The 54,618-nt window shown below is 43.0% G+C and overlaps 7 protein-coding genes and 2 pseudogenes across 9 annotated transcripts; 6 read left to right on the forward strand and 3 right to left on the reverse strand.

The window, feature by feature from the left end:
* The first annotated feature begins 2,797 nt into the window (after positions 1-2,797).
* On the forward strand, positions 2,798-6,268 carry LOC133922646 (single-stranded DNA-binding protein WHY2, mitochondrial). The gene is made up of 8 exons (XM_062368055.1): positions 2,798-2,960; positions 4,152-4,237; positions 4,358-4,455; positions 4,532-4,624; positions 4,758-4,852; positions 4,945-5,018; positions 5,432-5,520; positions 5,824-6,268. The coding sequence occupies exons 1-8, from the start codon at positions 2,923-2,925 to the stop codon at positions 5,941-5,943; spliced, it is 693 nt and encodes a 230-aa protein (XP_062224039.1). The 5' UTR covers positions 2,798-2,922; the 3' UTR covers positions 5,944-6,268.
* Positions 6,269-6,431: 163 nt separating this feature from the next.
* LOC133922644 (probable arabinose 5-phosphate isomerase) lies at positions 6,432-9,754 on the reverse strand. Its single transcript, XM_062368054.1, has 3 exons — positions 8,898-9,754; positions 8,008-8,231; positions 6,432-6,940 (listed from the first exon to the last, which is right to left on the reverse strand). Exons 1-3 carry the CDS (start codon positions 9,573-9,575, stop codon positions 6,784-6,786), a joined length of 1,059 nt encoding a protein of 352 aa, XP_062224038.1. The 5' UTR covers positions 9,576-9,754; the 3' UTR covers positions 6,432-6,783.
* A 1,395-nt stretch (positions 9,755-11,149) lies between these two features.
* LOC133922647 (T-complex protein 1 subunit eta-like) lies at positions 11,150-18,041 on the reverse strand. The gene is made up of 14 exons (XM_062368056.1): positions 17,903-18,041; positions 17,527-17,787; positions 16,015-16,140; positions 15,729-15,932; positions 14,528-14,697; positions 14,294-14,429; positions 14,095-14,211; positions 13,868-13,987; positions 13,689-13,787; positions 13,518-13,607; positions 12,653-12,734; positions 12,447-12,535; positions 12,288-12,362; positions 11,150-11,505 (listed from the first exon to the last, which is right to left on the reverse strand). The coding sequence occupies exons 1-14, from the start codon at positions 17,915-17,917 to the stop codon at positions 11,407-11,409; spliced, it is 1,683 nt and encodes a 560-aa protein (XP_062224040.1). The 5' UTR covers positions 17,918-18,041; the 3' UTR covers positions 11,150-11,406.
* A 1,194-nt stretch (positions 18,042-19,235) lies between these two features.
* On the forward strand, positions 19,236-25,844 carry LOC133923255 (EH domain-containing protein 1-like; annotated as a pseudogene).
* Positions 25,845-27,262: 1,418 nt separating this feature from the next.
* On the forward strand, positions 27,263-28,299 carry LOC133922648 (ethylene-responsive transcription factor 3-like). Its single transcript, XM_062368057.1, has one exon. It carries the CDS (start codon positions 27,376-27,378, stop codon positions 27,955-27,957), a length of 582 nt encoding a protein of 193 aa, XP_062224041.1. The 5' UTR covers positions 27,263-27,375; the 3' UTR covers positions 27,958-28,299.
* A 4,689-nt stretch (positions 28,300-32,988) lies between these two features.
* Positions 32,989-41,647, forward strand: LOC133922649 (translation factor GUF1 homolog, chloroplastic). Of its 2 annotated transcripts, XR_009910517.1 has the most exons (23): positions 32,989-33,312; positions 33,395-33,571; positions 33,837-33,923; positions 34,170-34,226; positions 34,381-34,446; positions 34,946-35,008; positions 35,146-35,190; positions 35,332-35,432; positions 35,586-35,682; positions 35,995-36,066; positions 36,453-36,607; positions 36,693-36,750; positions 37,403-37,483; positions 37,576-37,662; positions 38,440-38,511; positions 38,630-38,764; positions 39,143-39,216; positions 39,320-39,407; positions 39,934-40,011; positions 40,616-40,691; positions 40,912-40,952; positions 41,144-41,339; positions 41,458-41,647. XR_009910517.1 is itself a non-coding variant. In XM_062368059.1 (22 exons), exons 1-22 carry the CDS (start codon positions 33,109-33,111, stop codon positions 41,237-41,239), a joined length of 2,010 nt encoding a protein of 669 aa, XP_062224043.1. In that variant the 5' UTR covers positions 32,990-33,108; the 3' UTR covers positions 41,240-41,647. The 2 variants fall into 2 exon arrangements, 1 of the variants encoding a protein (XP_062224043.1); XM_062368059.1 differs by having other exon boundaries at positions 32,990-33,312; positions 41,144-41,647.
* Positions 41,648-41,825: 178 nt separating this feature from the next.
* On the reverse strand, positions 41,826-44,888 carry LOC133922650 (thiosulfate sulfurtransferase 18-like). 2 transcript variants are annotated; one of them, XM_062368061.1, is made up of 7 exons: positions 44,761-44,888; positions 42,820-43,492; positions 42,627-42,710; positions 42,451-42,527; positions 42,284-42,354; positions 42,007-42,060; positions 41,826-41,918 (listed from the first exon to the last, which is right to left on the reverse strand). In XM_062368061.1, exons 2-7 carry the CDS (start codon positions 42,840-42,842, stop codon positions 41,838-41,840), a joined length of 390 nt encoding a protein of 129 aa, XP_062224045.1. In that variant the 5' UTR covers positions 42,843-43,492; positions 44,761-44,888; the 3' UTR covers positions 41,826-41,837. The 2 variants fall into 2 exon arrangements, with proteins under 2 accessions (XP_062224045.1, XP_062224044.1); XM_062368060.1 differs by lacking the exon at positions 44,761-44,888 and having other exon boundaries at positions 42,820-43,053; positions 43,171-43,699.
* A 5,587-nt stretch (positions 44,889-50,475) lies between these two features.
* On the forward strand, positions 50,476-52,775 carry LOC133922652 (receptor-like protein 3). The gene has a single exon (XM_062368064.1). The coding sequence runs from the start codon at positions 50,524-50,526 to the stop codon at positions 52,657-52,659; it is 2,136 nt and encodes a 711-aa protein (XP_062224048.1). The 5' UTR covers positions 50,476-50,523; the 3' UTR covers positions 52,660-52,775.
* Positions 52,776-53,887: 1,112 nt separating this feature from the next.
* Positions 53,888-54,618, forward strand: part of LOC133923256 (receptor-like protein 3) — a 5,818-nt pseudogene continuing 5,087 nt past the window's right edge.

Raw genomic sequence — 54,618 nt, forward strand, 5'->3', positions numbered from 1 at the left:
TTTAGTTTAGGAATGTCATGCTACAAAAGGGGATGCTTTTTGGTAGTCTTTCTAGTGTCTCAGTGCTCAAAGTATCTTATTAAAACCATTTTTTTTAGAGACACAATCACTCACGGACACTGGGAAAAAGGGCAGAGTTGTCTGAGCCAGGAGTCTCCGGGTTAGTTTGGAAACTCCGGATTCTGTTAAGTGTTCCAGAGTCTCCGAGTGAGACTCCGAGAGAAGGTCTCTGTCTAGCTTTAAGTCTGAGCCCAGAGTCTCCGGGTTAGCCCGGATACTCCGGACTGTGTTAGTGTCCCAGAGTCTCCGAGTGAGACTCCGAGAGAGAGTCTCTATCTGGCTTCAAAGCCTGAGCTCAGAGTCTCCGGGTTAGCCCGGATAGTCCGGATGCTATTAGTGTCCTGGAGTCTCCGAATGAGACTCCGAGAAAGAGTCTCTGTCTGCCGAGGGTGCTAAAGCCGGAGTCTCTGGGTTGGTCTGGAGTCTCCGGGTCCTCATGCTTCTGGACCTTTCGGGCATCCTCCGAACTAGTGTTTTGGTCGGTTTTTCTCAAGTGTTACCCGGAGTCTCCGAGTGAACCCGGATACTCCGAGTCAGTGTAACGGGTAGTTCTGACAGGTTATGTGCGTGTATTTTTGTGCTATCCGGAGTCTTCGGATGAACCCGGATACTCCGAGTCTGTCTGAAAAGCACAATAACAGCTAGTTTTGGGGGGAATGATATAAATACCTCTTCACCGCCCTCCATTCAATGCTGCTGAGCTACCTGTGAACCAACTCTCTCAAGAGCATTCAATAGCCCTCCCAAACCCCTCTAATGCTTGATCTTTGCAAGATTTGAGAGTTACAGTTTAGGGAGTGAGATTTAGAGCAAGAGAGCAACAAACAAACCTTTGAGCATTTTGAGTTCTTGCCAAGCTGCGATTTACATTCTTTACTCTTGAAGCTTCATGCTTCTAGACGGCAAGAGGTCACCTGTAGAGCACCCAATCTTTGTGGAGTGCCATGGGAAGTTTGTATTACCCGTGAATTGAGTAAGAACCCTAACTCGATCTTTGTGGTCGCTTGGATGAGGATATGGCTGAAAAAGATCCGGCTCTTTGTGAGCTCCTCAACAGAGACGTAGGCACTTCTTTGTGAGGTGGCCGAACACCGAGAACAAATCATGTCTCCATTTACTTCCTTGCACTTTACTCGTTCAAATTGTTATTTAGGGATTTGCCACAATATTGTTGCTTGCGAGTATTTGAGTGCAGGTTATTGTTGAAAGGAGCATATATATCTTATAGAGACTGTGGTAACTCATAGACTATATTAGACTTACTTAAATTTACTTTGATTTCGAGTTCCTGTATAGACCGGATAATCCGGGTGAACTCGGATACTCCGGAATCCGGAGTATCCGGATTGAGCCGGAGTCTCCGAACACTGTCTGATCCGCTGCAGAGTTTTAATTTGCAGAAACCACTATTCACCCTCCTCTAGTCAACATCAAGTACTTTCACGCCGAAGGGAACGTTGTGGAGGGTGCCGCCCTTGGTCCAGTAACTTTGACAACCCTCGCAGAAGTAGCGCGGCAGGGGCTCGGGAGCTGGATCTGGCGACGGCGGTGAGCTAGTTGCCATGATGCCGTTAGAGTAGCCGCCTGTTGGGAGCGATGTGGGGCGGCTTGACCTCAGGGCCGATAGGATCGTCATGCTATTTGTCGAGTGTTAGTTTCTGACAATGATTCCGGGGTGTACCGGTCAGTGGGTGTGTGAACAACGCTTGCGGTGTTCGTGTGTTTATGATGAACTCAAGAACACAGGGGTTATCCAGGTTCAGGCCTCTCGAAGGATAACAACTCTACGTCTTGTGTATTTTATTATCAATGTTTGTGAATTAGTTACATATGAGTTTTCTCGACTCTTGCTTCTTCCTTTTACAAACCGAGTCCTCCTCTCTTTATATACAAGAGAGAAGTAGAACTTACAAGTGGGTCTCGTTTAGCAGACTCATATCTAGCTAGATATTGTACTCTTGGATCATCATTATGGAGAACCGGGTGAACTCAACTTGCTCTGAAAGCTCTGTATGCCCATCCCATCCGTGGAACGACACCACACCTACCTCCCCCGATCGTCCGGCCTGTCCCATTGCCATACGCCGCAAGTTCGTCTACCAAGCCGTCTCGTCCATACGCTCCGCGAGTCTACCTGCAAAATTATCCACTTGCCTGGTCGTTCTACAGATCATGTCCCATCCATCGCGTGGTGCAAGTCAATCCGCAACACCCCACTTTGTAGCAATCAATGCTACAAGACGAGGCATTGCTCATCTCCGTCGGCTATGACTTTATTCGCTGAAGGAGATGCTTCGAGAAGGAAAACACTTGAGTAGACATCAATAAATACAATTAGATAGGTTAGGTATGAGTGATCCTGCGACCAGCAAGGGCTGGTCGCGAGATCATATTTATACCGTAATGGTCGTGTAAGTCTTGCGCTGGTCGTGTAAGCCAAGGGTTGATCACACGATAGACTAAGGTTCAGAAAATATCCCCCACCGATCGTCATATCCCTCGTAGGACCCGTTAGCCGGATACCCCTTACTAGATGCTCAGACACTATTGCTCCTATCCTATTTGGGTCAGCCCGCTTTGATCCATGGGCTGATTTTAGGGTAGGTCGTGTTCACAAATGGGTTGACTCGAACCCCTCGCAGCCTAGGAATTTCCAAAAGAGGCGGGCCGGGCTTTGGGCCTGAGGCGGGCACCGGCCCATTTGCTGGGTTTCGGCCCTTAAAGGCGTTGCCACGCTCCCCGAGGCAAACGGCGCCTTTGCTGCCAGCCGCCGCAGTGAGGCTCGCTCGCTCTCTCGTTCTCCGGCGCTCGCTCGCTCGCTCCGCTCCCCTCCGCTGCAGCGACCAACGAGGCGACCCAACGATGCTGCGGCTCTCCCGTTTCCTCCCTTCCGCCTCCAGGTCAGCCACGACCCCAAACCCTAACCCTACCTCCCCCCCCCCCCCCCCGCTTCCCGGAGCGGCCCCTCGCCGCCGCCGCGCCGTACCATTCGTCTATCCGTGTGCGTGGTTTCGGGGCGCGATGTTTAGTGTGCCAATCGGCTCTTTGATCGGGTGGGCGCGCGTTTGTGCAGTGCTACTGTGTCCTGCTATTGTAGTAGCCAAAGTGGCCCGGGTTTTGGGGTGGTTTTAGCGGTAGGGTTTATATCTAGGATTCTAGGTGCATGTTTGCTGCTGCCTTCGCTTCCACGGATGATGTAGTATTGTAGTAGATACAGATTTCGCTGGGGAAAGACATTTTTCGCTGGGAAAGAGGTATCTCCCGCTCCCCCCCCCCCCCTACGGTGACGCATTTGTGTATGCTAAGTGTTGGAATGTACATTCCTGCCTCGTGGCGTCTTGAGTTTTAATGGTGATGGATGATCACAGGACTTAGCTAACTGTCCTGAACGTTACTTATTTGCCCCTTCTAGTCACTGGGGTTAGGGTTTTATTGTTACGTAACATAGATATCGGTTTATTTCAGTGTTCTGAGTGTGATTTCTCTTGAAGTGCTGATATGGCTGATATATCTTATCCCTTGTGTAAATCAGCTTGCCTGAAGTGCTAATATGCTGTTTAGTTCATGTGCCTAATTCATTGAGTGGAGAACAGTGCCAACTTTAGTTAGCAAAATCATTGAGCGCAGAAGTCTAGTTCGTATGCCTAAATCGGATCCCTTGTGTATAAATCAGTATTTAGTTAGCAAAATCATTAAGATCAAATTTAGTGCTACCATGAACTTATTGAGGATTGGGCTTAATGATGCCAATCACGCCATTAGAAAAAGAAAATATTGCTGCAAATCAGCAGTTCGTTTGCAGATTATCAATTCCATTCTTCTTCAGCTTTTTATCTGTTTATGTAGTTCCTATTTCTATTTTTTCAATTATCAATGTATGTGGGTTGATGATTGACATTATGTGAAGGTATTCATTTATCACTCAAACTTGAAATCCATATTTAAGTCACTATTTTTTCTGTGGTATGGTTCTGTAGCTTTTTTTACCAACTGGATTTGGTTCAACATCTTGTACTACTATTGTCTTCACTCTATTGACTGCCTCAAGTTAAAGTACTAGTAAAAGTTAAGGGTTTTTTTTTCATTCACAGGAGAGGTTTAGATCTAAAGGATGCTCTTTGGAGTGGTTCATTGACATTCCAACAAGCTGTTTCAACTTCAGCAGCAAATCTTGATGGTCAAGCCTTTGTCACTAGTTGTTATTACTCAGCCTTCTGCGTGCTTTGAGTGCTAAGCTTATGAAAGTTTTTTTTTTTCTGTTTGCATGCTAAGTTAATTGCTTAATCCCTTTGAGCAGAGAACTCATCTGGTAAAAAGTTCGCAAGTTATACTGTGTTCAAGGGAAAGGCTGCACTTTCTGTACATCCTATACTGCCAAGTTTCAGCAAAGTGGAAGTATGATTCCTTTTTATTTGTTTGTTTTTTGGCATACATTGTCCTCCATCAACAACAGAATTTTTTGTTTCATCAGTCTGGAGGATCTCGAGTGAACAGAAATGGATCAGTAATGTTGACTTTCTTTCCTGCCGTTGGACAAAGGAAGTATGACTATACAAAGAAACAGGTAACAATATTTCTTGTGTAGTTAGTATTTCCTAGTGGGGAAAACTACTCACACGAAGGACAATTAGTCAATTACTACTTATGCCAATCACATGTGCATTCACTTTATGATCCTAGAACATATATTATTGCAGCTGTTCGCTCTGTCTCCTACTGAAGTTGGAAGCTTGATAAGTCTTGGGCCTGCTGAATCCTGTGAATTTTTCCATGATCCATCCATGAAATCAAGGTTTGTGATAGTATTGTGTGAGCTTAAAAATCAGATAAATCACTTGTGTTTTTGTTTATTAGCCTTCGGACCCCAACCATTTGTGTATGTAGTCATGAAGGACAGGTGAAAAAATCTCTGTCAATTACTCCGCTTGGCAGTGACAGTGGATACTTTGTTAATATAAGTAAGTGACTCATATTGCATTTCCAACCGCCCATTTTCATGACGCTTGATATCTGATCTCGCCATTGCTAGAGCAGTGTTGTTAGCCAAAAAGCTTTACCCAACTGGGCATATGTTTGACAAGCTTACTATTACTATTGTGGCACTGCTGATAGATCAAATACTGTCTCTTGCATTAAGTTGGGGCTTGAGGGTTTTGCCTGCCTAAACTCTTAAAAGTAGCTGCCTGAAATGAAAAGGGAAATGCTTCCTGCTGTAGCTAGGTACCATTACATGCATCATGTTTGTTTAGTATGTTGTACACAATAATTGATATTCTTATATTTGCCCTTTACTCTTTGTATTGTTAAAACTTTCTTTATATTTTGTTTGCTGAATGGCTCTAATAGGAGTTGCATCACATTTTTTTTGCAGCCGTTCTGAACAACGTGGAGAAAACAACTGATCGCCTTTCAGTCCCTATCACAAAAGGCGAGTTTGCAGTGATGCGCACAGCATTGAGCGTAAGTTCTCATATTTCTAGATAGCTAAGAATAGATTTGGTGTCACACTGGTAAGCTTCAATCAAAGTTCTTTGAAGAAAATACATGTCAGTTTATAGTGCCAGGTTTGCCTTATACAACATGGATTTATTTTCTGATGCCTATGTTCAGGCATATACAATTATTTGTTGAAAATGGTTGGTGCTCACGAGCCATGAGTTACAGACCCTAATTACGCTGCCCCTTCCTAGTAGGAGTATATATATAGTTATATGGCTTTATTTATGCTTTTTTGACTGCCCGGTGTATTATGCATTCTTGCAGTTTGCGTTGCCACACATCATGGGCTGGGATCAGGTCTTAACTAATCACCATACAACAGCTCCCCCAGTTAGCAAGCCCAGGGTGGAGCGTCCACACCCAGATTCCGAATGGGAAAAGTGAATATTCCTTGTAGCAACTTATGGAGGATTTTTGGGCATTACTACGAAGTTGCTGCTGCAAAGTATGGAAAATTGCTCCTTCCTGATCAAATTCGGACCCTGTCTGTATTCGATTCTGGAACTGAAGATTGAAGGACAGACGAGAGGCACCTTGAACCATTGTGTCTGTTCAGTCATGTATAACTTCGCCATGCCTACTAAATGCGAATTTCTAGTCAGACTGTTGGGACTATGGTTACTTGCATTTGATGTCTGTTCTTGGTATTTGTCAATTTAGTAGTATGTTCGCTGCGAACAGATGAACTTTATTTGTTGCCATTTGGTCATGGAGCAGTCAGGCAAAATACGTGAGCCCAGCTGCCATAAGCCAGGATGCATTGAGACACAACAAAGGATGCATCACTTGACCATAAGATCGTTGCAGAGATTACTTACTCCACTGCATTGGAATCTCTCAGTGTTCATTTACTCAACAGGGTACAACGTACGAACATGGTAAAGCATTCGATTACAGAATAGAGTACAAAGTACGAACATAGTAAAGCATTCATTTACAGAATAGAGTGCAAAGTACAAACATGGTAAGCAGCTGCCAAACGGACAGCGTCATCTTACAAAACACAATACATAGGAGAACGCTAACACTGTCACCATATACCCAAAAGAGTCTAAGCTACACTTGATACATAGCGATACATTCCTTCAGGTATCGACTGAACTTGACAACAATACTTGCAGTTGGCAGTCTTGGACCAAGTAGATGTCGATAAAAAGAATCATTAAGAACTGAGTAAGCTTGTACAGAAGCCTATAGTCCAGCAGGAGGTTGCGGGATATATGTTTACAATCCAGCAGAGACCAATCCGTGCAATGTAATGATCCCACACACGACATTGTGGTCGTCGACAACAGGCAAGAACTGCACAGGTGAAGGAGGTGATTCCATCTTCTCCATGGCTTCGACTGCCATTGCCTCCGCAGTGATTGTCCTTGGATTCCTGTAAGATAAAGCAGGCCAGTTAAACAATGCTCTAGCCTCTGGATTAGACTAGGAACAAGTTCACAAATACAACGGAACATAGGACATCACAAATACAAGGAGGTGAACACTATCTACACTAAGGAAGTGGACATTATATACACCGAAGGCATTTATTTTCCTCGGATGACATAATGAACACGCTGCCTGGTATATCAACTTGACAAAACAGAAAAATGGGAGATATGCTCAGAATTCATTTCAGTAATCAGAATTTTTTTTCTTTGATAGTGTATCCACTACATTAATCCCACTTGTACTTGATTTTGCAAGGAAGCTTAAAGGACAAAAAGGGGGGAAAGACAAAATATTAGAAGGTACGTTATTAGGTCGCCATGGACAGATGAGTGAAATATGTAACCCCAACATGTAACTACATATAAAGAACATAAGGAACAGGATTACAAGGTTAAAGACAACTATCCGGTAAAAAAAGGTTGAGGACAACTATTGCAAGCAGAAAGTTCATTTGTGGAGCACTAAATATTGAACAAGACAACATTTATGTCAAACCCATATAATGGAAAGTGAGCAGAATAGAGGAATGAAAGCCAACTCTGAACTAAAACATAACTGGTAATAGAAAATCTGATTCTCACTCAAAACCGTTTATCACAGTATTTCGTATAGAATTCTGGCACTGATACTGCTCGTGCTGATGATACAAATGAGTATTGTCAATAGAATATGATGTAGTCTATATTTTAGAAAGTGCTACAATTTTTTGGAAAATGGCAAATTCCAAAGATCTCGTAATACAATATAAATAGTTAGCATAATGTCTTGCATTTATAGGGAACTCAGATGTTACAGGGTGAGCGAGAGAAACAAATCTTTTCACACAGGGCAGGAAAACCAGCGTTTCGATTTACAGCAAACCAAAGGGGACCAATAATTGATCCAGCGCCAAGTTTCCAAGTCCCAGATGTACTAGAAAGATCTTAGTATCCTACAAACACCTCATACTTGCGGGAAAAAAGAATTCATAGAGGCCTGGTAGAACATAGCAAGTTAATATTGACAAACCTGTTGCACATCTCTCCAACTGTGAGATTAAAAATAGCTGGCCCGCTTGCCTTAAGTGTACGCCGGAGATCACCATCAGTGAAGGTCCCAATCAAATGATGCTCGCCATCAACCACAAGTAGACACCCACAACCTTTACTGGTGAGTTCAGTGAGTTGATCCATTATCATATCTCCCTCCTTGCACAGAGGAAGCTCGTTCTGTTTTTTCATAACATCCTTAACCTGCGGGGTGTTTTTATAAGAACAATTAGTCTAAAAGACACCTCACCCATAGAAAAAGAAAATGTTAGGCACGTCAAACTAACAATAACACCCATAGAAATCCAGATGGTTGAAGAAACAAGATCTAGGCTTGTTTTCACATTCTGTAACTTCCATTTCCCCCCAGTTTTGCACATGAACAAGGCGTTCATTGAAATGTGTCATGCCATGCATACCCGGGCTCACTCGTCACCGGGAGCTACGAAATTGTAGCTAACTGAACAATTAAATCATCAAGCAATTGACAACGCATAAAAATGATGAGACTCTTTGTTGTGTTTTATTTGCGACAATGAAAAGACTGAAAATGGCATGTGCATAAGGTCCCCTGGTCCCCCCATATGAAGAAGACCGTGACAGTTAACCCTAAAAAGAAACAAAATGTTGGTTGGATATTAACAAAAACTATCCAATCATGAGTTCATGACAGTTAACAAGCAAATTACCAGGGCAATTCAAAGAACCAAGCCTACCGCCACAGACACGCAATGCTAAATAATCCTAATAGTAGTAAGGATCTGAGATCTGATGTTTCCCGCCGGGTGGCAGCACAAGATCATTGCAAGTTTCTAAAAAAGGTAGTATGCGGATTGCCTGTTTGTGTATGAATTAGAGGAAATAATTTACCTTGAAGATGAGTGTCTTTCCGATCTTGCCGGCGGGGTGGTTTGCGGCGTACTGGTCCCTGGAGAGGCGTCGCGCCTCCATGATGGCGGCTACGACGGTGTCCCCGAACACCATCTGAATGGCGGTGGAGGTGACGGGCGCGAGGCCGAAGGGGCACACCTCCCCCTGCAGCGGCAGGTGCACGTTGAGGTCGCACGTGGCGGCGAGCGGACAGTCAGCGCCGGACGCCGCCGAGGTGAGGGAGATGAGGTAGGCGCCCTTTGCACGCGCGCAGGGCGCGAGCGCGAGCAGTTCGTCTGACGCGCCGGACTTGGAGAGCAGCACTAGCACGTCGCCCGGGAAGAGCGCGCCGATGTCGCCGTGGAGCGCGTCGACAGGGGCGAGGAACCCGGCCCGCGTGAACCCCAGCGACGCCAGCGTCTGCGCGATCTTCCTCGCCACGATGCCCGACTTGCCGACGCCGGTGAAGAACACGGCGCCGGGTGCGTCGAGCAGGGCCTGCGCGAACGCCGCCGCCTGCGACATGTCGAGGCAGTCGAAGAAGTGGTCGAGGTGCCGCCGCTGCGCGACGAACAGCGGGGCCAGGTCCGACGCCGACACCGTCGGCCGCCTCTGCGCCGACGATGTCGCCGATGGCGGCGCGCATTGCAGCGAGGGGGGCACCGGGATGGAGCCCATGGGCGTGGCGCGCGAGGACTATTCGATGAAATGCCGCGGCGCGAGGAAGACGGGAGTGGTTCGTTCCTTGGGATCTGAGGAAACGGGTGCTGCGATGCGAAGGGGGGAGGAGGAAGAGGCGGCGTTTGCGCGTGCGTGCGAGCGAGCGAGCGAGGTGGGACAATTGAAACAAAAGGAATTCCCAACGATCAATGCTATTTATTTAGTGGCGATCCGCCGTAGGGGCGGAGGGGTCAAGCTCTTACCCCACGCGCACCTGGATGCTAGATGTAAGTGGATACCTATCAGTTTCGGATCGCTATTTAGTTTATGTTTTACTTAACTTATGATATATTTGGTTTATAGATAAATTTTATCATGGTTTGTCACGTTTAAAATTGGTTAGATTTGATTAGTTTAAATATCTATTTGATTTGTAGTTATAATTGTGACAAGACTCTTCATACTATACTCAAAAAAGTATAGCATGATTTCTTTAGACGTGTCAAAGTATGATGAAGATTTTAATCGAATAAATTGAGACAAGTATGATAAAAAATTATGGTAAATAGTGGCAAGTTTAGTACATGAATCAAACAGACTCTTAATTTGATAGTAGTAAATCTTTAATTTATTTTTTTAATTTTCAACTCAATGATTAAAAAATACAAAATTTGTATCCCTACACGTCAAACTCTTTTTCAATTTTTTGATATGGAAGTGAAAAAAATGAGGAAGAGAGAGCTTCGTGCTTGGAGGTCCTGAATTCGCCACTGGTAACGTGTCATGCACTTTAGAATCTGGAAGTGTAACGAACTAAACCGGGATTGTCTTCTTCCCTGCCAGGATAATTAGGAGATTTTTAGTGACATAGATTTTTTTTAGACCTACATAGGTACGTAGATTAGGATTGGCGAAATCATACAGCTCCGGACTCTTGTTTTGACTAGATCCGAGCTGATGCGTGCTCTGGACTGATAGGCACTCGTGCTTGACTGTTTTTTTTTTTCTCCCTTGGAACTCCTCGTGCAATGGTCATGTTCGTGGTCCGAAGGAGGACGAGTGGGGCCCGCACGGGTCAATTTTGGTGACTCCTAAGCTAACGCTCCGCATCTGCTTCTGCACACGTCAAGGCCAACTTGGATGGAATCCAGGGTCCGTTGGTTTTGTGGACTTCCTAGCTGGTTTTGTCCGACCAAGCTGTATTTGCACGAACTTTGCTGGAATTCCTAGCTATTGAACTGCAAAATTCGCTTGTTCGGATACACTTGAGTGCACCTCAAATACTAGTCGACCATGGTTAACCTGTTCGACTAGAGTGCATGTAGCACTGGGGATTCACCGTTTGTAAATGCACACGGGGGTAATCAAAATCATTGCAAATGAAGGTTGGCGGCTTGTCACTAGATCGTTCGCAAACACACAAGCGTCAACCTGCGTCAGGCAATCGCTGCCCATCTGACACCATCAGCGTCACCCATCCTTGAAAGCAATTGCTCAACTTCGACAAGATGCCCGGACTAGTGCATGAAAACAGCACCCATACCACTTTCCAAAATTACCAAAAGTGTATTACGCTTTAGAGCATGAAGAAAAAACAAGCCAACAAACAGAAATGTAGATTCTAGAGTAAAGAAATCGTGCAACAAGGCTCAGAGCTACTATATCACAACAGGCAGCAGCTACATTGAAAAATATCTGCGCATCTCTGCTGCTCTGAAAGAAGAATACATTACTAAACCAAGAACATTCACATTACACATGCAAGTCCAGGAAATAAGCACCGAAATTCTCCAAAATCTGACCCATCAGCGCAATAAGACACAAAGGTACAGGGTTGGCTAGGCTAGAATTACCGCCTGCGCATACCCCTTCCACCACGTCCTCGCATTGCTCCTCCACCACGGCCACCCATAGCACTAGCAGCAGCGTCACCTTGCGCGCTCTCCGACTAGAGTATGGCACATTTAAAAAGTGAAGGGGTCAGATGATATGGATCATGTGCTATTTTCAACGTTAAAAACTAAGTCACAGAAAAATTAGCCATGAAGAGTATGCAAAATAGAAGGCATGGTCTTTGTAAACAATAAACTTTGATATGAAAAGTTATTGCTCACGAAGTGCTCTAGAACATATTTATCATATGGTCTTTGTAAACAATAAAATATTTATCAAGAACATAGCACCAGCTTAATTTTAAACACACAAGGTGATTGGGTTCTTCACATCAATGTTATCATCCTATTGAACTTCACAATCTTAAGAGGTTTTATGGTGTGTCATTAAAGTGGAAGAGTGGAGTCCTTACAAGTTGAAAAAAAAACTTTTAGAGCTCATGAGCTGATTGACTTGCAAGTCTAAAGATGAAAGCATGCGAATAGTTTATCCAGATAGATAAAAGGTTCTTCCAAGTCCATTCTGTAATCATACAGCATTTGTATTACCATTTCTCCCTTATACTGATTCGAGTCTTCCAAGCATATGAGATAGATTGGATTCAATTAAGTAAGATTGCACATAAAGATGTCTAAACAACAGATCATCATGGATGTATTGCACTGGCACAATAAAATGCGAGTCTCTCCACTCAAGAAACAAAAGAAAAGGAGTGGAGAGCGTGGTTTTTACTATAATGAACAGTAGAGATTTGCAAGTTTCCTTACAAACAAAAGAAAATGAGTAGAGGGAGTGTTTTTTACTATGTGGAAAGCAGACATTTGCAAGTCTCCTTACCTTTGGGTTTTTTACTGTTTCGTCAACACTAAGAATAAGGCAGGAAGCTTCAGTTGCAGCATTTATAGCATTGATCTGAACAAAAAAATGGATATCAACAGCACAACAAATTAAGAATACACGGATACTTAAATGCAAATGAAAAAAAAGCACAATTACCTTCACAACAGCAGGTTCCCACACAAAGTTAGCAAAGGAATCGGCAATTCCACCAGTGTTGATGTCTACACCATAATTAGCACCTTCACCTGTTACAAGTGAACCACACATCACGGCATCAGTAGAATAGATATCTTGCTTCTTGAGCTGTAATAAGGTGTAGAAAAGTGTACACTAAGTTCAACATAAAGCTTAAGAGAACCAACCAGATGCATGTTTCTGCCTGAGCTTATTGAGCGCATCAGTCGCGTCAAATCCAGCATTATCACAAAGTTGTCGTGGAATAACCTGCAGGACGATTTATTTTGAATGAGTGGACTTCGCTTCAAGTTGCGCAATATGAGATGTAACACGTGCAAGTTGTCACAATCAAACACTTGATCAGTACTGTAGCCCTTACTGACAGAACACCAAATGCAATAATTAGAATACAGCAGACGAACCGCTAGATCTGGACCAACATGAAGCATGTTGGATTCGATCCTGCAAGAGGTGGGTTGGAAGAACACACACGCGAACACACACTGGACATAGGAGATTTGTCACTGCTAACAGCTTTTCCCACATATTGATATATATAGGCACAAAAACCGATTACTGTATCAACAGTAACCGATGTACTGTTACAAACGTCATACTGTTGCTGCAGTGACAGACAGCAAAAAAGATTAAACTAACACACACAAGATTATACTAACAAAGCATCACAATGAACATCACCAAAACTTAAAACCATCAGCAGCGCATTCAAATTTTTCTTTAAAAGAATAAAAAGCAAAAAAATCCATCTTGTATCTATTTCTGGCAGTTTTTTTTTTGGAGGACTTGCTGAAGCTACAGATAAACCACACTACAGTATCTACAGCAATTTATGGATTTTGTCATTCCCTTCATGGCAAGCAGATTGTTAACCAAATTAACAAGCGGTTGCCCCAACAGTACCACACTATCAATGTAGATTCTGCAAAGGAGATTCTAATAATGCTTGAGTTGAGGTTGGAGTGCAGGATATAAATAAAAGCACATCGCTGAATCAGGTAAGGAAAAAAAGTATGGACCAGGAACATGTACCTCAAGGGCTTTAGCAAACGAATTTACAAAAAACTGAGACTTCCCAGCAATGGTCCGTGCATGCTGTCTGAGGTACTTGCTTATTTCCATCTACACAAAATATAAAAGATAAGCCTGAAGTTGTATGAAAGGCTGAATCATTCATCTCGACAAGTTGACCGCTAGACATACATCAATAGCACCACCACCCGGCACAACTGTAGAGTTCTTAACAGCTCTCCTTACTATCATGATGGCATCATGGAGACTTCGTTCAGCTTCCTCAATGAACTAGCAAAGAATCAAAAGTAATTAAGCACATTCATATTCAGTTTGATAAAGAGATAACGAGATGTGTATCAATAGAAGACCTGGTCTGTGCCACCACGGAGGACAATAGTTGCTGTCTGACCAGAAGGGCAGCCACTAAATATGTTGAATCTTTCATTGCCTACTTGTTTTTCCTCAAATACCTCACAAGAACCAAGTACCTTTCAAAAGAGAGAAATGAGCTTGCATTTAACACCAGGCAACTGATATCCTCAATGTCTAATCGAGAATCCATCAATGGATCACACACAAAAAAAGGTATCTTTACCTCATCAATGACATTATTTACAGAAGTTTGAACAGTTCCACCGGTTGCTGCAGCAACACGTTGCAAATCCTCTTCCGTGACACGACCGGCACAGAAAATGTCCCGGTCTGCAAAATACTGTAGAAACCAAATTAACTGAGCCAAGTGACAGAAGAAAATGCCTAAAAGGCAAGAAAATACAACAAAAATGTTACGATACCTGCGTTGCAAGATCACCAATAGCTAGCCGAGACAGAACTATTTTTGCTCCACTGTTCACACATTTATCCAGTTTTTCATATATAATGTTCCATTCCGCGTCAACAATTGATTGGTATTGCAGAGGGTCTGATAATCTGTACGCGTGGGGGAAGCATAGAGCTACATAAGTAAAGATCGGAACATACACTCTGTTCTGTAGGGGGAGGGAGCTTGACTGACTCAGTAAAGATACCTGATCTCTGCGTTTTCTTTCTCAGATTTTAATTCTAGCTCAATGTTCAACAAAAGAATCTTTGGATTTAGGAACTTCTTTGGTTGTTGCTCAAATCCAGCGTACGAAAATGTCTTCTTGAATGCAACACCATTGACCAGAAAAGAATCTCTCATGGTACCTCCGGGAACCTAAGGTCAATAAATCACAATATCAAGCTTTAATGTCTCATGGTGAAAAATCAAATAAATACTATAATGTCACATGCAGCATGAGAAAGCCAGTAGTCCGTGGGAATGGGAAAAGGCAAAATAAATGCATAAAAGCATGAAAGATAGTAAAAGCTGAAGGCAAAGGGCCCTGGGCGCATCAGTAAGTTTAACATGTATCCCAGCATAGTGTGTTTTTTCTCTAAAAGAACACCTTTTATTCTGCAAGATAAAGCATTTGCTGTAGGGTTGAACCCCGAGAGCCTGGCAATGGGAGAACAAAATTGTCTACTAAATGGTTAGATTATGAGCAAAGAGACACCTAACAACTTTGTAGAAAACAGCTCCTAGCAGTGAGCTACATCCAATTGGTACAGCACACACTCAAACTGTGAGTACGCCTAAAAATTACTTTCAGCAGGAAACACAAAGTGAACCAAATTGCCAGCTCAATGTTGTGGAACGTGAGATGCAAGAGTCAGATGACATAAAATGAACTGTCTGCTCAGATAAGGTCACCTCGTTACAGCAGTGTGTATCTGACAGAATTGCAATAGATGAACTACATTACAATGAGGGCTCACTGGCCTATATCTGGTTCTAGGATTGTGGGCCAGAAAAGATGCTAAATTTCAATGTAGGGACGCAAGCATCCCAGGGACTGAACCAAGCTGTGTAGATGAACCAGTTGAGTGTAGATGGTCCATGATGTACAAATAAAAAGGCTGAAGAACCTGCTGATGATGTTGACTCAAGTGTTCTACCGAACAACATATATACTGATACACACATCCCAAATCCCAAGTATGTCATTTCTACACCTTTAAATAAATATGCACACAGGTACAATTCTTCTAGAAGAAAAGATTTCTTTTTTTTTACTTGGTTGCCTAGTAATCAATCCATAACATATCAGTTCCTAAGTAAAAATAATGACAGACACATCAAGAGCTAGTGTCTAGGGACTGCTGAACTCAGCATAATGTCACTAAAGCAGACATTGCAAGAATTACCTTTTTAATACCAATAAGATTAAGCCTGTCATCGTCGCCAATGGCAAGGACAGCATCCACAACCATAGAAGCAAAGAATTCTTTTTCGCCGCCTATCAGTTTTGACGAGAGTGTTGTGGCAGCACATTTGGCTAGCAATGATTTCTTTTCTCCGATGCTTTTCCCTTCTATGCTGACTGCCAGTTCTTTAACCCTTTGAATTGCCTGACACAAATTGCAGAGAATCAACTTCAGAAAGTTGCAGAGAAGCAAATCAGCCGTTCAAAGATAGAAGGTCATCACAGACCATACTGCCCGCAGTCCTATAACTACGAATCAGACTGTGGGGGTGCACTCCATCCTCAACATAAGGTTTTGCTTCTTTTAAGAATTCTGCAGCTAGAAGCACCACAGTAGTTGTCCCATCACCAACCTGAGTAAACAAGAAATTAAGGTCCAGCTTAATCTGTATGTCCAAGTTCCAATAGTATAGCAAGCATCATTCCAACACAAGAAAATAAAAGCCCAAAATGATTGGTCAATCAGACAACTTTGTAACAGAAATTCAAGACCAGATGTACAAGTCAACTGTTTCAATCATAGTCACCAGAAATCTGGGTCGACTGGGTCGAGAAACAGGGTCGCAGGACGCGCGGGTCAGCACGTGTCAAAAGTGTGGTACAAAGGGGGTATACTTCTTCGGGACGACAATTCGTGATGTGGTACACGACCCCAAGGAATTAGGGTCGATGACCCCAAGACGAAGAGTGGGATCAAGCGTCACGAGTTCAGGGTTGAGGAACCTAAGGGAAATAAAAAACAGAAAAGAAGGGAATAATGGATTACATGGGCCACCATTTGCTGGCCCATTCAGCCCACCTCCACCTTAACTTGCCCTAACTCCTCTATAAACGCATGCACACAAGTTGGAGTCAGCCGGCAGCCGTTGTTTTCTTCCTCCCGCTGCCACAACGTGCTCCAATCTGAAGCTGCCGCCACTCCCCGTTCAATCCTCCGCTGCCCCTAGAAGCCGCCGTCACTCCCCTCAGATCCAACATCCATCTCCCCTCTCAGCCTCTGCCCCACACCCACCCGATCGTCGGCCGGCGCGAGCTAGTCAAAGGAGGGGAGACCAGATCCAGGCAGCTAGTTCAATACATAATTTTTTTGTTCTTACAAAAAAACAGCTCAATTCAGAAAAACTGCAAGCAAGACTAACCGAAAAATAAAAGTAGTTTCTTCTTCTATGAATGCCAAAACCATCCCTTCTGAGTAAGATATTTAGTAAGGTTGTCAATAGAGGGTCATATAGCTTAAAAAATAAGCAATGAGCTTCTTGCACATGAGTGAAAAGAAAAATCAAACCATATAAGCAAACAAATACAAAATAAAAAAAATGGACGGAATGTGATAGAGTAAAAAGTTTAAGATAACCAATAGCCCTTTCTTTGTGCCAAAAGCCTGGACAAAGTAGTGGACATGTCTTAGTTCAAACAGCAGAGACCAGTAATTCACCCAACAACAAATTTAGATGTCTCCACTATTCAAGTTTCAGCTTTGCATCTTGCGGCTCAACCTCACAGACTATCCACGACTAAATCCACTCAGGAGTCATTTGCCACAATAGTTCACCAATCACACTTAACAAATCGACCCTACTTCACTCAAACTAAATAGCAGACAACGCTGTATAATTATACTTCGGCGCTCCTAACTGTGTGCTAACAGTAGCAACTACCAGAGCCCAGAAATGCATCAACCACAGAGCACTTTAGTGGGATTCGCTGCTCCGGTTAACAAAAGTTACGCAGATGGATACCTCCGAGTCCTGCGACTTGGCGATGTCAACGAGGATCTTGGCGGCGGGGTGCACGATGTCGAGGAGGCGCATGATGGTGGCGCCGTCGTTGGAGATGGTGACGCCGCCCTTGTCGTCGTGGATGAGCTTGTCCATCCCCCGGGGCCCCAGCGTGGTCCGCACGGTGTCCGCCACCGCCGTGCACGCGTTGATGTTGCTCATCACCTGCGCGCGACCCTGCGACGTGTCCGTGCCCTCCTTGAGCAGGATGATCTGCGGTTGCTGCGGAACAACACGAAAACGAGCACGGCCATCAGGATCAGCCAGCTGAGATTGATTGCGAGAGCCGCGGCGGCGCGAACGGGTTGGGGTTAGGGTTTCGTGGGGTGGCGCTTACCATCATAGCCGACATGGTTGGGGGCTGGGCGGAGCTAGGGTTTGGAGTGAGGGGGGAGGGGAGGAGATCTGATGAGAGGACGGAGGGAAAAGGGTTTCGCGGTTTCGGTCGAGGTTTTCTAGTGGAGATCCGGCTGCGCCACGACACGGCTATCTGGTTAGTAGTGCCGAGTCTGACTGATGCTGGCCCAGTGGGCCGGACATCTGTCTCTATCGTAGCCCTGTGATGAAGCCGCATCAAAATGTTTCTCCTCCAGCAAAGTTCACTAGCATATATACGGTACAATAAAAATATAAATTAGATATAATAATATTAATAATAAATTTTAGTATGAAAAAGTGGATGCACGATGGAAGTACCGTTGGACGAATATGTTAGGAGCGATAAGTAGCTTGATTTAATATGAGATCCGAATAAGGAGGTGAAGATTATCCATTAATCTTCTTTCTATTTTTTATTAGTGAAATGAGTCTCGTATTCATATTCGATAACAAGATGAGGATAAAAGTGATGATAAAAATAGATAAATCATTTATTGTGTTTTTCTATCTATATTCAGATGTAAGCGGTCATAGCTACACTTTTGCAGATAGCTTTAAAAAGCTTTTTGGGAAGTATTTGGTTGTCTAAAACACCATATTTTCAATTTGAAGATGAAGTATCTTATCTCTATATTGTTTTGGATTAGGTTGAGTTTAGATTACAAATTCACTAAAATGCAATTGCTACAATAATGATTTATCTACCAAGAAGCACAGAAGAAATAATACATGCATATATATATATATATATATATATATGCGTTTAGTAATCAAAACATATGCATTTAGTAATCAAAGCGCACGCTGACGCTAGGTGAGGTTAGGTATCTAATATTTAGACATATTATTGTGTTTTTCTATCTATATTCAGATGTAAGCGGTCATAGCTACACTTTTGCAAATATGTTGTCTAAAACACCATATTTTCAATTTGAAGATGAAGTATCTTATCTCTATTGTTTTGGATTAGGTCGAGTTTAGATTACAAATTCACTAAAATGCAATTACTACAATAATGATTTATCTACCAGGAAGCACAGAAGAAATAATACATACATACATGTATGCGTTTAGTAATCAAAGCGTATGCGTTTAGTAATCAAAGCGCACACCCTCTAGGGTATAGGTGGAGTGGAAAACAGCCCGAGCCCAATTTTTTCAAAAGAAATTTTGAATACCGGTTTAGCCCTAACAAGAGTTATTATCTCTTACCCATCTAATCTCTATCCAATGAGGTCGTCAGGGAGGGTCCATGTCTAACCCTATTAAATAAAAAAATTAAAAGAAATCACATGGGAGCATCCGTAAAGTGGGGTCCCCCATTTCAAAATGCCGCCCCGTCCCACGGAGACGAGAGGGAGAGGGAAAAGCGAAACGAGGAGGCGGCTCGTGGCCCCGTCAAGTTCTTGTCTCACCTGTGCTGCAGCAGCTGCTCGTGCTCCTCGCGGCGGTGGCAGCCGAGTTCCGGGGCGGCACGGCTTGAGGGGACGGAGACGAAGATCGCGCGGTCTGCCTCCGGCGTGGCCTCTCCAAGGAGCACCAGAGGATCTACGCTGAGTGGTTCGCCCTCGCCGACCAAGGTAAGGCGCTCCTGCTCCCTTCCCCCACCCCCGCACCACCCCGAGACCCCAGGCGCGTGATGCTTGCCTACTGCTCCGGTGCAGATGGTGACGGTCGCGTCACGAGCGCCAATGCCACCAGCTTCCTCGCCATGTCCGGGCTCTCACGCGCTGATCGCAAGCAGGTGAGCGCGGGGCCGCTTGTCGCCTCCTCCTCCTCTCCTCCGGCCGGTCACGCCTTGGGTTGTTGTTGATGAATGGTTATTGATGTTTTCCTGTTTGTGAATTTGTGTCTGAAGGTGTGGGCAATCGCGGACTCCAAGCGGCAGGGGTATCTTGGATTCGTTGAGTTTGTCACCACAATGCAGGTTTGTCCCTCTCCCTTCTTGTGCACCAAGTCGTAGTATGTGCTGCTAGTAAGGAATGGTGTGGTTGCGCTGGTGAGTTGTTGACTGATTACTTGGCTGTTCCAAATTGCAAACCGCAGCTCATGTGTCTAGCGCAAGCAGGGAACGAGATCACCCAGGACAGTCTAAAACGTCAAGGTAGTGAGCTGTGAATAGAGCTTCACCTGTTTCCCTCTTGTCATTCTATGAGTTTATCTGTGTGTGGATGTTTGAACTGGATTGTTGATGGTGGTTTCTACAGACCTGAATACCTTGAATCCGCCTGTGATGGAAGGTGTTGACTGACTAGTTGCTATAAGTATTTACTGTAGGTTCTGTGTCATTCTAATGCATCTACCCTCTCTTACTACGATGTTATTTTTTTTAAGAGAGATTGACTCTGCTTGTACTGAAAGCAAATAACTAGAACAACAGTATCAAACGAAATAAAGTGCGAAGAAAGAAAGAAAGAAAAAAACAAGGCTGGGCCTGCGAACTATCCAAAAGACATCAAACCCAACCATCTACAAAGCCCGAAATGAAATCTAGCTCAAATTTCACTACGATGTTATGATGGATAATTGCTTTTCAGAGATCTAAGGCTGTCGTGAAGAGAGTTCACCCAAATAACAATGGCAATAAATATGTTACCCCTGGTAAACCATGTGAGCGGATTTTGACGCTACTTATATCTATTATTTAGGCACCCCTCAGGTCCAAACACCTATATATCACTGGTTCAGCTCAAAATCAGCACAGAAGGTATCCGACTAATGTGTTGATTTGTAAAATCCTGTACAAATTTGGTGAGTCTTGTTTTCAGCATTTTTCATAACAACAGCATAGAAGGTATCAGACTAATGCGTTGATTTTTAAAATCCTGTACAAATTTTGTGAGCCTTGTTTTCAGCATGTTTTTCATAACAGCACAAATCATTTTGCTTTTTGGCAAGTCGAGCATTGTGGTTCAGCAATTGACTGACGTTGTGCTTCTTTTGGCACTTTGCAGGTGTAGATGCCTCTGACTGTTGTTACCTCTGTAATTGATGGCTTAAAAAGATTGTATGTCGAAAAACTGAAACCTTTGGAAGTCGCATACCAATTCAACAATTTTGCTTCCCCATTATTGGTACATATTTCCATTCACAGTTCAGTTTCGCTAAAGTTATAGGTGACAATGTTCTCAAGTTATTTCATGCTAATTGTGTTATTATGCATTGCTTACATGTCACTGCATTGCTTCTGCAAAGCCAATGGTTATGCTCTTGGCAGGCCCGTCCCTGGGCATGTGCGAAGTGAGCGGCCGCACAGGCCCCAAATTTAATCTCTGTACTAATTACCTTTAATGTTTAGTTATCTAGAATTGGACTCAGTTGCCTTTTCCCATGAAACCTTCCTGGAAATTTGAAACAAGGGCACAACACCCCCTCCGTCTCCCTTTTGCTCTTCAGTTTCTCCTTGCAACAAGTTTGTCATCTTCTAAAGAGTAACAGCTCTTCGCCAAAATCTCCTCCCCCATTACATGTACGATTTCACCATAAGAAATAAATCAGTTGGAGACCATGAAGAGCCTAGGCCACTACAATCTCATCTATTTTATTTGTTTCTTATCAAGCACATACATTTTGTTCTTAGTCTTGTGTTCTTTTCTTGCTACTGGACCAAGCATCAATTGATCTACTGGCCTTTGCACAACTGATTTGTTGAAGCTAGTTCATGCTTAATTTGATTAGGGCCTTGGATAGTACATTGCCGCACCAAACGAGAGGCGATGCGAAAGCAACAGCAAATATAGATATATATTATGAAATAACACCACAATATCTAACAATATTCTAGTAAAAGAGAAGAACAAGAGTTTGACAACTCTAGGGCATTTTAAAGATAGTCAAGCAACGACATCAGCATCTATTATATTATTATTGTAAAATTACTTTGAATGATGTATGTGATGTCATGAACATGTAAGACGTGCTGTTAAGCCTTTCCCTCCAAACTAGCTTCAAGAAGACAATCTGGGAAGGGGAAATGCAAGAGTGAGATTGAGTAATCTTAGCAAGCGAATTACTTTAACAAACTGTTTAAACCATAATATTTAAAGCATCAATTTAAAACTTAAACATGTATAAAAATATATTACATTATTTATCATGTTTATTTTTAAGTAAGTTAAATAGTTACTTTCAAAAGAAGATCGATAAATATATGTTCATAGTAAACATAACTATAACATAAGCAAGATATAAAAAAAACTATCTATCCCACATGACATGATCTCAACATCAATAATTGACTTCAATTTCTAAAAGTTAAATAGGACTTGTAAGAAAAAATCATCATCCAAGATATCATGAATAGAGTTCAAATCATATTAATAATAATTGACAGCTTTAAGAATAATCCACTCTTAACCACATATCTTCTACAATTAGTAAGATTAGTAACACGTTTGCATACCATTTATCACAATCAAATTGTATATGAAAGATTACTGTAACACAATATGATACATATGGATACTATGCAATGCAAGTCCATGTAAGACTTCAATACCTTCATAAATTCATATGTCATTCCATAATAAATATATCCATGGAGAAGCGTCGTTTCTCATAATAACCTCCAATGCAGTTTCAACATATCCAACAATCCATTCCATACAGCAATGCATATGAATGCAATGGCATGCCTTCTTTTACATCGCATCCCTCCTTGAGCAACGTACGATGCATACCAGTACGGTCGTGATCTTTACGACATAACTTCTAATACATATGATATACTTCAAATGCTAAAATGTAAACAGCATAGTTCACAACTGTGAACATACATCAACATAAAAGTATTTTCTAGATAATTCATATAAGCCACATTTATCCACATATATCCATCATTCCTTCTTCATGCTAAAGTACATATGACATGAGCATAAACATACAGCAACAATAAACTTACTTTGAAAGAGCAAGGTCTACCCCATTTCATAACCACATATTATAAGTTTAATTATATGTAGGACAAAAAAGATAACAACTATGCTTCTACTAGCTTATCATTTAATATGCAGAGGGTTTTAAAAAGGTTATATTCCAACTAATTATAGACATATGAAACAACCCTCTAAAAGAATTAAATACCCACCTGCAAGTCAAAGCATTTCCTCTACTATAAGCTTCTACAAAACCGACATCATTATCCTCAAGTAAACCAACCATTAGACATAAGATGAGGTTATGCTAGAAATGACTAAACCGACAAGGCATTATCACTAGTGCATACGACTCCATCAACTATAACCAAGATTAAGTCGAACTCACAGATCCAGAGAAAGTAGGTGTAATCTTCTAAATTAATAAGTATAATCATGTGTGCTGTATTATTATGAGTGTAGGTAGTAAAAATAACAAGTTAAAGTTATGGCAATAACCGCCACGCTCATTTGCCTTTACCCACGATGAAGACAAGACATACACGTATAGACGTAACATCATCTGCTTAAGTGCCCATATATCAGCACCACAACATACCACATGAAATACAAATAGCAAGAAACATGGTCCTACACCCCCGTAACCCATCCAACGAACAAACCGACACTCATCACATTCGTTTAACTGTAGCAATAATGCTTCACTTTTTAGTATATTTTTATTTACAACAGCAATGATATGAAACAAATACATTTTTAAAAACTACATAACAAGACCTACAACTTTCGTGAAATATCATATTTATATACTGCCATTAAGGTGGCCTAAACTGCAACTAAAAATAGACTTCAGAATCTGTCTGAAATTTCAGGCAGCAAGCTTCACATTTTTATATCTGTCACACCATAGATCCAAAAAATCTAAAATTTTGTGGACATGTGTATCTACAGAAAACATCATTATCATAGCCTAATAGGTTTCTGAACATTCTGACACTGAAATCTGTCAACAACCGACAACAAAAAAAATCAAAACAGTATAACCAGAGCTATATCCAACGAAAAATTGCATACTTTACCATTCTGAAAAAACTTATGAAAGATAATACAACTTGGTATTCATAGGAAAAACTAATTTGTCTTCTAAGGTGGTCCAAAACTGAATAGATCTATTACTGGTAGAACATCATTACTGTAAGAACAGTCAAATTGTGAAGGCGATATCTCCCAAACCGTATGACCAAAAAATACCATCCATACGCCAAAAGAAAGCTATAAGAATCCTCTACAACTTTCTAATATATTGAAAAATTTAATTCAGCCACTAAGGCACTCTAATTGCACAACGAGCAGAGACAACATAATCTGCAATTTTAGAACGTGCAGAAAACAATCGATTCAACAAATTCCATCGAATGCTCTCCTCTACTCGACAACCACCATATGCTACAACGGCTAAAACATGGTAGAAACTTGTTCTACAATAGGGGCAAGCCTTACCTAGGGTTTCCCTTCAAAAACGACAAACACAACCTCGACGACGATCCCTGGGATGGTTCCTCCTCTCTTCCCTTCTCCTCCTCCTCCTTCCGTTCCTCCTCTTCTCTCCCTGTTTGGTATTGTAGCGCGACTACTATAGCACTGCTACTGTAGCACACCACCGTGAAGGGCGGCCGCAGGGGGCCCTTAGGGTTAGGGAAAATTGGAGGGTCAATGGGCCGGCCCAGTTGGCCTCCCAACTTGAGTTTTTTTATTAATATTATTTATTCATTCAATTCATTTAATCCTTTATTCATTTTTCTTATCCCTTTCCTCTCTGCAACGGTGACTCGAAAGAACACAATTGAAATCGAAACGGTTTATATATATATATTTTTGGTGTTACACGTGTATACTTATTTTGTTGTTAGAAATATAATATCGTACGATGATTTAATTTCCCCCCTTATTCATGCTGCAGCTTATGAGAGTTTATGGTGCACTGATGTGGTCTCTTGGGAAAGTATTAAATACTCCTGAGGTTGCGCGCGTGTATATCGGGTAACTTCTTAGGTGTATTCCTTGTTACTCTTCTCTGTATAACGCTTAAAATATCTTATTTCTGGATACTAGAGGTTGTACAAGTCTATTACACTAATGATGAAAAAAAGAATGTGTGCTGATGGAAGTCCAAGATATATATTTGCTTTGTGTTGGGTTGTAGCTGCATCTCAGCTGCTGTTATCAGCGGATCATTGAAGTATACAAATAAAATGTCCGAATCATGCAACCCCAGTTCATTATTCTGCATTGTGACTTGAAACTCACTTTCAAATTAATATTCACATGTCCTTGAATGATGAAGCTGTTGGCCCAATTGGAAAGGACTTGTTTGAGACAGAGCAAGACCTGAAAAGACATTCCTAACAAAGCCAGTGATTGCAGGGTAAGTTGGATCTCTCATGTGTACGAATTCTTTCTTTAGAGTACAGGATTTTCAAATGAGTACCACCACTTTTGGCAGGTCAATGAATTTGTTAAGCGTGCTCAAGCTGCCAAGATACATGCTTACATAATTGGCCATGTCAAGAAGAAGATGCCTGCAATGATGGGGAAAGCGAAGGCTCAACAGAGACTCGTAGACAACTTAGAAGAAGAGTTCGCAAAGGTAGTTACAGACAACTAATTTCAGCAAAAGTAGGCTGTTTCCAATAGGAATAATCTTTCGCTAGAATCTTTTCAGTGTTGCATTTGGGCAAAAAAAAATCAAATGCGTTTCTGTATAACCTTCGTATGCGTGCATCTGAATTAAAATTACTGCCATGTTTCTTCTCTCTTCTGTGCAACATCCATGCTGAGTTGCTGACTGATACCTGTGACATGGTGGAACAGGTGCAGAGGGAATACCATCTCCCAGCCGGAGACTTCCCCGACGTGGAGCACAGCATCGACAAGTTCGAGAAGATCAAGCCCAAGCTGGTGCAGGCCGTGGACGACATGCTCGCGTGCGACATCCCGGAGCTCCTCAAGAGCTTCAAGAACCCTTAGGTGTGAACTGAACTGACCTCTCGTCAGTTGTAAGATGACCTTGACCTGTCACGTCTGGTGGGAAAAAAAAAGAGAGAGGATGCCTGCATATGCTGTTCTATCTCACCGTCGGTTTTGTTTTGCAGCCGTAGGCGTAGGAACTGTCGTACCGTCACCATCTTGTTCTGATGCAATTTTCCTTTGAGAGGTACAAGTGGCAGTGCGATATGTAGCGAGGATAACTTGAACCATGTGATGTTGCTGGGCCTGGGCGGCACACGATGCATTATGCACCAGCACCGCACCGCTGCTCTGTGGCATTTCAGTTAGCCGCGCTTCCCATTAGACTAGCCCTAACGACTTCCTTTCGAGGATCAAAATCCTTTCGTGAATGAATTTTCGTTACTTTCAGTGTTCTAACGGTTTCCTTTCACGGTTACCTTTACGATGGGATTCTCAAGGTCATTCCCTTCAAAATAGTATTTTTTCTCATTTTACTTCACGATTATTCTCGAAGGAAAGCTGTTAAAGATGAGAAAAAAATAAAGGAAATATGAACGAAGAAGAGAATAAAAAGGAAACGAAATGAAGAGAACATATTTAGGGATGATCTTAGAGTGCTGAGCAACTCGTTTGGACCTGGTATGGACTTTGGCTGGCTGTGTGCACACGGAGATGGGCGTACCAGCGACGTAGGACCTCCTTTTTTAATCGCAAAGCCGGGTCTTTTGGGCATTAAATAAAGGCTGAAAAGTATGGTGAAAAGAACTTTTTATTTTTATGTAATGAGAAGTTAAAAATTTATTACAAAAGTTAATAGGAAAAATTAGTTTTTCAGTCTAAAAGCTAAAAATATCAGTGCAACCAAATAAGTCTTTAGTCTTATCCAGAACACATAATTTTTTTAAGAAATTGTAAATGAACCATAAGTTTATAGTAAAATTCATGAGTTCCGGTAGGTATCCTTAAGTAAATCGTGTTTCCTTCCCAATCTTACCCATTTAACACACTAATGACGCACTCTAACGACACTGGATCAGAGAGCGAACGTTTGTTTTCCCCATATCCTTTCCACGTCCCTGGACGGCACGAACCACACAACCAGCGCCGCTACGAATATGCCGGCGCGCATCAGTGGCACCACCGCACCACACACGTTCGGCGGCACCGTGGAATCACAGGAATCCGCCCAGCCACACCGCACCACAGCACGGGGCGGGGGCGGGAGCGGGAGAGGAGAACGCATCAACGCCACGCAATGCGGTGATGACGAGCCGAGGCAGCCGACCGACCGAGACCGACCCCGGGACGTGGAGGTGGGGACGCGGTCGGGGGGAGATCAACCAACAAACGGACGCGGCGCCCGGGTCGTGGCGGGCCCGCCGCGTCAGGCTCAGGCAGGCCGTGCCGACCAAACAGGCGCGGGCCGGCGGGCGCGGGAGGAAAGGAAAGGAAAGGAAAGGCTAGTCGACGCAAGCCAAACGCGGAGTCGCCGAGGAGGACAAAGCAGAGGGGAGAGAGGAGAGGAGGAGCTGCGCGCGTGGAGGGAAGGATGAGGCGGGCGAGGCCGCCGCCAGCGCCGGAGGGGGCTGAGGTGAAGTACCGCGGGGTGAGGCGCCGGCCGTCGGGGCGGTACGCGGCCGAGATCCGGGACCCGGCCAGGAAGACCCCGATCTGGCTCGGCACCTTCGACTCCGGCGAGGCCGCCGCGCGCGCCTACGACGCCGCCGCCAGGTCCCTCCGCGGCGCCGCCGCGCGGACCAACTTCCCCTCCTCTGCCTCCGCCCGGCCGGTGGCAGCGCCGTCACCTGTTTTGCCTCACGCGGCTGCAGCGGCGGCGGCGACCTCTAGCCACAGCAGTACCGTGGAGTCCTGGAGCGGCGGCGGTGCACCGGGCCCTGCCGCCGCCACGGCTGGGCTCATCCGGGCCGCCCCGACCGCCGAGGAGGACAGCCGCAGCTACTGCGGCTCTTCCTCATCCGTTCTGTGCGAGGACGGCGCGTCGGGCGCCGGCGATGAGGCCGCCGCGCCGCCGCGCTGCTCGCAGCTGCCGTTCGATCTGAACCTGCCGGACCCGGCCGCGGAGGCGGCCGACGAGATGGACTGGCACTGTGACACGCTGCTCCGCCTCTAGCCTCCGCGAACCAACCACAACCTACAGCGAGCGCTGCCCATCTGGTACCGGATTGCGCTCGCTTCATGTTCTCGGGCTGAATCCTGTGGTGCAATGCTTGCTGCCAAGTTATATCGATGGAAATTGATAAAATTATCCCCCTTTTTTGGGTCTCTTTTACCACTCAAGATTCAGTAATACTATGTGATAATGTGGATAACTTATCATGTAATCCGTGGAGGAAAATCTGTTCCCACAATCTTGTGTATCTCTATTGTATGATGTATGTATCCTCGGCTTTCTTGCTGTAATTCAGAAAGCAATGGAAGGAAGAGAAATTTACAGATACCTTGTTCTGCTGAATCGCTGTAGTTGGTAGTTCCTAGCTGTTGCTGGTATGTTGTTTTTGAGCAAAAGTTGAAGTGAAACACTGCCACTATAATTTGCCATAATTTTATCCCTAATTCTGTACTGACAGAGTATCCATGTATCATCTTCAGTTGAAGACCAGCTGAAAACAGTTGATTTTGTTGTTCTCCATTGCAGCATTGTGTAGCATAGCCAGAAACCATTCACATCAGGAGTTGCATGCTGCAGCAATACTGGGATCTGCAACGGTGCTTAGAAGCTTCATCATCGGCACTACGTCACAAGCTAAAGGCGAGTCATGAACATCAGGAGTTTAAGGCTCATTATTAGTTAAAAATCAGGGACAATCACAAATTCACAAGTTTAGGCTGAACCTATGCAAACTGCAATGTTCTGTTGCCCGTTGCTTCCGCTGCTGATTCACAAGTTCAGACTGAACCTTTTTTTTAAGGCTCAACAGTGGCTGTAGTATCTAAACGTATATCACATCTTCCACACGCACGTCTATATACATGTTAAAAAATAAGATATATTTAGATTTAATTTAATTTATAAATAATTTATGAGCATAAATTGATAAATTAATATGGTTATATCATCAGAGTATAATTTAAATATGTGTATGATAGTATTATATTTGCTTAGATTTACTATACTCGAAATTATAGATTAAAAAAATAAAGTACGAGTGCCATAATTTTTACATATTGATCATGCGCTGTAAAAATTGCTAGGGATGTAGGTTGCATCGTGTTGATAGCATGATCGATCATGTTGATGACGTGCCAGATCTGTTGACGATGACAGCGTGTGGCACCAAAGTGATTAGGAAGACGAGTTGTAATGAAGAACTTGAGCAGTAACGCGGAGTACTTTCTAAAAACCTTATTCGCCCTCTTCCGGTGCAAAATTTCAAGAGCAAGAGTTTCGGAGACCTACTCTCCCGTTTGCCGGTGCACGCCGATGCCGGGATGGTGTTGACTACAGTGGCAACGTAACAGCGAGAGAACAAGGCAAAACATCTTAATTTTTATATAGACTCACGTAATAAGAGTGTTCACAAATTGAGAGATACTCTTATTAGTAATCTATCTTTTCACTTCAATGAGGTAGAGGTCCTTACATATTATCATACCCTGCAGCTTTGTTTTCAGCTTCGTCAATGGTCATATATTGGCAGTCTTTGAGTTCTACTTTTGTGGAACCTTTCTTTCCTTACGGTCTGGATAATCCTCGTCGAAGTTCCTAATCTCACTGCACACATAGTAATATAGTTTGTTGTGTTCATCTCCTTCTTCTTGAAGGTGATAGTTTTGTTTAGCTTATTATCTTTCACTTGGTTCTTATTGTGGAAGAGCTTTTGCATCATATTGGCGCTAGTCTGTCTCTCACCTCCTTTTGCATCCTTAGCTTGAGCTTTCGTCTCAATATTAAGAGACGTAATCAAACTCTTAACAGTAATCTCTTGTCTCTTGTGCTTTAGAGTAGTGTTATACTTTTTTTCACGAATAAGGTAACTTGGTAATGATGCCTCAAGCCACAATTTTATCGGGTACATTGATCTTGAGGAGTTCGAATTCCTTCACGATGCACTGAACCTCATGAGCCTGCTCGACTACAGAGTGGTTTTCAACTATCTTGTAGTCATGATAATGCTTCATGATATACAATTCATTTCTTGCATCTGATGTATTGAGTTTAGCATTCAGTGTATACCACAGCTCCTTCACGTTTTATATGTGCATGCACACATCACAAAGACGGTAACCAAGAACGCTAAGAATGCATCATACAAAGAGTGTATTGGCATCTGTGAACACCTTTTCTTGCTCAGCAGTAAGGGTTCCTTTCGGCTTGCCATTAGTCAGCCCAATAGACATTCATAACCATTAGTCAAGAGTGACCTTGATTTGCCATCTCTTAAAGCGCACACTAGAACACTTATTTGGCCTCAGTGCATAGACAAATTCAGCCCTTGATAAATCATAGTACCTACAATAAGATTTTCGGATTGTTAGAAAAATAAGGCACTTTTAGATTTTATTTAATCTATAAATAATTCATGAACATAAACTGATAAATTAACATATTCATATCATCAGAGTATAATTTAGATATGTGTATGATAGCATTACATCATTAAATCTGTCTAGATATATTATACTTGAAATTAGGGATCACAGAAAATAAAGTACGAGTGACATAGTTTTTACGTACCGATTCTACGCTGTGAAGATTGCTGAGGATGTAGGTTGCACCGTGTTGACAACACGATTGATCATGAAGACAACGTGCTAGATTTGTTGACAATGACAACGAGTGACGCCCAAGCGACCAGAAAGACGAGTCGTGGTAAAGAACTTAAGCAGTCACGCATAGTACTTCCAAAAATCTTATTCGCCATCTCCCGGTGCAAGATCTTAAGAGTGAGGATTTTGAGGAATTGTTCTCTTGGTTACCGGTGCAAGTCGATGGCGGGATAGAGTAGACTACAATACAGTACAACAACGAGAGGAAGAGATAAAAAAAACTAATTCTTATAGAAACTCACTTAATAAGAGCGTTCTCAAATTGAGTATACTCTTATTAGTAGTTTGTCTTCTCACTCTAATAAGGTAGGAGTCCTTGTGTGTGTGTATATAGAGGGTGAAAAATCTCACATATTCATCTCTATTAATAATATGGTGCTGATAGAAGGTAGATTTTATCATGGACCGTCTCTTTATAATATAGGTGTTTGAGATTTATTAAAATTATACCGCGCTCGATAATTCTAACAATACACATCTTAAAACGTATACTATCTACAACATATATCACATACAATTTTAAACTTCACAAACGATGTGTCTAATTTTAGACTTCACAAACGATAGACACATGGTGCGTCCTATTGTGATCCACGTACGTTTGGGGCTGTCAAAAGATTATTATTAAGAGCAAACCCCGGTTCCGGATCCAACGCAGGTGGGTGGGAGCTAACACCAACGCTCGCACCACTGGGCTATCAGCCCGTTCTCAGTTCGGGCTGACCTATGCGTGCAGCTGGAGTATGCTACTACTTGTATAGCCGTCCGATTTGGTACATGTGCTGCTCCCAGACACAGGTCACCATGGCATGTTAACAGACGTTTGAACATGTGAGCAGCAGTTTTGGTACCCCCAAAGTTTCAGTCAGTCCAAAGCTCCAAGCCCGAAAGGAAGTTTTCATCAGTCTTGGCGGGCCCCACCTGAACTTCTTTTTCAGCTTGGAGCGACGGACAGGCCGGGATTGCGATCGGCAAGATGGTAGCCATGGCTGTCAGAGTGCAGTAGCCTGTGCACTCGAAGGCAACGCCAGCGATCGCAAGATGGTAGCCATGGCTGTCAGAGTGCAGTAGCCTGTGCACTCGAAGGCAACGCCAGCGATCGGATCAAACAGATCTCGGACGGTTCGAATCGATTGGACCCGTGACAGACGCCACACTTTTGAGTTGTGATCGGAATTCGTCATTATCAGACTGTTCGTGTTCCTGCTCCTGCTCACCCATCAAAGCATTCAAACTCTCTCGTACAGAAGGCCATTCCCGGTGCTACTGCACCACGTACTAGTGTACTGTCAGTTTCTAGTGGTCGCAAGGCCAAAATGGCAGCGAGCTTTCAGCTTTGCACCCTTTTGGGGGAAAAACAATGCGACAAACCATAAGCATTTCGATCTGATCTGTGATCTGCCCTGCCCCGTGCTCCTCCCCTGTCTAGTCGCGACTCAAACAACTCAATCAAATGTCACACGGCACAAGACATCCATATGCGTATAGGGGAAAATGCAAAAAAAAAAACCTATAAGTTACTTGGATTTTAAGATTCCCCTAAAATTGTTTTGCTAAAAAAAATTCCCCCAACTCTTGAGAGGCGAGGTCCTCACATTATTAGAATTGTTTCGTTCCATGACACACTTCCCTTCTTTCTCTATTTCCTTTTTCTTTTATTTTTTTGGGCACATGGAGTTCCTAAACTACCCTTCACGTACTCCACCGAACTCAGACGAGTCGCTCGAGCGACGTCGGCTAAGGATCAACCATGGCGTGCACTCCAGATCGTGCGGCTCGCCGGCGGCGCCGACGGCCTCATAATTCCCAGCGAGATCCCTCCCCGGATAAGCGGTCACTCCGTTTAGTGCAAGTGCATGTACAGGCTATTCGATTAATCCGCTTGGAATTTGTCCCGTGTCAGTAATCCGGCTCTCCTCGCTTCCTTTGAATCATGCCGTGTCCGCGGCGGAGGATAGATGTCTCTGTGCTCCTCCGGATCGTGAAGAGCATGCCTCCTCCGTGGGCCGTGGCAGCGGCAAATCATCTTCGTTGCCCTTGGGCGATGGTGTGCCTCGCCGCCGTCACCTCTGCCTTGGCGATGACGAAAGATCCATCCCGAAAGAGAGCAACACGGCCAAGCGCGCCAGGGCTTCCGCTCACCCACGATCCCAGGAAGAAGCCAACACGAGTCCCAATGGATGATCCGATCTCCACTCCACGGCGGAGGCGTCCGGCCGACGAGGGCGTCTGCGCGCGAGAGAAGGAAGAGAGGCGCGGCCGCGGTTGAAGCGGCGTTTTCGGCCGGCGGGAACCAATACGGTGGATGGTCTGGTCCCTCTGCCTCCCGCGACTCGGGTCAGACCCAGTTCTGCTTCGCTTCGCGGCTTCGGTCCGAGGCAACGGTTGGCTAGTGGAGTGAGTCGAAGCGCCCCCGCAGCGTGCGCCTGTGGATAGAGTGCGGCGAGGCACACAAACCTTGCGGCCCGTAGGCTCCAACGCTCCTCCACCTCTAATGGCCACAGCCACTGCCGCCACCGTCTCCCGCCTCGCCGTCCTCGCGCCGCGGCCGTCGCGGCCCGTGCCAGGTCGCCGGCGAACAGCCCCCTCTCGCCGGCTCGCTCGCTCCGCCACCTCCCGCGGCCGCGTCCTCTGCCTCGCCGCGCCCGTCCCCGCCGCAGCCTCCACCACCGATGCCGGCCAGGACCGCCTCCGGAAGGTAGCTGCCAGTTTTGTCTTCATTTCTGCTCGCTACTGCCATTTTTTGTGTGGTTAATTCGCGCTGTGTTTTCGTCTGCTAGGTCCCCATTTCGAACATCAGGAACTTCTGCATCATCGCGCACATCGACCACGGCAAGTCCACGCTGGCGGATAAACTTCTGGAGTTGACAGGCACGGTGCAGAAGAGGGAGATGAAGCAGCAGTTCCTGGATAACATGGACCTGGAAAGGGAGAGAGGGATCACCATCAAATTGCAGGTACGATAAACAAAGTTGTAAGCTGTAACTAGTTAATTATGAGCATTTAGCTATAGCCTATATACCTTGATTGGTGTAAATGTATTGAGAAAGGAGGCAAAAACTCTTGAAATTAGTTTCTTTATGCATATAATGTTCTTGTATTTTTGTTAGTTTGGGATGTCATTTGCTTGTACATAACTCCTACTGGACTGAGATTTCCTAGTATATTCTTCATATTAGGTGTTTGATAAGTCTACTTTTGTTCTAATAAGTTGTTTTTTAGGCAGCTCGGATGCGCTACGTCATGAATAAAGAACCTTACTGCCTGAATTTGATTGATACACCAGGCCATGTCGATTTCTCATATGAGGTACAGACTCACTATGTTCATACTTCTCTCATACATATAGAACTTCATTAAGGGGACGTTATCCTGCTGTCGGGCAGCAGGGATAATTTCTTCCAAGAAAAATTGCCACTTTACTTGAAAAATTTGACGACTCTGAATTTATAAGTCCTTTTAGAGTGTCTGAGATGGTACAATGGTAAATTTGATCCTACCATTTTTCATGAATGGGATTTGATTGAAACATGTTTGGAGTGTCCTGGATGCTAGGTTTCCCGTTCTCTTGCTGCTTGTGAGGGTGCACTTCTGGTAGTTGATGCTTCTCAGGTGCAATATATATTTCCTTCCTATAAGTTTCAATAGCTATGTATTTGAAGATATTTGCTTTCTGTCTGCCAATGCACAGAAGCTAGCCAATGATTTGACTGGCTTCCAGTCCACATCTGCCGCAAAGTGAAAGATATCTGATGTGATAATGCAGGGTGTCGAAGCTCAGACGTTAGCTAATGTGTATCTTGCACTGGAAAACAACCTTGAAATCATACTGGTCAGTTCTAACTTTCAGTTCACAGGCACAAAATGAGCTTCATATTTTCTAAGTTTACAATTTTTTACCTTTCATGTTAACAAAACCATATACATTGGATTTTGCCCAATCCTTTGAGATGCTACTTTTTCTTTTCGATGTTGCTCTTTTGCCTTATTATTGTGGGTTTCATCTCTAGCCTACCCTAACTTGCTTTAGGCTAAAAGGCCTTGTTGTTGTCGTTCTTTTGCCTTATTAGGCTTGGATGCAAATTTTAGTAAGAATGAGAGCTACTATACTGTATGAATTTCCCCTTCCATTCGGACGACATCAAAAATTAGTCTGTTACATGGATAAGGACTTGCTTCATTTTACTCCATGTTGATGAACAAGTTCAAGCCTTTTAACTGTCTCATTGTCCTTATTAAATTGAAATGCCAAAACAAACAATTTTATGTGACATCCAATTATATATTCTCATATTTTCTCTATTTAACAGTGACTTTGTATTCTAATTTAGGTTCTAAACAAAATAGATCTTCCTGGTGCTGAACCTGATCGCGTCGCAGCGGAGATTGAAGAGGTATTTTGAAAGCAACAACCCTATCATAGACTTGTTATCTAAATCCTGTAGAAAACAGCTCCTTCCATTCGCCACTCGAAGTTACTCCCATTTTTTCTTACAACTACAAATTCATCCTTTGTCTTTCTTGTTCCCAGATAATTGGATTAGATTGCAGTGATGCAATTCGGTGTTCAGCAAAGGTTAGTTTTATTACCTTTTTTTTTCTTTTTGCTTAGAGTTATATATGTACCAGCTGCACATAGAACATATCATTTCCCCCTTTATGAACAGATATAGTTGTCATAGACTTATAACTTCTTTTTTGGTGTTCTTTTTTGTAGGAGGGCATAGGCATCACCGAGATACTAGATGCCCTCGTGACCAAAATCCCCCCACCAAAGGATACTGCTAAAAATCCTCTCAGAGCTCTTATATTTGACAGGTTCCCTTTAAGAACTCTGGGTCCTTAGAATTGGCTTAATGAATGATTCAAGTTCTAGAATGTGCAAATGGACAACATCACAACAGTACTATATCTTGATAATTTTCTGCATGTTTCTGAACTCTTGTTTCATGTTTGTCTTTGTGGTTGCAGCTATTATGATCCATACAGAGGCGTAATTGTGTACTTCCGTGTTGTTGACGGCAGCATAAAGAAAGGGGACAAGATATGTTTTATGGCCAGTAGAAAGGTAATTAAAAACATATGTCGCCGGGAAACTACCGTGTTTGCTATTAGTGCAATAGTTTTTCTTGGGAAAAATATTTCTGTTGCACTGTAAAAGTACCACTAGTAAAATACCATCTAAAGTTCCCGCCCTAGTTATTTAGTATACCATACCAAAAGGGCAGCATTTGTCTTTTACCACTTCATTTAGGTATTTCTCAATTATAATGTCATCAAAATCAATTTTCCCAGAAACCAATTCAACCCCATCTTCTCCATCATCCTTGTCTACGCAGTAGGTAGAATGCCATGCTGAGCTTATTGTCAAAATAAACAGGAATATGCTGCTGATGAAATTGGTGTACTATCCCCCAATCAGATGCAAGTAGACGAACTCTATGCTGGCGAGGTAACTTTGGTGTTGCAATGTTTTCCATTAATCAACTAATTGAAGATTATATTTGTTTTTCAACTGTGTATTTTCTTTTTTGTGAAGGATATTGTTACTGTGTATTATACTATTAGTTTCAACTATAGTTAGCTGTGAAATGAATCTGTGCATTCCTCAACAATAAAAGTAAATCTACCATGTAGTTACCATGCCAGATTAGAAAATTAACCATTACGTCTGTAACAATTAAACCAAGACTTTAAACTTTTAAATGGATAGAATCATCAGCAGTCTTTGCGACTCTAAACATAGGGTCTGTTCAGTTGTTTTTGTTCAATCTTCACCGTGCATTCAGTTGAGACAAAGTCTCTTTATATCTTGACCAGTTGACCACTCCATGACAGGTCGGTTATCTCTCTGCTTCTATAAGATCAGTGGCAGATGCCAGGGTTGGCGATACAATTACTCATTATTCAAAGAAAGCAGATTGTGCTTTACCAGGATATTCACAAGCTACTCCAATGGTTTTCTGCGGCTTGTTTCCTATAGATGCAGACCAGTACTGTATTTTCCCCTTATATTGATTTTTCGTTATTTTCTGCCAAGGCATAATTTATCTTATTAAGCATTGGAGTTGTCAATAGGTTTGAGGAGTTGCGGGAAGCGTTGGAAAAACTTCAGCTAAATGATGCTGCCCTAAAGGTGAGTTTCATGTCCTACCTAACCATGTAATCATCAGATTGGCATGAATTATTGTCAAGCTATTTTTGTTTTGTTTCTAGTAATGGAAGTTTAGTACGGATTTTGTTTACTTTACCCAAATTGGATATTATTAATCTTCAAACATAAATTGATCTGATATAGTCCGTAAAGTGAAATGCAGATGCAAATGTGCCAAGAGTATTATATACGTAGTTGCATTAACACAAGCTCTTAAATTTATGCCCTATAGCAAGCCCAAATGGATTGCATTGACAATTAATGTAACTAAGTATCTTCAGTTCACACAGTAGCTGAATGACACACGAGATCAGTATATCTAACTAAATGTAAATACAGTAATAGGATAACCTGGATTTGATCATTTCAGTGTTTCCTGCCTTGCAAATTCTTGTATTAAGGCGTTTGAATTTCTAAGAAATGTGTTTGAATTTCATCTCATTTTACAAAAATCAAGTATGGAGTAAAAGAGATGTCATTAAGGGCCTGACTACAATCTCTGAATGACTAAATGTATTTAATGATTTTTTAAAAACACAATGCATTTGTTCGCAATTGGTTTCTGTAATATTGATTCTTGATTAGTATTTTGTATAATACATAATTTTTTTCTAAGTCTATATTATTGATGCAGTTTGAACCAGAATCTTCTAGTGCCATGGGGTTCGGCTTCAGATGTGGGTTCCTTGGCCTTCTTCATATGGAAATTGTTCAGGTTCTTACTCTCTACTTGGTCCATGGCAGTTCAGCTCATATTAAAACCACTATGACTTGAAATTTCTACAATATAATTTTCTCTATTTTTAGGAAAGGCTTGAGAGGGAGTACAACTTGAACCTAATAATTACTGCACCGAGTGTGGTTTACCTTGTGAATTGTGCCAATGGTGAAACTGTAAGTTCTTTATGACCCTGAACTCTTGTCTTTTCCTGGGATCCATATTGCTTAATAGTTGTATGGAACTTCTATAACTCCCATTGTTTAAATCAGTATCTGTTGGTGGTGCAAGAACTTCTATCCACAATCAATATATTTTTTCAAAGAACTATCCACAATCAGTATTTTTTCAAAGAACTATCCACAATTTGTGTTAAGCCTGTTAACCAGAATATAACCTCACAAACTTTGACATATTGCGTATTTCTATCTTGAATCCTTGTTAAAGATCATTCTATAATCGCACTAAAGAAATATGTTTTAAGCACTTCATTATCAAACATGAGTTTATGGAAGCCATATGCAATTTTTACTTGCACAACTAATGAAATAGTGGTGCTGTACAGAAGTTCCTAATTTTGTGCTTGCACAAAACGAGTACAGAAAAAGCTCTGTCGTCTACTAAAGCACATAAATACATCACTGGTACAGTCAGGGGGAAAATGTACAGTTCAAGAGACCAAGAGGAATCATTTAAGATGACATGTAAACCATTTCCGGTTACTCTCAGTGTTTTTACCCTTTTATTTCTTACTGCTAAAAAGTTCAATGGTGCATGTTGTGAGCAGCTGAGCTAAACCATTCCAGTGTGCATAAATTTGCACTCGGACCAAAATAGCCGACTTCGACTTTGTAGTAATAAAGTAAACAAAACATTTACTGATGTAGGTTGACTAGTAAATAAGTCAATTTTATTTGCATGTACAGACATGTTTGCTTATAGATATCATATAGGTTGAATGTTCAAATCCATCGTTGCTTCCGGAACCTGGGAAACGGAGGTCTATAGAAGAACCATATGTAAAGGTTGTATCTGTATACATGATTTTCGCCATCCGTTTGCAGTATATTACTTTTGCTAAACTGCGGGAGTTTTTGTCTGATTGCCCTTTTTGGTGTCTGCCTTTTTTTTCTTTTGCTTTAGATTGAAATGCTTACACCGAAGGATTATATTGGCCCAATAATGGAGCTGGCTCAAGACAGAAGAGGTGAATTCAAGGAAATGAACTACATCACAGAAAGCAGGGCCAAAATTATTTATGAGCTACCACTAGCAGAGGTGTGATATCATACTTCACAAAATTTACTTCACAAAATTACATAATTGTGTACCCTGTTTTATCTTGTGAAATGGAACTGTTCTATTTGCAGTAAACGAAAGATAAGATTATTAGAAGTAAGTAGATGCATTCCTTAATGCATCTGCGAAATATACAAAACAAATACACGGAGGAATTTCAGATACAGAATTACAGATGCTATAGTTTTTTCAACAGTGTTGTTTAGGCTCTCTGAAATATAGTTAAAGAAGGATATATTTTGCAAAGCATACTTTGATTTGTTGAATTTCGTTAATTCTAGTATACCAAGGAGCTGAAGAAAATTTCCCTGTTGCTCAGTGGGTATCTCTATAGATAAATGTGTAACCATTATGCAGATGGTTGGAGATTTCTTTGATCAACTGAAATCACGAAGCAAAGGATACGCTAGCATGGAATATTCACTTGTCGGGTACTCATCGTTGCTATTCTTTTGCTTTTCTGCAGTTGCAGCCTTTTGTTAGTGCTCATGTAGTCCTTCGTGAAAAGATTAGCCAAGATACGTTTCTCTGCAGGTACAGGGAAAGTCAACTAGTAAAGTTGGATATACAGATCAACGGTGATCCTGTGGAGGCACTGTCAACAATTGTACACAGAGATAAGGTGCTACATACACTTTAGTTGTTTTCTACACATAGAACTTATGCAGTTGAGAAATACCTCTGATGTGAACATATGCTGTTATTTCTGATTCAAGATATGTTTTTTGAATGATCAATAAAGATATCGTGGTACAGTTCAGTTATGACATGGTAAATATGTATCCCTGACCATGGAAGCAAATATTTCCATTGATTCTGTACTTATGGCAAACTGCAAACGATAGATAGATCTTGGAAATCTACTTGCATCTGAGTATGTGATCATACTTATTGTTAAGGATACAAATTGTGTTAATTTAGGATTGGTCCCGTATTGTCTTACTCTTTCCTTTGTACTCTCATGTGTCCAACTATTTAAACCTTCAAGTCTACAACAGTAATGCAACAGTTATTCTACTATTCTTCTTTTGCAATTACGTTAATTGAGTGTTCTCTCCTGCCAATTTGATTCGAGAAAAACAACTTATATTTATTGGTTGTTATGGAACTCCTCAAGGCAATCTGATTTTTGGAATATCTCTTTGTAGGCATACTCTATTGGCAGGGCACTTACTCAAAAGCTCAAAGAACTTATACCTCGGCAAATGTTTAGAGTCCCTATTCAAGTGAGATTTATCTGTCTTGTTCTCTCAGATTTCTTTATACATAGCAAGATAGAGCAGGCACTAATGGGAGAGTTAAGAGCACCTTCATGCCAGCGTTAAGGGAGGAAGCACGAGCATGGACTGCTCTCGCCTGTGTCTCGTGCTTAGGACACATTAGTATATGATAGCCACATGTCTTTCTTTAATCTCAATAATTTTATGGGGCTCCATAGTAGATGATAAGGGTCGGAGAAAATATATGTAGAAAGATATTTAATGAGAGAATACGATGTGGCACATCTGCACATCTTTGTGTGCTATCTACTATGGGATGGAGATGCCTTAATTTGTGGTCAAGGCTGCCCTAAGATGTTTGAACCTACTTTTTGCAAGCTATATCAAGATAGATCATCAATTTTGATCTTGCATTTTAATAACAAAATTTAGAGAAGCGATTGGCACCACCCCTGCCTTGGCTCTTTAAACCAAGCATCCTTCACTATAAAAGTTTACATAAGCACCTTGTTGGAAAATAGGGGCAACCAGTCCTTTTTCTGGGGTGATAAAACTCCAATTGACAAGCCTATTTTCCATAGCAATCAGATGCTAATAAAAACCTTGACAGGCATGCATTGGCACAAAGGTCATTGCAAGCGAAGCCCTATCGGCCATCAGGAAGGATGTCCTATCAAAATGCTACGGTAAGCAGAACATTATAACATGCACTTCGAAAGCATTACAAAGCTAATGGAATGCGATATCTTATTCTTGTCTCACATTTTTTTCATCAAGTGCACACTTATCTCAATTTTTTAATTAGCAATTGTTATAATGGTGCTTCTTATTTAGAAAATATCGCTGCATTCTTGCCTTACAGACTTGCAAAACTTTATTCAGAACACTATTTTCTTTGACCTGCAGGGGGTGATATATCGAGGAAAAAGAAGTTGCTGAAGAAACAAGTAATCTTTCTTACTAACTATTGTTGTTTGATAAAGAAAAACTTAAGACAATTTATTGTTTGTGCTTGGTCAAAACTAATTGCTTCAAGCTTTACATAATACTACTTAAAGAGTAGAGTGGACACCAGTAGCTCTGTTCAGCAGCATTCCTTACTGATCAGATAATATGGTCATTTAATATTTGCAAACAGGCTGAAGGAAAGAAAAGGATGAAAGCAATCGGGAGGGTTGATGTTCCGCAAGAAGCATTCATGGCTGTATTGAAACTGGAAAAGGAGGTGCTATGAAAGGGCTCATGTAACCTTTCCCAAGTCTCGTGTCCGTAAAGGAACATGTAAATATCTCTGTGGGAGCGACTCGTGATTATACTCAAGAGTCTGAGAACAGGTCATTGCCTTCAACTTGCCATGCTCCGCACCAAAGGAACCAATTAACTATAGATCAGTGTCAGAACGTAAACAGCTAATCTGATATTCACTAGTTTTTCTTCGTATATATATGTCAGGTTATGAAGCCAAAAAAAATCAGGTGGTTACACAATTTTGCCTGCATGTATGAAACTCTTGCGGTAAAGGTCATTATGCAATCCAATTCCTTGTAATGATACACTTCGACATGTTCTACGGTTGAACATATTCCCACAAATTTATATGTAGAAAGCATCATTTTTTATAGCAATACTTTATGAAGGTTCATTTTTTGATTGCATCACAAATATCTTCTTGTTCAACATCCTTCGAACACAGGAATTGTGCCAGGATTTCACATTGAACTGTCGAACAGGCCCAAAATGATCCTCAACTTATTCTGCTTTATGAACATAACGATTAACGATGGCGCAGGAATCGCCATTCCCCAGCCAGCTGAATTAACTGGTGATGGTTGCTACTGTTGGCCTGGCTGCTGATTTGCACTCCGGAGAAAGGAGCGGTAGCCACCTTCCAGGTTCTTCACATTCTTGAATCCCTGCACGTCCAAGTGAGAGTAGCTAGTGTGACCCTCGGTTATGAGAATTAGTCCTACTAGATCCACACTTAAGATGGCCAGATTTTACCGCGTTTAGAAGGTCTGCAGTCGCGAACCTGGATCTGTTCCCCGTGAAGCAACCCTGCGTAAATAAATATGATGCACGCAACGTAAAAATTACTACTGGTGATAAAAATGACCAGTGGTGATAGTACACTTGCACCAATTAATTTGCAGCAAGACACTGTTCTATTACTATCTTCAGATCAGCTTCAGCTAATCAGAAATGCTTGTGTGATGCTAGTTGCTAGTACAGTTGACTGTATGATTGATGAAGGTAGCAGGAGGATCATGAGTAAACATACCACAATGAAGCTGTCGTCCTTGCCACAGAGTGCAGCTACTTCCTCAACGAAGTGCGGATTCTTCTCCTTCCCTTGCGATCGACAAAGAGAACACGTAAAACAATCAGGGATAAACGAAAGGCAAGTCACTAATCTTCTTCCGTTCGCTGATCGATCAAGAATCTGACCTTGGGGCGTGACACAGAGGTAGTAGGGCACATTGCGAGCACCGGGGGCATGCGCCTTGTCGAAGTCCTCCAGCATCCTGAAGATCTCATCCTCACCAGTTCATGGAGGCCTCTCCAATAAGAACAATACAGTACGGTATAGCATGTGCCCGATTGAGTGCTCAGTCACAACGCACCTGACATCGATGTAGCTGTGGCCGGAGCTCAAGAGGGCGCGCGCTTGGTCGGCGTCGACGGTCGGGATGTCCTGCTGCTTGTCGCTGCAAATCGCAACTGATTTGTCAGTCTACAAGCATCTGCTTCATCACAACAGAATTTCTTGCAGATCGAGTGGATGAATGGCCTCGTCCAGCCAGAAAGGTCGCTTACCTGCTTGCCACAGCAGACGCCATTGGAATGATGGCGATCGATGTATGGCCTTGTCTAGCTTGTGACTAAACAACAGGCTCCCTTCATTTATATTGGCAACAGGCTCCCTTCAGGATACATGGATGCTAGCTAACAGCTTGATCCCATCGCTTTCTCAAAAGTCTTCTCTGACCTTTGATGTTGTGATGTTGCCTCATCATTACTGATCTAACAATAAACGAGTATACCTGGCATCTGCATTACTATTATATCTCAAGGTAATTTCTTTATGAAACAAGAAAACTAAGGAGTACAGCCTACAGAGTACACAGCAGCAACAACATGTATTTAGACAGCTTGGATTGAGTTGACCTGAACCGGCCGTCAGATACTTTCTTTACAACCTACTTGCTGTCTTGGTGACGACCTTTTCCCCTACGCTTTCTTTGGAAAAAAGAACAGATCATTTAAAAATCCTACTTGGTGACAATCAAATTGCAGGAAAATGAACTTCTGTGTCATGTAAAGCGATGCATGGCCTTGTCTAGCTTGTGACCAAGTAACAAGCTCCCTTCATTTATATTGGCACAGCAGGATCAGGGAATCATGATACATGGATGCTAGCTAACAACTTGATCCCATCGCTTTCTCAAAAGTCTTCTCTGACCTTTGGTGTTGTGTCATCATTGCTTATCTAACAACGAACGAATATAATTAGCATCTGCATCACTATTATATCTCAAGGTAGTTTCTTTATGAAACAAGAAAACTAAGGTGTACAGCCTACAGAGTACACAGCAGCAACAACATGTATTCAGACAGCTTGGATTGAGTTGACCTGAACCGGCCGTCAGATGCTTTCTTTAAAACCTACTTGTTGTCTTGGTGACGACCTTTTCCCCTATGTTTTTTTTGAAAAAAAACAAATCATTTGAGAAATCCTACTTAGTGACAATCAAATTGCAGGAAAATGAACTTCTGTGTCATGTAAAACACACCAATGAGAAGCGGTCTCTATATTCATTTCCTTTCTTTCTTTCCTTTCTAACATTCAGTGAGAATCTGTCTAAACCTTAAAATAGATTGTGGCCAAATTTATGTGCAGTATGGTATCCCCGCTCCCCCTCCCCCCCCCCCCCCCCCCCCAGAATGCCATCTTATATGAATGCAACATGGTATCCTACAAGTCGAAGTTAGGCTGAAACCCTGGAGGTCTCCTAGTAATGATTAACCATGTGAACAACCAACAGTGGGCCGGGGTAAACAAAACAAAGCAAGTACCTAGTTAAGGCCATGAGTTGGAAATGACTCAGTCTCACACTATGTGTGCAAAGATAACTAGCGAGCCATCAGAGAGGCCCATACGTCATACTTGATATGATTTGCACGAGTATAATTCATCGTCAAATTACAGGGATTGCTCTAGGCTTTGGTGATGCTATATATATATATATATATATATATATATATATATATATATATATATATATATATATATATATCAAGTATGACTTGTGTGTGTGTACATATGTATGTATATTGGAGGAGTATGTTAGTGTCGAATTCACAGTGATTGCTAGGTTGCGGTGCAAATTTCGCTAGTAACATAAAGCATCACTTGACTGAATCTCAGATTGTATCTTTTTACCTGCCAAGCATCAGACAGAAAGAACGGAATGATTGAGCACAGCCCTGTTCACTCACTCACATCTGCACTAAATCCTGATGGCGTGGACAAGAGAGATGAACAATCAAGAAATGCAGGAGAACTGGAGAAGTGCAAAATTCGTACTTCCACATCCTAATCCTGCTTCAGTTTCTCGACATGCTAAGGGGAGGAGTGTTCCTTGAGCTGTGCTGCTCTTGCTCCGCATGGCCGAAAAAATAATCGGAAGTTTCGGGATGAGAGAGAGTCGTAGAGCATACGAACGAATTCAGCCACTGCGCTGCGCGGCTGCTGACCTGGGAGTAGCGCTGAAATTTTGCCAAGAGGCGAACCCAACCCAGCGGGGCTCGCCATCGGCGCCGCCGCGCCTCGCCTCCTTGCCCTTCTTCGATCTGGCGGAGTGATGGGGGTGCCGCGGGAAGAGGAAGAGGAAGAGGAAGAGGAGGACGGGGAGTGGAATGGAATGTAATACGTAGATACTATAGGGTTCTTTCCACAATAACACAGCGTGATCTGGACCGTATACTCCTCATCGGACGGAGAGAAGAACCCGGAAATTGGATCGCGATCCATTTAGAGGGTGTTTGTGAAAAAACACTTCACAAGGGGTTTTCTTAGAGATCCCTTCCCGTGATACTTCTTCCCGCACGTATCTGGGCCGCTTAATCTCCATCTAACGGCCCACATCCTGGTCGGGATTTCATTTGCCGTCCACGGTCCACCCCGGCCGCCTGGTCGTTTACCGACCACCCCCTGGAAGCTCCCGCCGGCCGCCGTGCGCCGCGACCCGCCTCTGAGATCTTGTTGTTTCAAGCTGTTGTGCGGCAGTGTGAGGTAAGCTGACGACGAGAAGCAGCACCTCCTCCCTGAAGCGAAGCTCCGTTCGGCTTCGGCGTCGTCGGCTGAGATACTGTGCGGCCCGGTGGACGACATGACTACCCGCTGCGCCTTCTTTGCGGCCGCCCACCTCGCCCACCTCGACTCCTCCAGCTGCTTCGCCGTCGCCGATAGGTTCTTCTTGTTCCCGAGCAAATGCGTGGCTCAATTTCCCTGTCCAGACCGGAGGAATGTTCGCTAATCATCGTTGTTTCGTTCCTGCTCCTTGTACTTGAAGGGGAAAAAAAAGAATTTTCGTGTATATGACTACGAGAGTTTGAATTCACAAACACAGATGTCTCTTTTAGTATTAGTAGATTTTAAATATGATATAGGATATATAAGAATCTAATTATTATGGTAAAATATGATTAGTTTTTATTTTATATTTATGATTGTTGATATTTAAGTCATATGTACTCTATATATTTTATTCTCATCATTCAATGCAACACATCGATCATATTAATTATTTATCATATTCTTTCATGGTATCACGAGTTTAGATTTTAATCCTAGTTCACAAACCCAGCTGTCACTAATTCCACACCACGAGCCCTTGGAAAGATCAATCTCCATGATCTTCATCGGGGACAGTGCCTCATGTACCTAGGGTTTGTATTGCCGATCATATTGATCGGCGTCCTAGAGAGTCTTTTTTCATTTCGTTGATCGGGATTTTCTCCCTCGCTAATCGTTGATCGGTGTTTTTCTTTGGGTTTTTTCGATCCTAAATCAGTTTGCGTCGTCCGTTGCCCGTCGTCCTCACACGTCTCTACTCCCATCTCGGCTTTGACACCGGCTGGCTTCTCAACCCGTGTGGCATAGCAGGGTGTGCGGCGTCCACACGTGCCCAGCTGCCCCGTTCGCACGTCTCCTCGCGGCCTGTCCATGCCGCCATCGCAGCTCGTTGTCTCCACATCACCTGTCCATGCCGGTCCACCATGCGTCACACCAGCTGTCCCGTCTCAACGCATCCCGCGGATCCACATCTTCGGATCGTGTCGCCCGTCTCGGCACCACGCGTCTGGATCCGCTTGTCGACACGTCTCCTCACGCACGGGTTGTCTCTGTTCTCCACACGTCTCCACGCGTGCCGATCTCCGTTTCCACGTACCCCGTCCACACCGACCCCTGACCACACACCCGACCAGGTTGCCTCCTAGCTACCTCCTCTGCATGCGCCGTCGTCGGTTTGTCATGGCCACCATCAACATCGACTCCACCAGCCGACCCCTCGGTCTGATCAGCCCATCGCGAGCGGTTCCTGACCGATCGACAGTGGCTCCTGTCCTCCTCTCTTTCAGTAAATTTACATTCAGACGGCGGAGTTTAGGCTGAGCATGACCGGAAATCCATCTGCCGCTCTGCACGGCTGAGCATGACCGAAAAATGGAAATCCGCCATCGACTAATCGGAAATGCCGCACCGCACACTGCTGACCTGGGAGAAGCGGTTGAGCTTTTCCGGAGCAGAGAGTTCAACCCCTCGACTCTCATTGCTGCCCCCTCCGCCGCCGCCATTGCCTCGCCTTTCTCGCTCTTCAATCTGGCGGGCGCATCGCGAGAAGAGGAAGAGGAGCGGGAGGGGGAGACGAGTGTAATACGAAGCAGCTTCAGGGTCCGGTTTGCAAGAATCTAGGACATCTGATCCCGATCGAACAGTTGTAAAGTACATCCATCTGGTCGGTATTTCATTTGCCGCCCACCCCCGGCCGGTATTTTGCCAACCGACCACCCGGGTGTTGCTCTCCCCAACCTCCCGCCTCATTACGGTCACCGGCGCCGGCCGCCGTATGTACCAGGCGAGACCTGCATCCAAGATCTAGTGTTGCAAACTGATATGCAAGACTGTAGGTTTTAAGAATCTATTTGTTTCAGTTTGTAGATTATAAAATCAGAAAACAATTTAATAATTCATCCTCTATTTATTTCTGCAGATTGTAGAATTCAGTTTTTTATAATCTACAATTTACATATTACTTTTTATAATCTATAGTTGAAATAAACCTGCCCTAAGGAACATGAGTTTGGTCAAAATTTGATTTTTTCGAAACAAAATTTGAGTTGCGTCTTGAATGGAGAGAGCATTTCAAAGATCTTATGGCTAGCCAAACGGAGGAGCGTAAACCAGGATTTTAACAGCAGATCACCTCTAAATATCACCGGACACCAGCATACAAAAATAAGCAGTTGAAAGTCAAAATTAAACCCACAGACAGAAGAGGTGAGCAGCATCCGAAACGATTCGCCTCTCAGCAGTGCTTCATGAATTCGCACAACAGCTTGTCAGTCAGCACTCAACCGAAATATTTTGGCCGGCAGAGAGTAAAAGTGGCTCGATTCCTGACCGATGGATCACCAGTTTCAAATGGAGGAGTTTCTATTTCTTTTGTCTGCATTCCATTAAAGAGCAACTGGATTACAGAGCTCACCGTTATGTGAACGGAAGAGGAAATCGGCGAGCGACGAATGGATAAATAGGTAGTAGACCAGATATTGTAATCCTGTTGTTTACATTCCCTAAGATATGTCAGGTTTAGATGTGGTACTGGTTTAGATTATAATGATCGTGTACCATACATATCAACACTCATGTATATCACAAATCCCATTAAAATTACCATGTTCAACTATCTGTTTTTGTCAAATCCAGGTATATAAAATATTGTATAAACATCTAATGGTATTGGACGATTCGACAACAAAAAGTTTACCTATTCTATCGCAAATTAAATTAATTTAGCAAAAGCAACGTGTCGCATGTTCACCAGACAAGACAAATATGCCGCTTGTTCACCGGGTGAGACAAAGGTGTTGCCTGTTCAGAGGGCGACACCTTTGTCTCGCCCAGTGAACGGGTGACATATTGCTTTCTCTGGTTTTTTAATGCCCTAACCACCGAGGCCCACATGGTCTTGACTATTCATCGAACGACATCTTGTTCTAACCCGATGAACGAGCAACAGTAGCCTATTCCTACCATTTCTTAAAACGGGCATGTAGTCTTGTGAAAAAGCAGCAAGTAAACGTATTACTAGTTGTCGTGTTTGAAACTTTAAGGTAGGATGAGCCTCTAGTGACAACTGTTGTTTCCTCTGGGCTCTTAGCCTAAGAAAATTCAAAAACGAATAAGAAAAGTGTCGAGGGATAATCCCTAACAATGAATCCAGAATATACCGGTCGATGGACGTGTTGATCTATATTTCTTGCGGTTGGATCGAACAGGCTCAAGAACATGAGGATTTATCCAAATTCATGCCTCCCTTAAGATAATAACTCTATGTCATACATATTTTCTTTATGGAATGGATGAACTTATGACAAGCTATTCACTGCAAACCGAGTCCTCCCCTTTATATAGCAGGGGAAAAGAAGAGCATACAAACAGACCGTACCAAGCACAGTAGCAGACATACTCCTGACGGAGCCAACAACTCTTGGACCATCATTACGAGGGCATGCACACCCATCCTATCCTGGTCACCGTGTAGTCCCTGTCACATCCACATAGCGTCATCACGTTCGCTTGCAAGGTGATCGTATAGCAATAAATGCTACGGGACAGGTCACGCCAACTTTACATCTGCCCTAGACCATACTCACCAAAAGGAGGTGTCAAGGGAAAGAAAAAAACTTGAGTGAACGGTATTTAATACGATTTGACTGGTTATATGAATACCTGGCATGTGATCAGCAAGAGTTGTTCGTAGGATTGCCTTCATCTATCAGGGAGCTAATCACCTGAGCCCCGCCTTGGTTGTGAGGTGAAGTTGTGATCTTGTATATATCAACCATCGGCTACCATTTAGTTGCGTGGAGCCCACCCTATGAGCCGCCCTTAGCTATCATATCGACAAAAAGTATATAATAAAGGAGAACCAAACTATCAGTTAACACTTCGCCAAAAAAAAAGACCTACCAGTGAGCTCAATGTGCCTCAACAATGGAACATTATAGCGCAAATCTAAGGAACATATATATTTCCTTTTTCTGTGACGTCATATTTGCATTTCAATGTAAGAGTCAAGTAGTCAGTTGCTATAAGATACAAACACCTCTCAAGGTATCTCAAGTTTTCTCCCCTAGACCCTTGTGTCTTCTCGCAGGGGATGGCATGATCCAAACACCTCCCAAGGATTCCTCAGTTTCTCTCTCAATTCGCGTCATCCCATTTCCAACATACAAACAAATATATCATAGTCAGTTGCTACAAGAAAATGATGCAAGTTTTATCTGAATAATTATTTCTTTAAAAAAAAGTCAAAACATGAAAGGATCACAGAGTCCCAGACACAGGCCCCTTAGTCAAGGATTAGAAACCACTAACTGCCAAGTGCCCATTGCCATGTAGTCAAGTAGCCTGCCGACTCTCTTGACTCTGACATTAACCACTCCTTTTTTTTTCCGACGAATTAACCACTCCTTTTGGAAAAGCTGAAAACGCGTCTTGAACTTGAAAGGCAAGTGCAAACGTTCGCTGCACGATTCACCAACACAAAAATAAAGCCAAGTTCGTGTCAATGAATGATAATGACAATACAAAGTCGGCAGACTCCAGAACCAGTGAAAGATAAACGCATCAGGCCAAGGAGCTCTCTTCTCTCCATCAAAATCTTTGACCGGGTTAAGGGACTGGATTTCTCCATTAAATAATTTGAACTTACCATCCCTCAGTCAACCAGCCCTGTATATGCGTATTGCCCAACATTCTATCATTTCCAGAAATATCTTTTCAGCAAACAGTACCTTTTTTGGGGCGTTTCTGCAAACAGTACCAGCGTCCAGCTAACATGAACTTTCTTGTGAAATACATAGACATAGCAACGTTGCAAAATAAAAATTTGACAGATGCATATAATATTTCTGTGCAGGAACTGGTATTCCAATGCAAATAAAGTCTTTGGTCGTTCTTGAATAATAACAATCGACAGGTCCATCATATCGGCCAACAAGTCTTGTTTTCTTTGACAGCAAGGTCGGTCAAATTTCAATAGAAATAGACTGACCTCATTAGAGTGATAGCACAGGCCGTGGACTAGACAAATTTCAAAGTGGCTCGCCAGCTCTCAAAAGTTAAATACTTTGATTACTTAAAGAGCAAACATCACTGAATACATACATTGGGCAGTTATTGCTCCACATTCCCTCAAGAAAACTTCCGATAGTGTCACGAGAGAAATCATGAAGCCAATATCCCGTTCTTCATGCAACAGCAAAATCAGCATGTTATCCATGCCACAATTAGGCTGTGCCCTCGTGATGCTTCTCTCCTTGGCCTCCCTTGCCACATCATGTACCGAGCAGGAGAAGGGATCCTTGCTCCAGTTCGTTGCTGAGCTCTGCCACGACAGTGGCCTCACTGGTTCATGGGAGAATGAAGAAGATTGTTGCAAATGGGAAGGGATCACCTGCAATTCAAATCGGACGGTGACCGATGTCTTCCTGGCTTCAAGGAGCCTTCAGGGACACATCTCAGCGTCCCTTCGCAACCTCACCGGACTGCTGCGCCTGAACCTGTCCCACAACTTGTTGTCCGGAGGCCTACCAATGGAGCTGGTGTCCTCCAACACCATCATTGTCCTTGATGTCAGCTTCAACCAACTCGATGGAGATTTACAGGAGCTGCAATCTTCAACCCTCCTACCTCTGCAGGTATTGAACATCTCAAGCAACTTGTTTACAGGACGGTTTCCATCCACCATTTGGGAGGTGATGGAGAATCTGGTTGCACTCAATGCCAGCAACAACAGCTTTACTGGGCAGCTACCAACTAACTTATGTGTCAGCGCGCCATTCTTTGCTGTGCTTCATCTCAGCTACAACCAATTCAATGGAAGCATCCCTGCAGGACTCGGTAACTGTTCCATGCTAACATCTCTCAACGCTGGGAACAATAACCTCAGTGGGACTCTTCCTGATGAACTCTTCAATCTTACCTTGTTGGAGCACCTCTCTTTTCCTAATAATCATTTAGAAGGATCACTCGGCGGCATCAGCAAGCTCACACATCTGGCCACCCTTGATCTTGGAGGGAATAATCTCAGTGGAAATATCCCAGACTCCATCGATGAGCTCAAGAGATTAGAGGAACTCCATTTGGACCACAATAGCATGGTTGGGGAGCTTCCATCAACTCTGAGCAACTGCACAAATCTCATAATCATCGACCTCAAGAGCAACAGTTTCAGCGGAGAACTCACCAATGTCAATTTCTCCAACTTACCAAATCTAAAAACCTTAGATCTTCTGCGGAACGACTTCAATGGTACAATTCCAGAAAGCATCTATTCATGCAGCAATCTAACAGCACTGCGGCTATCTTCCAATAAGTTCCATGGCCAGTTGTCAGAAAGAATAGGTAATCTGAAGTCCCTCACTTTCCTATCACTTGTTAACAACTCCCTTTCAAATATCACAGGTGCACTTCAGATCCTAGGGAGTTGCAGGAATCTGACCACCTTGTTAATTGGGCACAACTTTTTTGATGAGGCCATGCCAGGGGATGATAGTATTGATGGTTTTGAGAATCTTCGGGTTCTTGCTATAAATGTCTGTTCCTTATCTGGAAAAATACCTTTTTGGTTATCGAAGCTCATAAATTTGGAGGTGTTGCTATTGTATGGAAATCAACTAACCGGATCAATACCAGACTGGATCAACAGCCTAAACTTCCTATTCCATATAAACATATCAAACAACAGCCTTATAGGTGAAATTCCAACAGCTTTAATGGGCATGCCAATGCTAAAAACAGATAAGGTTGCACCAAAGGCCTTTGAGCTGCCTGTTTATAAGTCTCAAGCAAGACAATACCGCATGATCATTTCTTTCTCTACAATGCTGAATCTGGGCCTCAATAACTTAACTGGTGTGATCCCCGAAGAGATTGGTCAGTTAAAAGCACTCATTTCACTCAATTTGAACTCCAACAAATTCACTGGAGCGATCCCACAATCGATCTCCAACCTCACAAACCTTGAGGTGCTGGACTTGTCTGGCAACCATCTAACAGGTGAAATCCCGACCGCACTAAACAATCTGCATTTCCTTTCTAAGTTCAATATCTCTAACAACGACCTAGAAGGGCCTATCCCAATCACCGGCCAGCTCAGCACGTTTCCAAGTTCCAGCTTTGATGGGAACCCAAAGTTGTGTGGTCCTGTGCTTGCCCACCACTGTGGTTCAGCAGAAGCAATTTTCTCCATAAAACAAACTGATGAAACGGTTGAAAAGGTCATCTTTGTGATCACCTTTGGTGCATTCTTTGGTGTAGGGGTGCTCTATGATCAGATAGTGTTATCAAGGATTTTTGGCTAGTCATACTTCTACTTACATGTGGGTTTGTGGTTTGTGACGATGTTTTGTTGTTTAGGTTTAACCACAGCTCCAGTCTACAAGCTTCCTCTAGCTGTAAATTCGTATTTAGCTAATACTAAGGTTTATGAAATAAAAAATGTAACTGGAAGGTATTCCTGTGAGAATACTGAAGATTGATCCCTTTGGTGGAGATGTAAAAGTATGTAACGATGTGAGATGAATTTGAATTGAATTACTGAAGCAGTCTAAAACTCTAAATGTATCGGTACTTCAATCTTGATGTGAGCTAGTGATCCTGTGTAACTTTAATCTCGTCATGTAATTGCTTTCTGAATAACGTATTTAACCATGCTTAATTTAGTTGTGCACTAGTAAACAAGGGAAATGTACGACTAACCATAATTTGCAGCATAGAGCACAGCAAGAAAAAAAATCATTGACAAACATCATCGTCTTTTTTGCACAAAATCGGCAGGAAATGGGATGTTGTAGGGTCAGAAGGAGATAAAAAAAATTCAACAGATCTTAGGGCGCATTTGGTAAGGATCCAGATTCTCCCGAAAACGTTTCAGTTCCAAATTCTCCCTAGAAACGTTTCTCTGGTAAATCAGAATCACCAAAGGAGACCATTTGGCTAGCTGTCTGGATTCAGAGAGGATAGTGGTGTAATTGACCATTTTACCCTTGACTCATATGCTATTTTTTATTTTTATTTGACTTTTCTTTAAATACAAATAATATTTATTTCACTTTTCTTTTAACACAAATAATCTCTCTCTTATCTCCTTCATCATCTCTCTCCACCCCTTATCCACTCATCTCCCTCTCTCTCCAGACCGTGTGGCAGGCGAGCGGCGAGCAAGCGCGGCGGCCCGAGCGGGCAGCATGACGACCCAGTAGGTGGCCCGGCGGGCAAGCGTGGCGGCCCAGCAAGCGGCACGACAATCGGGCGGCGGGTAGCGACCAGGCACGGTGCGCCTGGCGTTGGACGAGGGCAAGGTTGCAAACGAGATATGAGAATCGGCTGAAATGCCTCCCACCCCGTTTCACTAATTTTGCCTGATTCAGGGAAACGTTTTCCCCTCGCCCCGTTTGGCAACCGATTCTCCCGAATCAGGGGAGAATCGAAACTGATTATGTGCCAAACAGTTCCTTACAAGAAAGTACCCCACTAAAACTTTGGGCAAGGAGAAGTTCGCTGGTTACGGGTCTCCAAAGTCCCCCCTAACCCACAAGGTTTTCGCAATGTACCTTGGGAGTTGGGAGTGCGAGGCACAGGACCTACTGCCCTGATGCACTCCAAACGCCCAGCCGTGGTCGCCGCTGCACCAATGTCAGCTTCAACAAGCTCAATGGTGACCTCCATGAGCTGCCATCGATGCCTGGTCAAGCCATGCAGGTAATTAACATCTCAAGCAATTTCTTTACACGACACTTTCCATGCACCACATTGGAGGGCATGAAGAATCTGGCATCTCTTAATATGAGCAAAAATAGCTTCACTAAGAAAATTCTGAGCATGGTCTGTGCTGACAAGCCATCTTTTGTGGTCCTTGACCTCAGTTACAACCAATTCCATGGTAGCATACCCCCGGAGCTTGGTAATTGCTCTATGTTGAGAGTGCTCAAAGCTTGTCATAACTAACTTAGTGGGACCCTCCCGGCTGAGCTCTTTACCTCACTAGAGCACCACTATTTCCCTAATAATCGTTTGCAAGGAACACTTGCTCCTGAAAATGTATCCAAACTTAGCAATTTGGTTATCCTTGATCTTGCGGGGAATGGGCTAAATGGCAAGATACCGAATTTTATTGGGCAGCTCAAGATGCTGGAGGAGCTTCACTTAGATAGTAACAACATGTCTGGAGAGTTGTCGTTAGCTCTGAGCAATTGCTCGAATCTCACAACCATCATCCTCAAGGGCAACAACTTCCAAGGAGAACTCACAAATGTCAACTT

The sequence above is a fragment of the Phragmites australis genome, chromosome 6 (assembly GCF_958298935.1).
Source record: "Phragmites australis chromosome 6, lpPhrAust1.1, whole genome shotgun sequence".
NCBI lineage: Eukaryota > Viridiplantae > Streptophyta > Magnoliopsida > Poales > Poaceae > Phragmites > Phragmites australis.

Excerpts from the sequence above, each read along its gene's own strand:
- LOC133922646 (XM_062368055.1), top strand. The coding sequence starts at position 2,923 with ATGCTGCGGCTCTCCCGTTTCCTCCCTTCCGCCTCCAG. Across the intron at positions 4,853-4,944 it reads GATCCATCCATGAAATCAAG|TCATGAAGGACAGGTGAAAA; the intron begins GTTTGTGATAGT and ends TTGTGTATGTAG. Across the intron at positions 5,019-5,431 it reads TGGATACTTTGTTAATATAA|CCGTTCTGAACAACGTGGAG; the intron begins GTAAGTGACTCA and ends TTTTTTTTGCAG.
- LOC133922648 (XM_062368057.1), top strand. The coding sequence starts at position 27,376 with ATGAGGCGGGCGAGGCCGCCGCCAGCGCCGGAGGGGGCTGAGGTGAAG.
- LOC133922647 (XM_062368056.1), bottom strand. Across the intron at positions 14,698-15,728 it reads ATCTTATTGGTATTAAAAAG|GTTCCCGGAGGTACCATGAG; the intron begins GTAATTCTTGCA and ends TATTGACCTTAG. Across the intron at positions 12,536-12,652 it reads CAGGCAGAAACATGCATCTG|GTGAAGGTGCTAATTATGGT; the intron begins GTTGGTTCTCTT and ends CACTTGTAACAG.
- LOC133922652 (XM_062368064.1), top strand. The coding sequence starts at position 50,524 with ATGAAGCCAATATCCCGTTCTTCATGCAACAGCAAAATCAGCATGTTA.
- LOC133922649 (XM_062368059.1), top strand. The coding sequence starts at position 33,109 with ATGGCCACAGCCACTGCCGCCACCGTCTCCCGCCTCGCCGTCCTCGCG. Across the intron at positions 36,067-36,452 it reads ACGAACTCTATGCTGGCGAG|GTCGGTTATCTCTCTGCTTC; the intron begins GTAACTTTGGTG and ends ACTCCATGACAG. Across the intron at positions 36,751-37,402 it reads TAAATGATGCTGCCCTAAAG|TTTGAACCAGAATCTTCTAG; the intron begins GTGAGTTTCATG and ends TTATTGATGCAG.
- LOC133922650 (XM_062368061.1), bottom strand. The coding sequence starts at position 42,842 with ATGGCGTCTGCTGTGGCAAGCAG. Across the intron at positions 42,528-42,626 it reads CACAGCTACATCGATGTCAG|GATGCTGGAGGACTTCGACA; the intron begins GTGCGTTGTGAC and ends TGAGATCTTCAG. Across the intron at positions 41,919-42,006 it reads CTGCAGACCTTCTAAACGCG|GGATTCAAGAATGTGAAGAA; the intron begins GTAAAATCTGGC and ends TTGGACGTGCAG.
- LOC133922644 (XM_062368054.1), bottom strand. The coding sequence starts at position 9,575 with ATGGGCTCCATCCCGGTGCCCCCCTCGCTGCAATGCGCGCCGCCATCG. Across the intron at positions 8,232-8,897 it reads GAAAGACACTCATCTTCAAG|GTTAAGGATGTTATGAAAAA; the intron begins GTAAATTATTTC and ends AACACCCCGCAG. Across the intron at positions 6,941-8,007 it reads GTTGGAGAGATGTGCAACAG|GAATCCAAGGACAATCACTG; the intron begins GTTTGTCAATAT and ends TTTATCTTACAG.